The 60948-nt window shown below is 43.9% G+C and overlaps 1 protein-coding gene across 1 annotated transcript; it reads right to left on the bottom strand.

The window, feature by feature from the left end:
• Positions 1-264: 264 nt before the first annotated feature.
• LOC120913536 (HHIP-like protein 1) lies at positions 265-52989 on the bottom strand. Its single transcript, XM_040323523.1, has 9 exons — positions 52008-52989; positions 36894-37537; positions 24280-24423; positions 20659-20987; positions 12655-12781; positions 8531-8673; positions 6534-6615; positions 4343-4425; positions 265-1937 (listed from the first exon to the last, which is right to left on the bottom strand). Exons 1-9 carry the CDS (start codon positions 52269-52271, stop codon positions 1081-1083), a joined length of 2673 nt encoding a protein of 890 aa, XP_040179457.1. The 5' UTR covers positions 52272-52989; the 3' UTR covers positions 265-1080.
• Between the last annotated feature and the right edge of the window lie 7959 nt (positions 52990-60948).

Below are 60948 nucleotides of genomic sequence, written 5' to 3'. Positions count from 1 at the left end.
CCTTTAAGTGTGGAGTTGTCCTTTAAAATGTGAAATGGCTGCCACTTATGACATACATAAATTGACCGGCTGATCAGCACAACCTAATTATAATCGATCAAAGCCATGCGAAAAAAACGAGTCCCCTTTCGCAAAGTCATAACTACTAAGACAGCAATTTTTTGGGTAGCTTGTTCTCACTTTCAGTCTGCAGTTCTGCAACAAATTGTGCTGAGTGTTAATAAGGAACCAGCGTTTCTACTGACACGTGATGTACCGGTATTCATCAGCCTGACATGTGGGGGGAGGGGGGTGATAAATGAATCATCTGCACCTTTCAACCAGTGAAGAAAGGCTGACCATGCGATGCCTGGAACATCTGTTCATTAGAGGAGAGTTGCTCCAACCCACCGTCTCAACTTTACACTGAGTAAGAGAAGCTTCAGTTCTTGAGATGGTCTCTGGCGCCCCTGTGGTGAAACATTAAAACAGCACAGACCGGCTGTGTATGTATACTATATACTCTATCTGTAGAAGGTCCATGTTGTATCCAGGTGTCCTTTCCACAGATGTGAAGGGTACACAGATGTCCAGCATACGGATGTACAACCATCCCAAGTCCAGCTGGGGACACCCAACCACTTCCCTATTCGGAAGTGATCTTTACTGTGAAAGCTTCATATATTATACTACAGTCTTGTAGTAATGTAACTAACTTTTCCTTCTCAGTGGTTCAGTTCATTCAGTTGGCCAGAATTGTGTCATTCATTTTGATCCAAAAGCTTCTAAAATTAATATATTCTATTCATTCAAAAATCCCTCTCTGCAAACAAAGCACGTTGATAAATTAGACTTCTGTTCCCGGTGGTAGAACACACAACAGAAATGATGCTTGGATTGGTTGTCTTTATCATTTCCCTGCAGGGTAGGTACCTGCCAGTTCTCTGAAGCTTTCTACTGGAGAGTTGAAGAAGTCAATGGAATGTGCAAGACCGTTTTCACTGCTGGTTACTCTTGCAACTACTGCATAAATTTACCGTGATTCTTCATTGTTTCAGTCTGCGGTACAACATTTCGATCTTAATTAGGGACTAACTTACTTTAAGTTAACTTAAACTCATCTTCATGCTTCTCTTGCATCCCACATACTACGCCAATGTCCTCGTCATGAGCACAGTCGTGTTCACCAAGTTTTGACCTTTGGCATTCCAAGAGTGTTCTCTCGCGTCCCTGGCATTTCACCTCATCCAAAAGGATTCTCAGTCCCTTGCCTTCACCAAATTCTGCTCGTCGGGCGACCTTCAATACATAAGGGTACCCCAGCTGTCTACACACCACTGAAGCAGCCCTACTGTCAAACCTGTCATTGCAGACAGTCCCCCACTCTCCGTTTATGTGAATCTCCACCCTACCTCGATCAGGCAGCTTTTCCTCATTGACCAGACGCACGGTTCCATGTTTAATTTTCTTCACTCTTTGTTTTCTCACAACTTTTGTCTTGATCTTCTTTATTCCGGGGCTCTTCTTGGGTTCAGTTTTGCCACCTGACTGGGTTCTTCTCTGAGATGGCTGCCCAGTGGTCAACAGTATTGGGGTCTGTGCCGACTGTGATCTTGTCCTGGTGGTGAACAAATCTTTCAATTCACTCTGCCATCCTTTGGTCTGGATCCAGCGATTTGTCATAGGTCGTGAGGTGACAGTGACTTTTACTGTTTTTTTTGCTGCTGTTGCACCTTTCTCTGCCTTAGGGGCAAGTGTGACTGTTTTTCTTGGAGTTGCTAGTCTGGGCACTGGGGCAGCAGTGATATAAGCGGGCGTGCTTGACTTCCTGTAAGTGCTACTGGTAGTAGGAGTGACTGTGATGCGAGGTTCTGGGGTTGTGCTGAACTTGGTTGGATCCACGGATCTTGATTCGGGAGATGTTGGTGGCGATTCGGTGGTTGTTTTAAGAATAAGTTCTAAAAAGTGGACAATAAAAAACAATACAGATTTAAAATTTTCTAAAATAATGAATTGCCTGTATCTACAGAAAAAACATCAGTTCATAATCAGCCACTGTCCATTTCAGACACTATTTTTATAACCTTTATAACTTTTGCACAAACCAATCAATAAACACTTATTGCGATTTTTTTTTTTTACCAAAAATATGTAGAAGAATATGTATCGGCCTAAACTGAGCCAAACAAAGTTACTTTTTTATATATTTTTGGAGGATATTTATTATAGCAAAAGTAAAAAATATTGCATTATTTTCAAAATTGTCGCTCTATTTTTTGTTTATAGCGCAAAAAGTAAAAACCGCAGAGGTGATCAAATACCACCAAAAGAAAGCTCTATTTGTGCGAAATAAAGGATGCCAATTTTGTTTGGGAGCCACGTCGCACGACCTTGCAACTGTTAGTTAAAGCGACGCAGTGCTGAATCGCAAAAAGGGGCCTGGTCCTTTACCTGCATAATGGTCCGAGTCTTAAGTGGTTAAACATATTGGGCCAGATTCACATAGAGATACGACGGTGTATCTCCTGACACACCGTCGTATCTCAGAGTTGCGTCGGTCGTATCTATGCAACTGATTCATAGAATCAGTTACGCATAGATATGCCTAAGATCCGACAGGTGTAACTGTGTTACACCGTTGGATGTTAACTGCTGACCGCTGGGGGCGGTCTCGCTGATTTACGGCGAGAATATGTAAATCAGCGAGATACGCCAATTCACGAACGTACGCAGGCCTGACGCAGTCACTTTACGCCGTTTACGTAAGGGTTTTCCCGGCGTATAGTTACCCCTGCTTCAATGAGGCGCAGCCAATGTTAAGTATGGCCGTCGTTCCCGCGACAAAATTTTAATTTTTTACGTCGTTTTCCTTAGTCGTTCGCGAATAGGGATTTGCGGAAATGACGCTCACGTCGGCTTCATTGACGTTTTCCGACGTGAGTTGGAGCATGCGCACTGGGCTATTTTTTCAGCCAGCGCATGCGCAGTTCGATCGGCGCTGGGGCGCGCTTAATTTAAATACAAGCCGCCCCCTTTGAATTACGCGGCCTTACGCCGGGCCATTTACACTACGCCGCCGCAAATTACGGAAGAAAGTGCTTTGAGAATACGGCACTTGCTCCAGTAAGTTGCGGCGGCGTAGTGTAAATGGCTTACGCTACGCCGCCGCGGATTCTATGTGAATCTGGCCCATTATTAGATTTTTTAATCTAGGAGTATATTATGTTTGCATTAAAATGTAACTAATTTAACTAAACCCATTCGATTTTGGCTGACTAAAATGTACTGGAGATTTTAGTCTACTAAAATACGACTTAAACTAAAGCAACTCAGATGACTAAAATACGACTAAACCTAAAAAAAATATTTTATAGTCAACAAACTAAATTGAAATTTGATATCAAAATTAACACTGGTGTACAGGCATATGCAATTAAAAAAAATATATATAGAATAGGTTGTACTCTTTGCATACTCCTGTGTATGCTATCTTTTAGGTAGATTCAGAGAGATTGGCCCAACTTTGCGGCGGCGTAGATTAGCGTGTTTAGGCTACGCCGCCGTAAGTTAGCGAGGCAAGTACTTGATTCTCAAAGTACTTGCCTGCTAAGTTACGGCGGCGTAGCCTAAAGCGGGCGGGCGTAAGGGCGCCTAATTCAAATTTGTCTGAGGGGGCATGTTTTATGTTAATATGCTTTGACCCGACGTGATTGACGTTTTTTTAAACTGCGCATGCGCCGTGCGCCTACATTTCCCAGTGTGCATTGCGGCTACGTCCGCCGCACGGGCCTATTGATTTCGACGTGGACGTAAACAACGTAAATCCCTATTCAAGGACGACTTACGCAAACGACGTAAAAATTTCGAATTTCGACACGGGAACGACGGCCATACTTAACATTACTATTCCATCTATTTGATGGAATAACTTTAGGCCTGTAATGCGTTACGTAAACAGCGTAAATGTACTGCAGCGGCCGGGCGTACGTTCGTGAATAGGCGTATCTACTGATTTACATATTCTACGCCGACCGCAATGGAAGCGCCACCTAGCGGCCAGCCTCAATATTGCAATCTAAGATATGTTTAAGCGTATCTCTGTTTGAGAATACACCTAAACTTAGGTCGGCGCAGATTCTGAGTTAGGTCGGCGTATCTACTGATACGCCGACCTAACTCTACCTGAATCTACCTACTTGTTTTCAGGTGCCAGTGTTCAAAAAGGCCTATACGCTAAATAGGCAGATCCTACCTGCTGTTTCAACACCCACATCTTTCTTCCTCTCACAATCTTTTACAGAACAGAGATGGGTATGTATGTGTGTGTTTGTAGGATAATATACATGTATAGAGCATTACTTACTTTGCCTTGGATAGAAATCCACCAGTTTTCCTTTAATAGGGACAGACCGGGCATTAAGAGGACATTTGCCTGGAGCAGCTCTCCTGGTGACACACAAAACGTACAGCTCATAATACATTCCCAATGAATCGGCCACACCTATGGCATTACTATTTGGTGTTGTAACTATTTTTCAGCTGTACTTTCTATAGGCCTTACATCACTCCCCAGCCTGCATTTAGAGAGCTTTAAAGTGGTTGTAAAAAAAAAAACAATAAAAAAAAAACAACAGCTGCAAGACAAAGGCATAATGAGCTAGTATGAATAGCATACTAGCTCATTATGTAATACTCACTTGGGTTTAAAGCCCCCGCTGTGGTGCCCAACACCGCACCGGCCGGCGACATGTCGTCCCGGAGTTCCTCCTGGGTATCGTGGCTCTGGTGCTATGATTGGCCGGTGCCGCAATGACGTCACTCCCACACATGCGCGTGGGGGCCGCCAATCACGGCATGGCCTCCTTTAGAAACTGCACGATGGCCATTTCTAAAGTGCGCCTGCGCCGTTGTCTACAGCGCATGCGCCGTAGACATTGGCGCAAGTCTCTATTGTAAATGTCTCCTAAACAGTGTAGGTTTAGAAGATTTTTGTTGCACCTACAGGTAAGCCTTAATCTAGGCTTACCTGTAGGTAAAAGTGGTATGCAAGGGTGTACAACTTCTTTAACGTCACTTCTTCAACAGCAACGCTTATGTCACTCTTTCACTTGCATTGCAATACACATCGAATAACTACTCTCCAGGGCTTTTTTTCCCTCAAACAATAGGTGCTGGAACTTAACCACCAACCCCCCCAAAACCCCTCCACCCACACACACCCTCCAAATCACATCAAATAGTGGGTGTGGTCAGTCAAATTTCATAAACAGTAGGAGGGTCTTTAAGGTGCAGACACAGAACCTGGACTTCTGTGTTTACAAGTGATAGTCGTGAAATAGGTTCCTTTAAGCTAGTGCATTGTTGGTTCACTTACCTTTTCCTTCGATTTCCCTTCTAAATGTTTTTTTTTTCTTTGTCTGAATTTCTCACTTCCTGTTTCTCCTCAGTAAGCTTGCCCCCATCATCCGAGCCGTTCTGGCTGGGGGTTAGTCAGCCAGAACAGCTTATTGAGGAGGAACAGGAAGTGAGAAATTCAGACAAAACAACCCAGAAGGGAAATGGGAGAAAAAGGACTAGCTTAAAGGAACCAATTTAGAAAATAAAAAACTAACCTTTACAACCCTTTAATTTATTTCTGCACTCTCTAGGGCTCTAACAGTCAGTAAAGTAAAGAGTTTATTAGCCAAAAAATATGTTTCTTAACAAAAGCACATTGTAGATCCCTGGAAACCCACTTCCTTCTCTACCAACTAAGATATTTTATATATAACGTATTTATCGGCGTATAACGCGCGCCGGCGTATAACGTGCACCCCAATTTTAAGAGGGAATTTTCTGGAAAAACTACAGTTACAGTTATTTAAAATCACTATTTGACATTAGACACAAACTTTTTATGAATTCTTAAAATTACTTCTTATTCTCCCATCTAGACTTTCGTGATGTCACAAAAAATAAGCAGAATTTCTTTTACCTGACACCTGTAGCGCGGCTTGGGGCTTCTATACCCAAATGTTCAGCATTCTCATTCTGTGGTGAAGGGGAGGGTGAGGAAACCCTTAAATGCGGGCAGAGCGGCAGCGCTGGCCGAGACTGTAGCGCGTACCTATGGCATACCTCGGAGGGGAACTAGCGCCCACCGGAAATCACCGCCGGAAATCACCGCCGGAAATCACCGAGCCGTCATCTCCACTCGGCTGTCACGTCACACACGCACAGTCCCGCCTCCGCCATCGGCATTGGACCATCTCCTGTGACAGACAGGACACTGGTCAAATGCTGGTGGCGGAGGCGGGACTGTGCGTGTGTGACGTGACAGCAGAGTGAGAGCCGAGAGGAGATGATGGCTCTGTGATTTCCGGCGGGCGCTCATCCCCCTCCGAGGTATGCTATCTGCGTATAGCGCGCACCCGTGATTTTCTCCCTATTTTCAGGGGAAAAAAGTGCGCAGTATACGCCGATAAATACGGTATTTCTTTTTATTTCAATCAGAGCTACACTTTATACCCTCTGTATGGCAACACCAGTTAATAAATATGTAAACTGTTATTTACTTGGATGGATCCACTATTTTATACAAGACTCCTGCAGCCACTGCAGCGCTGGGTGTCCCCGTAGACAAGAAATAGAGTTCCCCTAAAAAAAGAGAAAAAAAAATCAGTATGAAACAGTGACCATTGTACTGAGAGAATATGTGCTTTGCGTTTTAGGTGTGATTGAATATGGAAGACTATCAGCCGCACACCACCAGGAACTTGAGTGAAGAAAGGTCCTTATTCACACATGCCAAAGATATGCCAGAGGTAAACAGGATACAGGTAGACGCGTTTCACATTTAATGTGCTTGTTCATAGTGAACAAGCACGTTGAGTGTGAAACGCGTCTACCTTTGGCATATGTGAATAAAGGACCTTTCTTCATTCAAACTCCTGGTGGTGTGCAGCTGATTTTCTTCCATATTCCTGTTCCACGATGGGGAGCCAGAGCTAGCACTCATTCACAGTGACAAAATCCAATATATCCAACATACCCACTTAATAGAACCAGTTCCCCTCTTCCCCTGGTCTGTCTATAGGCCTAGCACCAAGCACCACCATATGGACAGCAAGCAAGTACTGTATTTCTTCATTTATATTACCTTTGCAGTCGTTTCTGAAAATATATTTTAAGGGAAACCTCCAGGTAAAAATCATTAAGGTTTAAAGCACATGGATGTTTTTAACATACTGCAAATGGCCTGTACTGAAAACGTGCTCTGTGCTCTGGCCACCCAAAAATAGAAAGAAGACTTGGTTAAATAGTTATTCACATTTTTTCTAGAGCTCTCCTTTAAATATTTATTATCTATGTCTTGCGAACCAATTCCTCAGAGCCATTTACATCAGTCCCCCAAAGGCAGTGGCGGCTGTTTTTTTTTATTTATTTATGGGGGGGGGCAGCATCCCCACACTTACCCCATTAAGCAGGCAGCGCTTCCCTCCGGGCGACAACTTCTTGCGCATCTCCTCACGGTGGCTATGCGTTTATTTCTCTTAGGCGGCCAATAGGATCGCCTGTCTTTTCAGCCAATCGGGTCTCAGGACCCGCTTCCTGATTGGCCAGGAGCAGAATCAGTGTGACAATAGCGAATATCTTGGGTGGGCTTAATGCTCTGCGCCCAAAGCCCACCCTTTTTCAAAGTCTATGCTTAAAGGGGTTGTAAAGGAAAATATTTTTCATAATAAGCATCCTTTACCTGCAGACATTCCTCTTTTCACTTCCTCATTGTTCGTTTTTGCTCAGAAGTTGCTTTATTTCTTCTCCGTTCTGTTCACTTCCTGCTTGTCTGATTTTACTGACCACCATGATGGGAGGGTTTACTGCGGTGGTCAGTGACGTGCTCACCCCCTCCTGGGAACTACATCTGTGCGGCAGGACGCTCTCTACGTGTTAGAGACTTCAAGGAGGTGTGAATTACTGGGCGTGCCGCAATTCATACTGGGAAATGTAGTTCTTACATGAACGCGCGCCGCAAACCAGGAAGTGAATGAGAGAACAGAAACTAGAACGCCGGAGGTGATATAGATGAGGGAATTTAATAGGTATTTACTTGTTTTTTAACAGATTTATTACACTATTCTGTCTGTCTACCTTGCAGACATTCATTTTAGGCAAAACATTGTTTTCCTTTACAACTCCTTTATAAAAAAAAAAAAGAAACCCTATTGGAATCCATGTGCCCAGCGCCCTGCATGTAAATTAGGGGGTCGGGCGCATGGATGGGGGGGCTGCCACAGTCCAAACGACGGATAAAAATAACTGTAGCAACCAGAGGCAACCCATAGAAATGAGATCAAACCACATGCAAATAGTGTTCTGGTGGAGACTGACACCAGGACCCATTACCCATTACCCAGGACCCAACACAGTTAGCCACCACACATCTAGTACTGGCAACTCTTTTTATCATGCCACACAATTCATTTTATTGCTCTATTTTTAATCTATATACAGTCTTATACACTATACATATTCCATTTACTTTTCCTACTATGTTGTCTCCCAATGTTACCTGCCTCATCCTCTCCAAATGATATAATATAAGGGTAGTAGCCATTGATGAGTTTGGGGAAGTTGCAGTCCCGAGCTGGTCCCATACAGAGCTCTGTGTACTGCCACTGGCCATCCTTGTCCTCTTTCAGTGACATCAGGCGTCTGGAGCAAAGCAAATTATGAATATGGTTAATATGGATGTTATATTTTGCTTAAAGCGGAGTTCCGGCCACAATTTCACTTTTTAAATATAAATACCCCTGCAATACACAAGCTTAATGTATTCTAGTAAAGTTAGTCTGTAAACTAAGGTCCGTTTTGTTAGGTTGTTACAGCATTTAGACACTTTATAAAATAGAAATTGACTGGGGCCATCTTAAGTGTGGGCATCATGAAGCCAGACTGTATGACTTCCTGGATTTCAGCCTTGCAAATCTCACACATGCTCAGTGCTGCACAAGCAGTGTCAGATCAGGTTTCAGCACCTGTGCTGTCCAAGTCACATGATTCTTTGAGACTGGGGAATGCACAGACTCCTGGAAAGTTACACCCACTACATTCCCAGGAGTCTGTGCGGTGTAGGTTAGGAAGCATTAAGCACCTAGGTGCAGGAAGAGGGAAGATTAACTATTCTGCCTAGCAACAACACTTTGAAGGCATCTAAAAAAAAAAAAAAAAAATTCGTAAAGGACTAATGACATTTTTTTAAAACTACTGATGTAATGTTATATTTATGGATGGAACTCCACTTTAATGTCCTATGTGTGTCACCAGAAAGGGCAATTAACTGTCTTGTGAGAGGTAAGGACCCATGTATCACTATACATGTGCAGAACTTAAAAATTAGTTTCTTTTGGGATAGATTAGTTTGTTGCTAATTTCATTTTGTTGATTCATTTCGGAATTTGTTTAGTTCCGTTTGTTTTGTTAATACATTTTCCAACAAATTCCCAAATTTTCTGCACAAATCAAATTCGGATCGGTAGAAAAATGATCGACCAATTCGAATTCTGTGTGAAGAATAGCTGGTTGTTAAAGCGGAGGTTCACCCAAAAATCCACTTTTTGACATTAGCTCCAGCATACTGCTACCATCTGCAGTATGCTGTTTTTTTTTTTTTTGTACTTATCGTTATATGAGCCCTTGTTATCCGGCTCCGAGCGGGGAATGGGCTTTTCTAAGCGAAGAGGAGTTGATTGACGGCTGCTAAGGCACGTCACGCCTTCCGAAAATACACAAAGTCACACTCGGGCGTTTACGGCGCCTGCCGTGTAGAGCTGACTGTGCAGGCGCCGTAAACACCCGAGTGTGACTTCGGGTATTTTCGGAAGGTGTGACGCGCTTTAGCAGCCCGTCAATCAACTCCTCTCAGCTTAGGAATGCCTATACCCGGAAGTAATCCCCCGCTCGGAGCCGGATAACAAGGGCTCGTATAACGATAAGTACAAAAACGAAACAAAAAAAAAAAAGCATACTGCAGATGTTAGCAGTATGCTGGAGGGATGTAGCTAATGTCAAAAAGTTTATTTTTGGGTGAACCCCCGCTTTAAGGAGCGGGCTGTGGAGCAGACCACCACACTAAAGATAAGGAACACTAAGGAACACTAAAGATCTAAAGATAAAACATTTTTTTTTTTTAAATAACAAACATGTTATACTTACCTCCACTGTGCAGCTCGTTTTGCACAGAGTGGCCCCGAACCTAGTCTTCTGGGGTCCCTCGGTGGCTGTCTCGGCTCCTCCCCGCAAGAATTCACCACCTTTATGCGAGCAAGCTCGCATGGTGGTGAGTTCTTGCGAGCGCGCTCCAGTGATACAGCCGGCGGCTATAGCCTCTCACTGTATCACTCGCCCCCCGGTGCGCCACATCATTGGATGTGATTGACAGCAGCGCGAGCCAATGGCTGCGCTGCTTTCAATCAACCAATGAATGAGTCGAGAAGCCTGTGCGTTCACGGCACGGGACTTTCAAAGGGGTAAGGTAAGTAAACACGGGGGGCTCCGGGGGGGCGCTAATTCACAGGTGGTTTTTCACCTTAATGCATTAAAGTGAATTTTTTTTTACCTTTACAACCCCTTTAACAACCTGAGAGCAGAAACTTAAAACAAAAGAATGCCGGCAATAGAAAATCCATAGTAGACCCCAATTCGAGAATGCAGCCCGGGAGGCCAGGAAAAGGGGGGGGGGGTGAGCGATCGTTTTCCCCTCTCTCCTGAACCATACCAGGCCACATGCCCACACAGGGCGTGGTTGTGGGGGTGTGTGGGTGGGGGGCTTAGCGAATCTACGGCCTTCCCATTCAGCAAAAAAGTGTAAAAAGTGAATAAGGACACAACACAAGTTTTTGACAATTCCTGTATTAAAAATTCCCCCGGCGTAGATCTGTCCGCCCGCCGTATCCCAAATAAAAAAAAACTCTGGACTCGTCGAAGGGTCCCCGCCGACTGCATGCGCCTCCATCTTACATTTATTAAATAGCTAAGGCGTGGAGTAACCTGATGATGTCAGTGGGTGACCCCACCCCTTTGTGACATCATTGACCCAGCATGCCCCTGTTGGTGATGTCGGGGGCGTGGTCACCCAGTGACGTCATCAGGTGACTCCAACTCTTTGCTATTCAACCCCCTTATACTCATTTACATGGGGGGGGCCGGATCTGGGGGCTTCCAAATTCCGATAATCTCCCCCGCCCGTAGACTACCACAACCACTGCCCAGGGTTGTAGGGAAGAGGCCTTTTTCCCCACCAACATAGGGACAAGGTGCTTTGGGGCGGGGGGGCTCTGGGGGAGGACACCATTTCTTTTTAAATTTGGGCATGGGATTCCCCTTAAGATTGAATGGGGGGGGGGGGGACCCTACACTGTTTTTTTTTCAGAATTTTCTATTGCTGGCATTCTTTTTTTTACGTTTCAGGAAGGGGAAGCCCACTGACAGCTGATGAATCATTGGTTAAAGACACGGCTTCCTATCCCGATCTTTAACAACCAGCTATTGTTTACACAGAATTTTATTTGGCCGATCATTTTTCGACCGATCCAAATTAAAATTGTTCCAAAAATTTGGAATACGTTAGAAAACGAATAAACGTAACAAAATTAAATAAATTTCAATGAAATTCGTAACTTTTTTATTCTGAGATTCAGATATATATGAATCTCTGAATAACCAAATATTTGTCTGAATTTACCAAAACTAATTGCACATGTCTATGTATCACTAGGAGAGTGATTGGGGTTGATTTATTAAAGGCTCATTTTGCAAGTGAAGTTTCTCCAGAGCTTAATAAATGAGGGGAAGCTTTGCTGACCTCAACCCACCAAACGTGTGAAGCAAAAATTCATTTTTTTCCATTTTGCTTGAATGTGATTGGGTATTCTTTGTAAAGTGAAGCTTTAACTCATTTGCTAAGCTCTGGAGCAACTGTTCTTGTTGGAGGGTGCAGTGTGGCACAGCGGCAATAACTCATACACAGTCCAAGTGCAATTGGGAGGACATGTATTGTGGTAAAGGGAAAAACAGTCCACAACAAACCTGGTGGGAGAAGGCCCAACTGGGAACACTCACAAATGTCAGCAGCGGGTAGCAGAGCAGGTATCAGCCTAACTGACAGCATCTTTCTGGAGAGGCAGAATCTGGCCTGGCCATCTTATACCCAAACGGGAAGATGTCCAAGGAGATTGTGAGCCTTAAGCTTTCTCTTCTCGTCTGGAACCTTTACTGCCACCAATACTGTCCCTGACAGATGGGTAACCTGTCTCTATACTACCCAAATGCAAATGTGTGCCAAACCTGGGAGCCAGGGTCTTGAATAGGCTGTGTCTGACCCAAGATGGCTCACATGGCACGGCAGCATCCAATCGGATAACTTCCCCAGTGATCCTGGAAACCGTGACTTCCTCTCCCCCCTTTATGCCACTGTGGTTGAGCGCCACCTGCAGTGGAGAAAGTAGACTGCACTTGCCTACATACTTGCAAAGTCCACAGTCTATTTTCCTTTAACTAAATCTACTCCACGGTGTCTTTCTTGGTAATATTTGTTTAAAAATGTTTAAAATAAGTCTGATTACATATTATCTTATTAAAAGTCTGCATTATAAATTAATGTCAGCCTGTTATTGTTCTGCTGAGTTTTGCTCTCACCCGCTCATGAAGTCTCCAAAGATGTAGCGCCCCATGAGGTTAGGCATTTGGCATCCACGGTAAATGTAACCCCCAGTGACTGACTTCCCCATGGAGTGAGGATAGGCATATATTGGTAATATGTCATCTAAAATGAAAATGGAAAGAATAGAGGTGTCACACATTGCTGGAGTAACAAACAGGAACAGAGCAAAACTAATAGAAAATTATGAAAATTCACTGTTTAATGATGCTATGGGCGGCTTCACACTGCCCCAATGCGGTGTTGCGGCACTTTGCTAGGATTTCAGTACACCAAAGATGTAGCATGCAGGCATTTTGGTGCACTTTCTGAAACTGCACCAAAACCGCAGGACCTCACACAAGTCTATGGGAAAGCACAGCTAACCCACACGAAAACCACAGGTTAACTGCGCTTTACCAAAAGCGCAGCGGGGCAGTCTGAAGGCGCTCTTAGATTACTTAGTGTAACGTATCAAAATGTTCCCATGCATCAAATACTATACATAAGGCACAGGCGTGGGGTAGTCATGGTAGGGTGTTTACCTGTCTCTGAAGAGACTATTAGGGTTTTAAAGGCCGAGATATCGCCAACGAGCCTCTGGTCAAAGTCTGAACGCATATGCAGCGTGCTTGCTTTTCAAACCAAAGAAATCTACATCTAGTTATACATAGTAACAACTCTTCATACACATGCTTGGAGGGATGGGTTTCGCTACATTGTATACAGTTGAGTTTCATTTTCTAGAACTTTCTTGGACTAGGAAAGTCTGTCACATAGAGACAACCCTGAGAAAGCAGTTTATATCTCACTCAAGCCAACAATGTTGGACAGTGTTGGCCAACACAGTCCAAATGCAAGAACAAGGCAATTTGCCTTAAAGTAAAAGTTCTAATGCCGCGTACACACGACCGTTTTTAATGTCATGGAAAAAAACAACGTTTTTCTAGACGCGATTTCTCTCAAGCCTGCCTTGCATACACACAATCATGAAAAAAATGCTTGAGCAAAGCGCGGTGACGTACAACACGTACGACGAAACTATAAAGGGGAAGTTCCATTTGAATGGCGCCACCCTTTGGGCTGATTATGCAAATTTCCCTGCTCATAACTTGCTTCTGAGCATGCACGTTTTTTTCCCCGTCGTTAAAGCCTACACACGACCATTTTTCACGACGAGAAAAACGACGACGTAAAAAACAGAGCAGGTTCTACATTTTTAAAGCCCATTTTTCTCGTCGATCGTTTTTAATATCTAATTTAAAAAAATTTAATTTCTCGGACGACTTGCGCAAACGACGTTAAATTTTCAAATTTCGCCGCGGGAACGCCGGCCATACTTAACATTGAGTACGCCACCTAGGGGGCATGTCTATCTTTACGCCGCGTATCGCTTACGGAAACGACGTAAAATCACTACGACGGGCAAGCGTACGTTAGAGAATCGGCGTGACTAGTCATTTGCATATTCTACGCTGACCGCAAAGGAAACACCACCTAGCGGTCAGCGTAGATATTGCAGCCTAAGATACAACGGCGCAGGCCGTCGTATCTTAGGCATGTTTAAGTGTATCTCAGTTTGAGAATACACTTAAACATAGGACGGCCTTAGAATCGGACTTACGTCGGCGTATCTGCTGATACGCTGGCGTAAATTCTTTGAGAATATGGTACTAGGTTCTCTATTTTTCCGCCGGAGAGTTTTTCCCGTTGGAAAGTCCGGCCATGTGTACTCAGCATTAGAATGTGGCACAGAGTAGAATTAGTTTGTTTTTTCCTAAACTTCCACTTTAAGCCTACACGATCAGAAAATCATACAAATCATACCGCTTTCGAAGCGATCATATGATCAGCTTTCGTCTGAAATGATCCATTGGGACAAAAACTTTCAGACGATTTTCATATACAAATGCAATACAATGAAAATCAGACGATTTTCATATACAAATGCAATACAATACAATACATCCCTTCCAAATGTTATTCTGTTGTACGAGAATTTTCATATTTTAGGACCTTTTTCATTTTCAATATGGAGACTAGCATGTAATTTTTATTTTATTTTAATTGGAAGATCATTTGTTCAATAATCTCATTGTGTGTACCAGGCTTAATGTGCTAGGTATTTATTTCACACCAAGGGTCTCCAAACTTTCTAAACAAAGGGCCAGTTTACTGTCCTTCAGATTTTAGAGGGGCCAGACTGTGGCCATTGGGAGTAAAAAAGTGTCCTTATGTCAGTGGGGGTAAACAGTGCCTCATTGTTGGTATCAGTGGGAGGAATGGTGCCCCATTATTCCTGTCAGTTGGAGGAATAGTGCCCCATCATTAAACCAGAGCGACTGCAGAACAGGCAACTACAGCGATTTGTGCTTTACAGGGCTAGATAGATTAGTCTTAGAATGTGACATAGAGTAGAATAATGCCGCGTACACACGATCAGTCCATCCGATGACAACGGTCTGATGGACCGTTTTCATTGGTTAACCGATGAAGCTGACTGATGGTCAGTCGAGTCTACATACCATCGGTTAAAAAAACGATCGTGTCAGAACGCGGTGGCGTAAAACCCAACAACGTGCTGAGAAAAACGAAGTTCAGTGCTTCCAAGCATGCGTCGACTTGATTCTGAGCATGCGTGGATTTTTAACCGATGGACGTGCCTACAAACGATCGTTTTTTGTTTTCTAGCGGTTAGGTATCCATCGGTTACATTTAAAACAAGATTGCTTTTTTTTAACCTATGGATAAATAACCGATGGGGCCCACACACGATCGGTTTGGTCCGATGAAAACGGTCCATCAGACCGTTCTTGTCGGTTTGACCGTGTGTACGCGGCATTAGAGTTAGTTCGTTTTTCCTGAACTTACACTTTAAGGTTAATATACACGATCAGAAAATCATACTAATCATGCTAAAAATATGTTAAAACCTAACTCCAAACAACACATTTTTGTTCTGATTGAGCAGGGAATGGTTAGAGCCTCTGTCATACTTTTGGAATGGTTAGTACCTCTGTCAAACTTTTTTTGCTATCTGTATCCCTGTTGAGTAGATCACCCTTCACCTCTGGTCTGGACTGGAAGCAATGGGTAATCTCTCCAGCTGGTAGCCAGTCTAATGTCCGGTTCACACTACTGCAATGACATTTTGTTGATTTGCAGTGCGATTATGTAGTGCAACTTTGAAGCTGTATTTTTGCATATTCTATGGGGCCAGGTCCTACTGTAAACTGCACCAAAGTAGCACAGGAACCTTTTTCAATATAGCACCATGCTATGTCGCATTGTTGAGAACAGTTACCCTTGAATATAATGTGATTTTCCTTGTCATGCAATTCTCTGTGGTATCAGAAATCACACTGATGTGAACCAGCACTAAGCCTAGGTTTACATTGGAGCGACTTGTCATGCGATTTGAGAGATCAAATCGCATGACAAGTCGCAGCCTATTGGCGGCAATAGCACTGTTCCAATCGGTGCGACACAGATATTGCGGCGCCGCACCGATTTGCAAAAGTAGTTCCTGCACTACTTTTGCCGATTTCAGGTGCGATTTCTATAGACATCGGTGTATGAAGCCACACAGATGTCTATCAAGTAGCACCTGAAATCGCGCTGACCTTGCTACTCTGAAATCGCGCTACTTCAAGTAAAGTAGCACGATTTCAAAGTAGCATCAGTGTGAACCAGCGCTAAAGCACATTTTCATTAGAGTGATGAAGGTTTAGAATGTTTGAAAATGTATTGCTATCTGTACCTACCTGTTTCTAGTACTATTCTCCGCCCACTCATTTCTTGTTCTGGTGTCACAGAGACACCAGAACAAGAAATTTTAACTCTTCTGCATCTATCCAAAAAAAAAAGAAAAAGAAAGAAAAAGCAGGAGAAGACAAAAAAGAGTGTGCATACATGTTGTGACATCCGTCCTTATCAATACTAATGAAGATACACACATGCAGTAGAGGCTGGTGCATGATCTCACAGAGCACAGCAGGGGGCGCAAGTATCCAACACTCCTGTAATGTGATGGGTGTTGAAGATTCTTCAACAAGCCTATAGCCCCGTACACACATACATACACAGGAATTGTGTGATGACAGGCTGTTGATGAAAAATCTGACCGTTTGTAAGCTTGTTGTCGGATTTTCCGCCGACAAATGTGGGATAGCATGCTTTAAAATTGTCTTCCAAAAAAGTGTAGTTTAAAGTTTGCCACAAGCAACCTGGGAGACACACCAAACATGTGGAAGAAGGTGCTCTGGTCAGATGAAACCAAAATCGAACACACCATCCCCACTGTCAAACATGGTGTGGCAGCATCATGGTTTGGGCCGGCTTTTCTTCAGCAGGGACAGGGGAGATGGTTAAAATTGATGGGAAGATGGATGGAGCCAAATACAGGACCATTCTGAAAGAAAACCTGATGGAGTCTGCAAAAGACCTGAGACTGGGACGGAGATTTCTCTTCCAACAAGACAATGATCCAAAACATAAAGCAAAATCTACAATGGAATGGTTCACAAATAAACATGTCCAGGTGTTAGAATGGCCAAGTCAAAGTCCAGACCTGAATCCAATCGAGAATCTGTGGAAAGAACTGAAAACTGCTGTTCACAAACGCTCTCCATCCAACCTCACTGAGCTTGAGCTGTTTTGCAAGGAGGAATGGGCAAAAATTTCAGTCTCTCGATGTGCAAAACTAATGGAGACATACCCCAAGCGACTTACAGCTGTAATCGCAGCAAAAGGTGGCGCTACAAAGTATTAACTTAAGGGGGCTCAATAATTTTGCACGCCCAAATTTTTCAGTTTTTTATTTTTTTTAAAAGTTTGAAATATCCAATAAATTTCGTTCCACTTCATGATTGTGGGCCAGATCCACATACACTACGCCGCCGTACCTTACCTGGCGTATATTCGAATCCTCAGCGAGTTCGCGCCGTAAGTTACGGCGGCGTAGTGTATTTCTGGCAGCGGATTTGAAATTGGGCGGGTTGGGGGCGGGTTTCATTTAAATGAAGCACGTCCCCGCACGAATGAAATGCGCATGTGTCGTCCAGAAATTTCCCAACATGCTTTGCGCAAAATGACATCGCAACGACGTCATTTTTTGAACTTAGACGTGAGTTACGTCCATCCCTATTCACGGACGACGTACGCAAAAAAAAAATTCAAATTTCGACGCGGGAACGACGGCCATACTTAACATGGAAATTCTATCTATACGCCGCAAAATACCAGCTTTAACTATACGCCGGAAAAAGCCGACTACAGATGACGTTAGAAAATGCGACGGCCGCGCGTACGTTCGTGGATCGTTGTAAATCGCTAATTTGCATACCCGACGTGGAAAACACCACCCAGCGGACGACGAAGTATTGCATCTTAGACCTGAAGGCGTACGAAGACGTACACCTGTCGGATCTAACCCAGAAGCCGTCGTATATTGTTTTGAGGATTCAAAACAACGATACGACGCAGGAAATGTATACGCCGGCGTACTTCGTCTGTGGATCTGGCCCTGTGTCCCACTTGTTGTTGATTCTTCAAAAAAAATTACAGTTTTATATCTTTATGTTTGAAGCCTGAAATGTGGCAAAAGGTCGCAAAGTTCAAAGGGGCCGAATACTTTCGCAAGGCACTGTAAATGTGGATTGGCTTCCTTTAATTACTGGAAATATTATCTGTTGTGGGTAGGCTTCATCAGTGGGGCTGATACAAAGAATCAACCTGATTTTCACTGACATAATTAAGAGGGAAATTGTTGTCCATGCGTTGTTGGCAACTCAGGGGCGTCGGGAGGGGTTGGAATGTGACCCCGAAAAGCCCTGAGTCTCATGCTGGAAGGTCTGCATGGTCAGCCCCGAGTGAGCGGCGAGCGCCAGGATCGATCTGAGCCCGAGCGCCGCCGAATGTGGCCCAGTGCCATAGCAGGTTCTGCCTTCTGGAGCCTATGCAACGCCTATGATGGACGTCCCACTGGTCCAATGCCGGGACCACGGGACGTGCGACGTCCATCATAGGCGCTGCAGGCTCCAGAAGGCGGGAATTACAATGTGGCCGCCACGCCACATACCTCTCGGTGCTCTCCTCTCCTCTCCTCTCCTCCCCTCCTCGGTTCTCCTCCCCTCCTCGGCTCTCCTCCCCTCCTCGGCTCTCCTCCCCTCCAGGCTCCTCAGCTCTCCTCTCCTCCTCAGATGACTGACGCAATGACTGACTGCCTGCAGTGACACCGCACACAACGGCTGAGCTGAGGTAGGTCAGAGGCAGTGTAATTGTCAGTGTATGTAGGTCAGTGTATGTAGGTCAGGTAGGTTAGTGTAGGTAGGTCAGTCAGGTAGGTCAGTGTATGTAGGTCATGTTATGTAGGGTCAGTGTATGTAGGTCACTACCGTCAGTGTAGGTAGGTCAGTGTATGTAGGTCACTACTGTCAGTAGGTCACTACTGTTAGTGTAGGTAGGTCAGTGTATGTAGGTCAGGTGAGTCACTAGCGTCAGTGTAGGTAGGTCAGTGTATGTAGGTCACTACTGTCAGTGTAGGTAGGTCAGTGTATGTAGGTCACTACTGTCAGTGTAAGTAGGTCAGTGTATGTAGGTCAGGTAGGTCACGGTCCAGCCAAAAAAGGCCTGCATCACATACAACACCCCCCCCCCCCCCAGTTTATGGCCTTGGACTTCGGGCCGAAGCCCCTGATCTTTATGCCACCTAGCAACACCCCTGTGGCAACCGTTTGTTTTTCTTCTGAATCAATACTATGAGAAAAGTGTTCAGATTAGAATATGATAAACAGGAAATATTGGCACATACAAAGCTTATTTCAAAATCCTCATTAAATTCATCGTGACTCATGGTTATAACAGGAATGGGACCCTAAATAAAAACACATGTGGCGCGTTTTTTTAAGGTGATTAAGACAGATGTGCTGATACCCTGTGACGTGGCCTTATACGAGTTTACTATACATCCAGACACTGGAAGATAACGTTCCTTCCTATCATTGTGTAATATGCTGCAGACTTTGCATCTTGTCTCTGTATGACGGATGATATTGTGGAATCTAAGTGTGTGCGTATGACGAGTACTGTGTGTATATCTGGAATATGTCATCTTTTTGTTTTAACTCACTTTTTATTAAAAAAGCAAATACAGGTAAAGTCAATCAGTGACATAGTTATATGCTGTCTGGTAAATGTTACTACTGTTCTAAAGACCGAAAGTTCACTCAGCTTATCTTGATGTGAGTTTGGTATTCAGCAATACCACATTCACAGAGGATCGGTGGGATGTACTGGAGGACTGGGCTGAGGGCAAGTGAACTATGGCACAAAAAACTTTAATGAATAAATAGGAATAGAGTCACCCAAAAAAAAGCAGGCGCAGACCCTAACTGAATCACATTTTGGCAGGGTATAAAAAACGTTTTTTTCTTTTTGTTCGACCAGCAGGTTGAAAGTAAAAGAAAACTCACAGATCCCAACATCCACACAAGTGATGTGAATGCAGGGATTTCTCTGGTGTAGCTGTGCATAGTCACCAATCAGCTTCCAGGTTTTAGCCCTCGTTTACACTAAACGCACTGAAAAACAGTTTTGAAATCGCGTGAGTTCAGCTGAAATCGCACGATTTCAAAACTGTATTTCAGTGCGAGTTTGGGGCAGGAACTACTTTTGGAAATCGGTGCGGCGACTGGGACAGTGATTTGGCATGCGATTTAACATGTCGATGTGAACGGGGGCTTAGGCCTCATTCACACTACGATCCGTTCGGGTCCGCCTGTCACGGACCTGAACGGCCGCTCCATGCATCCCTATGGAGCATCGGAGTCCGCCAAGTGTGAATGAGGCCATATTCTCACAGTTTAATTGAATAAGCTGAAGTTAGAAACTGATTGGTGACTATGCACAGCTGAACCAGATTCTGTATGCACCAGTTTTAGTAAATGGGCTCAGTATTTCATCATTCAGGTTTCCATTAACAGTCATGCTCTTTGGTGACTCACTCAGAGATGCGTTGTTGCAAAGCTTCTTGTCATAACAGGAGAATCCCTCCTTGGCTCGCCAACCATAATTGCCACCCTTCTGGATGATATCCACCTCCTCAAACTTGTTCTGTCCAACATCACCACAGATAATCCGCCCCCGTCCTTTCCCAGTGACTGGGTCACCTCTGTCCACTGAGCAGCGCCACATGTTTCTGGCCCCGTAGGCATATACCTCTGGACGTGCTGTGCGTTCTCGCAGGAAGGGGTTGTCGGGTGGTATACGGTAGGGAGGTCCCTTGTCATTGCCAGTGACATTGATCCTTAGGACTTTGCCTAAAAGAGAGGATCTGTTGGGGAAAAAAAAAAAGAAAAATGTCAGTTTGCCTCAGAAGACCAATTTATTAAATTGGTGGAATGAGCTTTTTGTGTTGAGATGAACATAAGCTACATATGTGTGCACAGCCCATTGCATTGGGGCAAGGGTGTCAAACTCAATTTGATAGTGGGCCGCATCAGCATTATGATTGCCCTTAAAAGGGCCGGTTGTATCTGTAAGATTAGATGTCCAGCGCATCACCTCCCCTTACATTAGATGTCAATAGCCCCCCCCCCCCACCATCAGAAGTTGAGTCCCCCACTCTCCCTTACATCACAGTGCACCCCCCTTTCCTTATGCTACTGCTGGGAAGAAGCTGGATGCATTGCTTGAAAGCAGAAAGTTTGTCTGGAAGAGGACCAGAGGAGGGCTGGAGCTCTCCGGCAGCTGCAGAAGTGGTGCAAGGGCCACATGAAATGGCCTGGAGGGCCGGATTCAGCCCGCGGGCCTTGTATTCGACACCTGTGCATTAGGGTGTGCAGCACAAAGCTCAAACACATGTTCATGTGTATGTGTATATTTACTGACGGTGTCATTAGAGCATTGGACGGTGTCAGTAGGGTAGTGGATGGTGTCAGTAGTTTTTATTTTTATTATTTTATTGTGTATTATTTTTTAACATTTTATGTGTTTATTTTTTTTATTTTTTTACAATTTTTGAAAATAGGGGGAATGTGTGGCACATGGGGTGATTAGGGTGTGCCCTGGCACACCCTGTGTGCACTCATATGATAAGCTAGATATATTATCACTTGATGTGTACTGGTCCCGTACTTATATAATATTATATATATATATATATATATATATATATATATATATATATATATATATATATATATATATATATATAAATAATAAATATATGTAGATATATATATTTATGCATATATATATTACACATAGATATAGCAACAGGTATAGTAGGCATTCAAAGGACTTGCACAGATGAACAAGGAATATGATAATGACTTTACTGCACCAACGTTTCGGTGAGTCACAGCCCACCTTTCCCGAAGGGACTGTGACTCCCCAAAATGTCAGCGCAGAGGCACATTTAGTGTCTCCTATACCTGCTGCTACATTATTTGTTTTGTGTGGAGCAAAAGTGCACTATGGATGGAGGAGGTGGACCTTTATTCATCCACTGTCCTCCATTCATAGATTGCTTTTCATTCATGGAAGCTACTGGATATTGTGGCTTCTATCAATAGAGGAGGGGGGCAGAAAGGGCGGGCATAGTCAGCACTCTTGATGAGTGCCTGTGATAGGTCCCTCAGCTGTAATAATCCCAGGGCACCGGAAGATTATGTTTGTGGGGCATGGGGGAGGCAGAGGACAGAGAACTCCTCCTCTCCCCTTAGGCGACCCCCTCCCTCTAGGCGATCTCCTGGGACACGAGATAGGTCCCAGATCATCGCCTGTACACTCCTAGAGTGCAGCCGTGAAGCCAAAGCGGCCGGGTGCCCACAGTGTGAATGGAGGCGCTGGCGGAGGGGGGGGGGGAGAGGAGCGACGCTCCGGGCGGCCGCATCGCTGGACAGTGGAGCAGGTAAGTGTCTGTTTATTAAAAGTCAGCAGCTACACTTTTTGTAGCTGCTGACTTTTAATAAACATAAAAAGACTGGAATTCCGCTTTAAAGTCCCAGCCCAACGTGACTTCAGCATGACTTGCATGCAACTTCTTTAAAAGAAGTCAATGGAAGTCGTACCAAAGTCAGACCAGAAGTAGTGCAGGAACTTTTTTTAAGTCGGATCGACTCAAGGCACATCGATTAGAACGGTCCCATTGCATTGAATGGGGTCTGACTTCTGATGTGACAAGTGCTCCAAAGTCGGAGCGATTGTTGCATCAGTGTGAACTGGGCCTAAGAGATGCACTGATGATTGGTACATCTGTTATTATTTATATTTAGGGAAAAATGCCTGATAAAGGGAATGACGTATCCTTGAAAATGTAACATGGACTTGTATTTAGTCAGCCCATTAAAATGATAAGCTACATATTCACTTTCCTGCTTGTATCTATTGCTACAAGGGTTGTCCCGATACCACTTTTTTTAAGACCGAGTACAAGTACCGATACTTTTTTTTCAAGTACTCACCGATACCGAATACTGATACTTTTTTTTAATCTCATGTGACAGCGGCACATGTGTCAGTATGTTTTTTTTTTTTTTTTTTTTTTTATCTTTAACAATTCTTTTTTAATTTTTTACATTTTTTTTAATTTCTTTTTTTTTATTTATAATGCTTTCTTTTTTTAAGGGGGGGGGGGGGGGTGGACCGTGTCAGTGTGTTTTTTCTTTAATTTTTTTATTTTCTACAATCATTTTTTTTATTCTTTATTTTTTTTTATTTTTTTCAGCCCTGTTGGGGGGGGGGCTTTGGTGAGATATCAGGGGTCTTAACAGACCTCTGACATCTTCCCTTTGAGACAGGGAAAGGGACTAGGGACACATGTTCCCCAGTCCCTTTCTCAGCAGCATCAGCTGCACTGAAAATGAAAGGAGAGAAGACAGCGTCTTCTCTTCATTCATAAACTGAAACATTTGTAAACACAGGTTACAATGTTTCAGTTATGTGAATGGACAGAGTCAGTGGTCACTGATTCTGTCCATTCGGAGCAGTAAGGAGACGGATTTACTGGCTCCTCCCCCGCTCTCCATCCTGACATTTCCAGGGGGTGGAGGAGGAGCACGGAAGGGGAGAGAAACACAGCGGGATACACGGCAGCATACACGGGATACACAATGGGATGCATGCATTTGTCAAATCACATGTAAAAAAACGGCGGCAATTGCTGATAATGGCACCTTCCGAAACAGTGTGATGCCGCATTTGAGGCGCCGATTCCCAAAAGTAATTTCTGTACTACTTTTGGCGACTTCGGGGTGCGATTTGTATAGACATCTGTGCAGCAACCTGCACAGATGTCTCTGAAATCGCCCCCGAAGTTGAACTGACAGGCTGGTATGAAATTGTGCGAGTTCAGCTGAACTCGCAATATTTCAATCCCTCTGTCAGTGTGAACCTAAGCTCATAGATTTATCTAGATTACAAAAGCAGCTGCACAGAATTATTATTTGGCAGGTAAAACCATTCCTGATATGAATGTACAATACAGTTTATAGTTACGGTATATCGATACGTAAATTGAACCACTATATAAGTACCAATAATAAATACATTTTTACTCTTCATGTTATTCTAGTGTGTACTTACAGCTCGCCTGGAATTTGGTATTAATGTTCTCTACTTACTTGTTTTGGGCATTGCCAAAATCTCCAAATGGATCACCAGCTCTTCCTCCATCCCCAGTAAAGATGTATAGGTATCCATCGATTCCAAATAGTATTTGTCCTCCATTGTGGTTGGATGCGGGTTCTGTCACTTCTAGGATTATTCTGAAAGTACAGACAAATGATAGGATGTGGTCATTATGTAATGTACAGAATGTACACTAGTATGTATGAATACTGAACTATTTGCTGTCCCTCTACTACCTCTGAAAGCACGAAAGAAGAAATGGAATGGTGGAGTGCATGGCTAATGCCCCGTACACACGATCGGATTTTCTGTCGGAAAAACCTTGGATGGTTTTTCCGACAGAATTCCACTCAAGCTTGGCTTGCATGCACACGGTCACACAAAAGTTCTCTGAACTTTGGACCCTCAAGAACGTGGTGATGTACAACACTGCGACGAGCCGAGAAAATTAAGTTCAATGCTTCCGAGTATGCGTCAAATTATTTCCGAGCATGCGTCGGAATTTTGCTGGCAGAAATTCCGACAGCAAAAATCCGATTGAGCATACACACGGTCAGAAATTTCCGTTCAAAAGCTCACATCGAACTTTTGCTGTCGGAATTTCCAATTGTGTGTACGGGGCATAAGGCCCATGTACATGGAGTTCAAGCAAGAAAAGCTTATATTTACAAATCAAAATGTCCCTTTATTGAATGTTGCGATTGAACAAGGTTAAGAAAATCCTGGACAGGCCACTCTACAAAAGTGCACATTATTCACCGCACATTATGGCTTGGAGGAAAGTGGCTAAGGAAACAACACAGTCATAATGAACAACAGAATAAGGTCTCTTGGACTGAAGGGTCATTCACTTTTTATAAATGTAATTTTCAACAATGGGTTCAGGAGAGAAACGATCAACTACCTTCACCACCATGAATCTGTCCAATCTGCTGCCTGCAATACTGGGTACATGGCATTTGAAGCTTCAGTGCTGAGTACATTTAATGCCTTCTATCTTGTCTGCAGTAAAGAGTACTTGGCATTTTATGCCATCTATGCCTCCTACAGTATTTGGTACATTGTATTCTATGTCTTTTATGCTGCCAGCAGTACTGAGTACATGATACTCTGCGTTTTCTATGCTGCCTGCAGTATTTAGTACATGCAATTCTGACCATTCTATACTGCCGATATAATGGTGTAGCACCCTCCTAGGTAGGTACTTGGGATTAGGTAAATTTAGTTTTGGTTCACTGTATCCAGGGAAGCTGCATTTAATTGATGGGCATGCAATCAATGTTGCTGTGTTTGATTGTTCTGGTCTGTTCTGTATTTCAGTGGCTGCAGGATTGACTGCTTCCCCTTGGTTGTCCTGAATTGTTCTGGAAGTTAGTGGGCAGGAGTCTAATCAGCAACTAAATATTTATGCAGCCCTGGCCAATCCCCAGTGAGAGGGGCCCAGATGGTGACTGGGAGTCTGTATAAATACTCAGACTTAGAGCAGCCAGGTGTTTTTCCCTGAGGAGGAGATCACAGCCTAGGGGGACTGTTAGCCCCCTAGGCCATTCTGCCATGTGCCTGCTGAGAGTTGCTGAAGCTGAGGGAGGGACTGTCATCTAAAGGATCCAGTCTGGTACCACGGGGTAAAAGTGTGTAGAGCATGGGTCTTCAAACTACGGCCCTTCAGTTGTTCAGGAACTACAATTCCCATCATGCCTAGTCATGTCTGTGAATGTCAGTGTGTTACAATGCCTCATGGGATGTGAGGCAACCAATTTTCCAAGGACAATAGTGAGTACAGACCGGTGAGAGAGATCCTAGGTACTGTGTACTGTGGCCAACATTCTTATGCTAAAATCATCATTAAAATGGGACATTGTGTCTGGTGTCCTCAAGAGCTCAGTCTATTTAATCCTCATGCCTCATACACACGTACGGGATTCCTGGCGGTAAAAAGTCAGCTTTGGCTGGGAATCCCGGCTGTGTGTATGCTCCATCACAGTTTTTCCCATAGAAAAACTTCTGGAAAAAAGACCGCCGGGAATCCCGGTGGGAAAATGAGAATATTAAAATGTTCTCTTTTTTTCCCCAGTTTTCCTGTCTGGAAAACTGCGATGGAGCATACACACGGCCGGGATTCACGGCCAAAAGCTCTCACCGCAGTTTTCCTGCTGGAAAAAAACGGTCGTGTGTACGAGGCTTTAGTGAAAGGACTTTGCTCAGACTGTCCAGAGAGGAAGAGTAATCTCCTCAGGTTGCCAATACAAAGCTCAGTCCATAAAATAAGGACTTGGCTCACAGTTCTACAAGAGAAAGTTCAGTGTCCTCAAATCATTGCTATGGTTTACTGGAGTATCCTACCCATTACCTTTTCAAGTTCTTATTAAAGCACCAGAAAAAAATGGGGCCCCTGGGCTTACAGATGGCCACCACACTAAGGAGGCAGTGCAGAGGCGGGGCAGCTAAAATCTTGGGATTTTCAAATCAAAAGCATGTCGGTTTCGGACATATCAGGGACAGATCTAAAAAAAACATCGATTTTTACATACTGTCCCTGGTTTTACTGAGCCTGGCGACCCTGATGGGGCCCCCTAGTGGCATGGGGCCCTCGGGCAGTGCCCGAGTGACTCAATGGTCAGTCCGCCCCTGCCTAGAGCTAAAGAGTGATTTGAGTTGTGTGTATGGCTGCAAAAAAACTACTGGGAAAAAGGATCCTGGAAATTTACTTGGCAGCTTCTACATGGGTAGCATTACAATGGGATACCGGGCGGCATATTGAAATGTGCAAAGCATCCCAAGGAGGGTACATGCATTTCTATATTCACCCAGCACTCTGTTTACAGTCAGCTGAGGCCATATTTATCCTTCAAACTATAATTTCTATTCCTTCAAACTATCACTTGCCTACTGCAAGCAGACTGTTAGCCACAAACTACATAGAATATCCAACTGGACCATTACATTGAAAACCGTGTAGCCACATTCCTCTTCTCAGGAATGCCTGCCGCAGTATAATCAGAAACTTTATAAAAAGTGAACCCCCTATATTTAAAGCTCTTTACAGCGCTATCCCACTGGTTTATAAAGGTTATTATTAATACACTGAACATTTTGAATTGTCTGCAGAAAATGATCTACTATAGCTAGAATATTCATAGTAATACAGTATACATAGCGTTGGGAATCAGTTTCCTCCCTTCACCCTCAGGTTTCTGTGTTGGCGGATGGAAGAAAGTCAAAACTTGCCACAGTCTGGCACATCTATGTTACATCTCATATTCCATAGTCATCTGTTACCTTAATCACGTCACATTCTCTGCCTCTCTGGCCTGCATTCCAGCCAGTTTTCCATGATCTCCACTCTACACATTTATTGGGGACAGCAATTAAAATGGTCCTGTACCTGTAGTTTTAAAATATTCCTCTTAAATAAAATGTTAAATTCTTAATATTTAAAGCATGTAAGGCAGACGTAATCATTACCTTATTAATGTAAACTGTTCCTGAGAGAAATTTGGGTGCTGCTATTGCTGAACTCCAGAAAATTCCATTTGCCTGGCTGTATTACTGAAAATCTGGTTTCAATACTTTTCAAGTTACTGACCCAATACAAATATGTAGGTAAGGAAAGTCAGAGTGAAGTCACTTATCTGTGTAATTGTTCTGAGTACTTACTTAAAGACCTGAAGCAAAAAGGGTGACCATTAAAACCAGGCAAATAGAATTTGCAGAGTGGGAAGTCATCAATCGCAGCCTCTAAGTCTAAGGCCCCATACACACGATAGAATCCATCCGCAGATAAATCCCAGCAAATGGGTTTCTGCGGATAGATCCTATGGTGTGTACACGCCAGCGGATCTGTTTCCGCGGAGAAATCTCCTCTGGGATGGATTCCAGCAGATCGGATATTTGCTGACATGCACAACAAATCCATCTGCTGGAATCCATTCCAACGGATGGATCCGCTCGTCTGTACAGACTTACCGGATCCATCCGTCCAAAGGGATTCCCCGCACGCGTCGTAATGATTTGACGCCGCGTCATAATCGCGGCGACACGTCATCGCCAGAGGATTTCCGCGCGGATTTCAATGCGATGGTGTGTACACTCCATCGCATAGAAATCTGCGGAAATCTTTGAGAGGATTTATCCGTGGAAACGGTCCGCTGGACCGCATCCGCGGATAAATTCTCTCGTGTGTATGGGGCCTAAGGCTCCATTCACATCTAGGCGGACGAAATAGCGGCGTTTTGTACCGCGATTAGCGGCGACAAAACGCCGGTATTGTCCGCCTAGATGTGCCCCAGATTGACCCCCTCTATGGAGATGCTTCCCATCTCCTAGCCGAACGCCGAAAGACGCCTGAAAAAAAGGTCCGGGACCTTTTTTCAGGCGGCAGGCGTCAGGCGTCCGGCGTGGAGATGTGAACCATCTCCATAGAGGGAAATGTGTTTCCAGCCCTCTGGCGGCAGCGGCATAGCGCTACAGGCGTAAAAACGCCTAGATGTGAATGGGGGCTAAAGCCTGGTAGATCATAAGCTCAATAATGGCATGCAATGCCAAGCTGCGGTTTCCAAAGCGAGCAAAGTCCTTTCTTGTGTGAAGAGAGGTATGGACTCCAGAGAGAGAGATATATGATTTTATAATCATTCGTAAAACCTCATCTGGAATATGCAGTTCAGTTTTGGGCACCAGTTCTCAAAAAGGATATTAGGGAACTGGAGAAAGTGCAGAGAAGGGCAACTAAACTGATAAGAGGCATGGAGGAGCTCAGCTATGAGGAAAGATTAGAGAAACTGAATTTATTCACTCTTGAGAAGAGGAGAATAAGGGGGGATAGGATCAACATGTATAAATATATAAGGGGTCCATATAGTGAACTTGGTGTTGAATTATTCACTTTACAGTCATCACAAAAGACAAGGGGCACTCTTTACATCTAGAGGAAAAAAGATTTCATCTCCAAATACGGTTTCTTCACAGTAAGAGCTGTGAAAATGTGGAACAGACTCCCTCCAAAGGTGGTTTTGGCCAGCTCAGTAGATTGCTTTAAGAAAGACCTGGATACTTTCCTAAATGTACACAATATAACTGAGTACTGACATTTATAGGTAAAGTTGATCCAGGGAAAATCCGATAGGCTCTCGGGGGATCAGGAAGGAATTTTTTCCCCTGCTGTAACAAATTGGATCATGCTCTGCTGGGGTTTTTTTGCCTTCCTCTGGATCAACTGTGGGTATAGAATTGGGTATATGGGATTGTACAATATTTTATTTTTATTTATTTTTATGGTTGAACTGGATGGACTTGTGTCTTTTTTCAACCTGATTAACTATGTAATTATGGTACACCTGTGTTGCATGAAAAACAATATGACAGCTCTGGTTGGAGACGCTATACTAACCATGCAAGTTTAGTTCAGCAATCTCCCCCACTGAGCTGTTGTGTTCTCACAACACTGTCCAAACACTCCAATCAGCACTCTCAGCCATTGGCAGAGAGCGCTGATTGGGATCGGGAGACGGTCAGCTGCTGGTTTTCCAGCATTTGCGCCCGACAGAAGCCCACTGTCTCTTGATATTTGGCCCGTGTGTACTCCACTTTCTGAATGGTCCCGCTGTCTTCTGGGACCTGTGTGTGTCTCCCAGAAGGCAGCGGGGGGGGGGGGGTGCCGTAAATTACGTAGGTCGCCACAGCGCCCTTACATGGAAGTGGGAGCGAGTACCGGTTTTTGACAGGTATCCACTCTCCCCTGAAAGGTGCCAAATGTGGCACCGGGGAGGGGGGGGGGGGGGGCTGTTAAGCAAAGTTTTCACTTTTGGGTAGAACTCAGTTTTAAGGCGCCTTTTACATGGATGGCTGTTTTGCCGCAGCTAAAAGCATGTAAATGTTCTGTGAAATTGAAGGCTCCAGGCACTGCGATTAGCTGCATTTGTACATTGCGATTACATGCGGCCACATTTAGCTGCGGTAGTCATTCCCATAGCAAACCTTTTTATTTATTTTTTATTATGATGTGCTTCCTGTTCTTTTTTTTTTTATCACGATTCTATCCGCAGTTGACACAAAAGACTGCGATTACCTGAGGTTATGTGCATATAGCTGCGCTAAATCACACCTGGACGCAGCAATCAATTCTATTTTTCCTATTCGCACCAAACCGCATGTAACAAAATCGCAGCTAAACGCTGTGTGTGAATGGGGCCATAGAAAAGCATTGTGTGCTTTTAGCTGCGGTAGAAAACTAGAAAATCCGCAGCTAAAAGCACCATTCTATCCGTCCGTGTGAAAGGGGCCGACCATAAACGGAGCAAATTTCTTCCCTGCAACCACGGGTTACAGGAAATAAATTTGCTTGACTCCACCGTTCAACACAGACAGTATTGATGCGGGAATCCCTCCTGCCAGGTCATTGTCTTCTCCCGGCGTGCGCTCTGGGGGGGGTGAGGTGACACACGGGGGAGGCTGTCCTCACTAGGAGAAGACAGTGATTATTGTTAGCAGCCGCTTGAGATAATTGTAAGTGAATCCGGCAGTCTGGTTATACCCAAGTTGGAACATTTAGCCTTTCCATTAATGGTTCCAATCTTGGCTGGTTCAGCAGGAACCGTGTATGGCCGTCCTAAGGAATGGTCGACTGTAAGGCTTTTTCTTTTTAAAAAATTAAGCACATTAACGCCCCTTCAAAATGTTAAGTGCATCAAATCCCACTATTGTTTTTTGATAAAGCAACTCTAGCTGGGGGTAGAGCCATGCAACCAGGTGGGACAACCTCCCTATAAATCAGCGGTAGAGCCATGCAATCAGAGGAAACACCCCTATGTGAATCAGAGCTAGAGCTGTGCACTCAGGAGGGACACCCTCTCTGAGAATCGGAGCTGGAGCCATACAACTGGGAAGGACATCTCCTCTGTGAATCAGAGCTAGAGCCAGAGCTTTTTTGTCAGAAAATAGGTGCAGGAACTCAACCACGACCCTGTTCAGATTTCAAAAACAGTAGGAGGGTCTTAAAGGGGCATTAAATACCAGGATTGCATTACATACAGAGTGCAGAGTTCAGGGGGGTCACACACAGAATGAAGAGCTGTCAGACTTCTGTGTTTACAAGTGATTGTGGTGAGCAGACACCAAAGGGTCTGAGCCAGAGGTGGTGGAACTGAGTTCCCCCAAGTTCCCCCTGAAAAAAAGCCCTGGCTAGAGCTGTGCACCCAGCAGGGGTACTTCCTCTGTGAATGTAGCTGTCAATCAGCAAATAGCGCATTCGTCTGCTGCACATAGACTGCTAGACATTATAGTGTTTACATTTTTTATTTTTTTAAAGAAGCTTCAGTTGGGCTTTAAATAAACAGCCGATTCGAGTTTGTGGTGGAGGAACTTGACTGACCTCAACCCAACATAAGTGCCTGACTTCACAAATGCGCTTCTGAAAGAATGGTCAAACATCCCCATAGACAAACTCCTAAACCTTGTGGACGGCCTTTTCCAGAAGAGTTGAAGCTGTTAGGCCCCGTACACACGTCCGAGAAACTCGACGGGCAAAACACATCGTTTTGCTCGTCGAGTTCCTTGTGAAGCCGCCGAGGATCTCGGCGAGCCAACTTTTCCTATTGACTAACGAGGAAATAGAGAACATATTCTCTTTTTGGCCCGACGAGATCCTCGTCGGTTTCCTTGGCGAAAAAGTGTACACACGACCGGTTTTCTCGGCAAAATACGTCTCCCATCGAGTTTCTGGCTGAATTCTGCCGAGAAAACCAGTCGTGTGTACGGGGCCTCATAGCTGCAAAGGGTGGGCCAACTCAAGATATTGAACCCTACGGACTAAGACTGGGATACCATTAATGTGCGTGTAAAGGCAGGTATCACAATACTTTTGACAATAGTGTATATATAACTGGAAGCGGTATTTGGTCATGGGCCATTTATATCTGCTAATGACGAGAGTCTAGTCTATCACTTTACCTGTTATTTTTCAAACTGGGTCATGGATTCTACCTTTCTTGAAAGATTAGCAGAATGATACTACTTTGTATACAACGTCATTGTGGATTATATATAAATGGCTGGTCCTTTGTCTCATGGAAACCATGCAGTATAATCAGGGCTTTTTTTCAGGGGGAACTTGGGGGAACTCAGTTCCACCACCTCTGGCTCAGACACTTTGGTGCCTGCTCACCACAATCACTTGTAAACACAGAAGTCTGGTTTCTGTGTTTACAAGTGACAGCTTTGTAACCCCCTGAACTCTGCACTCTGTATGTAATGCAATTCTGGTATTTAATGCCCCTTTAAGACCCTTCTACTGTTTGTGAAATCTGAACGGGTCGTGGTTGAGTTCCTGCACCTATTTTCTGAGAAAAAAAGCTCCGAGTATAATTGTTATAATGCTTACATATTAGGTCCTGTGTGGAGTATTTTGTGTACTGTACACAGTTTACAAGGCACAGAGATTTCTGAGCACAGAATTCAGAAGAACACTGTGTGTACGTGCTGAACTCCTAGTCCAGACCCCTTCCTGCATGCTATAGTCAGACTCCCGTCCTCACCACAAAGTATATATTCTATCTTGCCAGACAATTAATATGGAAACCGTTTCGTCACATCGCTGCTCTCAGATTACCTTTTCAAATAAATCAGACTGCACTGCGCATTTACCAAATACCGGATGAGATAAAGGCAAACTTTTTCTGACAATCTGTTAATCCTCAGCTGCCAGGGTTGCATGCTATGCTCCAGTATGTATAATACTACAAAACAAAAAAAAGGACTCAAGCTTGTTCCTGAAAAGCTAAAAGCTGATGGCAATATCGTGTTTCCCCTACTAAAAAGACCCTAGGGCTTGTTTTTTTCGGGGGATGTCTTGTTAGTATCAGTATTTTTACATAATTTGAATCCCCCAAAAAACACTTTTACGATTATGTAGTCCGTTTTGTGGGAGGACTGTGCTGCTGTAGGGTTGTAGGGTGCTGTGTTCCTCCTTTTGTGGCTGTTTTATGAGCAGTACCTTTTTACTGCTGCCCTCTGCGATCATGTAACCTGCCTGAGCTCTTCTTTTCGGCTCCGAGATTCCTGCAGAGGAGAGGAGACCTTGGGCGGGTCAGCGGCGGCTGTGGAAGGGGTATTTTGGATGATCATTGCAGGGAGGGACATACTGCACCTAATGCAGTTTGAAAAAGCAGATATATATATATTTTTTATTAACTTTACTAGGGCTTATTTTCGGGTAGAGCATATATTGCAGCCTTCCTCAATAATCACGCTAGGTCTTATTTTCGGGGAACCACGGGATTTAGGCAGAGTTTTTTTTTTCCAGCAGAAGCTCGGTGGCACACAGCTTCGGCACCTCTAGCACTGAATGTACAACTTGTGTTGGCAAGGGGTCTTAGGGTATGTATTGTTGCTGGTGGGGATCTTCTGTTTTGTGGTGGCTTATATTACTGTGGGGTACTACTGTTCGGGGGGGGGGGGGGTTAATTTTTTCTGCCTGCTGGGGTGGTCTATTGTTGCTGGTGGGTGATCGGTTATTGCTGGGGTATCTATTGTTATTGTTGGGGGGGGTCTATTGTTGGTGGCAAGAATCTGTTGTTGCTGGGGGAGAAAATGTTTTGTTGCTGGGGGGGGGGGGATCTATTGTTGCTGACTGCATGGGATCTATTTTACTCCCTTTCTTGTAATTATTAACATATTCCATTCAAATTACTTAGCATTATAAATGATACTGTACTTGTTTCTGTAGTCTCTAAAGGGGGTTATACTGGGGAGTGGGTAGGGTTTGGAGACAACACACAGTGTTTAGAAGTTGGCAGCGGAGACAAGGGGTGCCTTATAGGGGGAGAACCTGCACTTATTCTCCGTTCATAGAATGAAGCCCTGTACACACAGGCGAGAATCCCGTCGGGAAAAAAATATAGTTTTTCTCGACGGGATTCTTGTCAAGCTTGACGGGATTCTTGTCTAGCTTTCCTTGCATACACACTGTCAAGCCAAAATCTTGTCGTTCTAAAAACGCAGTGACGTACAACGGCAGTATAAAGGGGAAGTTCCATTCAAATGGCGCCACCCTTTGGACTGCTTTTGCTGATCCTCGTGTTAGTAAAAGTTTGATGAGAGACGATTTGCGCTTTTCAGTCTTCGTGCTTTTCAGTCCGTTACAGCGTGATGAATCTGCTATCTCCATTACGAATGCTAGTTTTACCAGAAGGAGCGCTCCTGTCTCATACTTGATTCTGAGCATGCACGTTTTTTTTAAGCATACACACGACCGGTTTTCTCGTCGTAAAACAGTCCGTCAAAAATCACAACGAGAAAATTGAGAATCCTTCATTATACAATTTTCTTGTTCAATTTCCTTTAGATTTACCTTCGACTATGTAGTGCAAGGGAATTCCTAATTGCATACAAATTGAAAATATTTAGGTTTGACCTCATATTATAATGTATGGCCAGCCTTGCAGTACCTATTCTCAGGGCACTCGGGCAGGCAACACTCCTCAGTGGCCAGCTTCAGGGGAGAGGAGAGAGAGCCAACAACCACAGGCTTGCTATGGGACATCCATTGTTGGATGTCCCTCCTCTCCCCTGAAGCCAGCCACTGGGAGCGGATAATGTGACTGGACCAGACCACCCTAAGAATAGGCAAGTATATGCATCTTCTTCTACAGGGTAGTTAGTATAGGTATTAGAAGGGGAGCGGGAGCCGTTTTAAAGGGTCACTAAAGGGAAAACATTTTTTTAGCTGAAATGACTGTTTACAGGGTATAGAGACATAATAGTTAACGGATTCCTTTTAAAAATGATTAAAAATAGATAAAAAACAATCATATAATGTACCTACAGTTTAGTTTAGTTTTTGCTGTTGTTTCCTGGTGTACAGAGAGCCAAAAGAGGGCAGTGAAGGTTTTGCAAAACGAAACTGGATTGGTGCTGAGGGGTTTTAGACACACCTCCTTGATTAGTCACCACAGTGAGACATCTCCCAGTACTGTGGTGATCAGGAAACAGACAACCAGGAAGTGTCCAGAACAGAGAGGAATTACAGCAACATCAAAGCAAAAAACGAACAATGAGGACATAAAACCAGGACTGCAGTAAGGTAAAGGAAGCTATTTAGCTAAAAAAAAAAAAATCCTTTAGTGACCCTTTAAGCTTCAGTTAGTTCTAGCCTGGAATTCCACTTTAAGCTTACCATAAACGTTACAATCTGACTGAACAATCTTTGTACAACCAACTTTAGATTTACCAAAACGATGTAATATGAGGACCTACCTATTCTATTCAATCTATTTCGGTTCATTTAGACAGTGCAAAGAAATTTAAGCGTCCAACGGGTTTTTCTTACTTTCGCATCACGTTAAAAACACTTGCCAGACGCACCCTTTGTGTTGGCTTTCTATTGTATGAATTTTTCTGTTATCATATTGGCAAGTAAAACTTTCTAAATGCATTTTAAATATACTTTATATGCCACAGAGGTTTTTGATGTGCATTTGCAGAGCGTTTACATTGACATCAATAGTAGCATTTGGGGAGTTGTAAAGCTTGGAAAAATGACACGTCGGTTCGATTCTGATGTAATGCCATACATGGCTTGAATGTCAGCCAATTCCTGCTGAACTGGCCAAAATTCAAGCCATGTGTGGCCCTGGCAGCAAGCTTTGATCTAAAAAAAAATGAAGGACCTAGCAAAAAAATTCTGGGCCAAAAGGTGATTGCAACCAATCAGATGCTTTGCTATCTCAAGTAGTCAAGTTAAACAGTGACTACAGCCAATCAGATGCTTGGCTATCTCAGATATTCTGTCAGCCACGAGTGTCAGTGGATGTCAAAATACAATTGATGGCTGGTGATTCTCCATCCATGTTAGCCTAACATTTGCACTTTAAGGGCCAGATTCACGTAGAATCGTGGCGGCGTAACGTATCCTAGATACGTTACACCGCCGCAATTTTTCATCGCAAGTGCCTGATTCACCAAGCACTTGCGATGAAATCTACGCCGGCGGCCTCCGGCGCAAGGCGGGCCAATTTAAATGGGCGTGTGCCATTTAAATTAGGCGCGCTCCCGCGCCGGACCTACTGCGCATGCTCCGTTTCTTAACTCCCGCCGTGCTTTGCGCGCCGTGACATCATTTTTTTGAACGGCGACGCGCGTAGCGTACTTCCGTATTCCCGGACGGCTTACGCAAACGACGTTAAATTTTTAATTTCGACGCGGGAACGACGGCCATACTTTAGACAGCAATACGCTTGCTGACTAAAGTTAGCGACGGGAAACTAGACTAGCGGCGACGTAGCGAACGCGAAAATCCGTCGTGGATCCGCCGTAACTCCTAATTTGCATACCCGACGCTGGTCTACGACGCAAACTCCCCCCAGCGGCGGCCGCGGTACTGCATCCTAAGATCCGACAGTGTAAAACAATTACACCTGTCGGATCTTAGGGATATCTATGCGTAACTGATTCTATGAATCAGTCGCATAGATAGAAACAGAGATACGACGGCGTATCTCATTTGTGAATCTGGCCCTAAGATTCTAGCATAGAATTTTTTTTGTCAGCGTAGGTGCACTGTAAGAGCCATCCTAATGGAATGTGCCCATCTACCACACATTGGTAATATTAATACCGTTCAGATTTGTGATCAGCCATGTTCATGTTGTCTGTAGAAAGGTGGAATTCAGATATTCGTATCTTCTCTTCCCTTTTGGCATAGATAGAATAGTAGACATAGAACTTTCCATTGTGCCGGAAATCAGGGTGCATGGCAATTCCCAGGAAACCCCTCTCATCTCCTGCCCATGGAGAGGTAAGTACAGCCTTGGAGACATTAAGAAATGGCTTGTCCACTCGTGAACCATTGGGGAGATAGACCCACACATATCCTATCTGCTCAGCTATGAAAAAGCGGTGGGTTCCATCATTGGCATGGACCATAGCTACTGGATTACGCAGTTCATTGGCAATCTCTTGTAAACACAGCTGGAGACATCCCTCATCGTCTGCTTTTACTTCACCAAGACCACTATTGAGTTCTGCATTGGTAAGGACATTGGGGTAGCAATAGTTTACATCATCCAGTGTGAGATAACGGCAAAACTTGACCACATCACTTTCTTTTTCTGAAAGGTCTCTGTCTACGATCAGACTGAGAGTGGACCGACACCGGAACCAGAACTCTGTACAGAAGTTACCACAGAGGCCTGGGAGTTCACGAAGAGGTGTGTTGGCATCTTCTGCATCGTATAAATGAGCTGCGTATGGTGAGCACTCCTAATAAAAGAAAAATTATGTTAATAGCAAGATAAAAAAAAAGCACAATTTGCTGCAGTAGTAGTGAGTTGTTGTTTTTTTGGGATGCTTAATAAGGGGACACAGAACCTGTTAAGAAACTACAAGTCCCAACATGACAAGGGATTATTTCCCAAATGTCCCATGCTCACTATATGGAGCTTAGTGTAACTAAAGGCAAAACTTTTTTCCCCTTGTTTACCTTTATCATTGAAAGTAAAAAAAAAAAAAAATATCACATTTTGGGTTGACATCCGAACACCAATGCCCTGTACACACGCTCGGGATTTCCGACGGGAAAAAGTTTGTCAGGAATCCCGACGAGAAAAAAAAAAAAAAAAAAAAGAAGAAGAGGTTCTCTTTTTTTTGCCGGCAGGTTTGGCAGTTATCCCATTGGAAAAACCGCAAGGGAGCACACACACGCCCGGGATTCCCGGCCAAAAGCTCTCTTCGCAGTTTTGCCATCGGAAAACCTGGTCATGTGTACGAGGCTTTAGAGGAGAATTCCTCCAATGGGGGCACTAGTTGTCGTGACCCTGGTGACACACCAGGATTTCCTCGCTTTGGGGGATTTTCCTCTCACTTCCTATTTTAGCAATGGGACAGGAAGTGAAGGTAAATTTTCCCAACAGGACACAGATGGAGGGAAAAAAAAAACGGTCAGGGGCTATAACTGTACTTTACGCTATCCAAAATGTAAAACAAAAAGATGTTGCTTTTTTACACATTCTCTTTTATTTTTTGGATCCCCTTAATGATTCAGCTTATTTGGTTGAATTATAGAATATTTTAACAAATAAAGCAGGGAGCGCACAGACAGCGCACAATCTCTATCACCTGCCATTGTACTCATTGTTCTAAACTAATTAAAAGGTGACATCCTAGAAAGTATTATAGATTGCTGCCCTACAGTAAACCTTTCATAACCCTGGCAAGGGTTATGAAAGGTGAGGTTATATATCATGTGGAGAGGTTATCTTGAGTGAAAAAATCTCAAGTAATGAGTAGATCCAGAGCAGGAGCGGACTGACAACTCATGGGGCCCCCAGGCTTACAGATGGCCACCACGCATGTCAGTTTCGGACATATCAGGGACAGATGTAAAAAAAAAAAAAAACTGATTTTTACATACTGTCCCTGGTTTTACTGAGCCTGGCAACCCTGATGGGGCCTCCTAGTGGCATGGGGCCCTCGGGCAATGCCCGAGTGACTCAATGGTCAGTCCGCCCCTGATCCAGAGCTATAGTTAGCTGAAGTTATATGCAGATCTGAACTTTTCCTATAAAATGTTGATCTTGGTCCATCCACTTCCACCCCCAAGCCTCGCCATTTCTTACCCTTGTGAGGGACAGGCTGGCTGAGAGGAGAGTAGGAAAGGCATAAGGTAGCCATGGTTCCCAGACTTTCAGGAAGCTAGCATGCGTATCATTGCGAATGCTAGACATCTGTTCATTGAGCATCAACCCAGTCATTCTATCTCTTACCCCCTGGAAGGGAGCAGATGGTTTCCTCCAAGCTTGGGCAATCTTTCTTTTGTCTGACAAATATAGATAGGAAGTGAGTTTCCGCTGGTAAGCGAACAGGCCCGGAATTGGGTAATGTAGTAGGGCAAACTTGGCTTCTCTTTGTATAGGGAGGTGCAATAAAGTGAATAGTAGGCCAAAAACTCGAGACCAAAAACAAATTAGTCTAGGGCACATCCACCATATGTGAAGGACATTACCCCTAAAGCCATAGCCCCGAATGCAATGGTCACTGTAGGGTCGATTGGCATGGGCAATACGGGCAGGGACCCAATACCAATGGAGAAGCACCATATAAGCCGCCTCTAAGGTGGCTGTGTTAAATGAGCATTTGGCCACAGAAGACCAAGCACCGCTCCACTCTGCCAAGTCTATCTCAGTTGCCAGGTCTCGTTCCCACTGAGCTACATAGGTGAGAGGGGTAGAAAAATGGTTTATTTTCTGTTTAAACCTACTCTGATTGTAGGATACTTTAAGCGTATCACCCCACCACCAGACTCATGTTCTCCCTGCTCTAACCATTCTGCCCGATACAGTTTCTTTGCATTGTTTGCTGTTTTTTCATTCACTCTGATTTGTACAAGAAAGAAGCAAACAAATGCCCCTGCACACACACCCAAAGGGCTAATTTACACTGGCACTGGAAACTGAAGAGTGATCTGCACATGCTCAATTTTTCCACAACGTTTTTAAGGTTGTAAAAAATGGTCGTGTGTGGGCTTAAACTACGTGAAAAAAACGCGCATGCTCAGAAGCAATCTATGAGACGGGAGCGCTCGTTCTGGTAAAACTAGTGTTCGTAATGGAGTAAGCACATTCAGTAACAGACTGAAAAGCGCAAATCGTCTTTTACTAACACAAAATCAGCTAAAGCAGCCCAAAGGGTGGCACCATCCGCATGGAACTTCCCCTTTATAGTGCCGTCGTATGTGTTGTACGTCACCACGCTTTGCTAGAGCATTTTTTTTTCACGATCGTGTGTAGGCAAGGCCGTTTTAATGATCGGGTGGAAAAAAAAACGTTGTTTTTTCTAGACCCTTAAAAATGTCTTTTTTTTTACAACATGAAAAACGGTCGTGTGTACGCGCCCTTAGTAGAAAACCTGTTAAAGTCTGCAAAAGACTTAAGATTGGGGCAGAGGTTCACTTTCCAGAAGGACAACAACATACAGCCAGAGCTACAATGGAATGGTTTAGATCAAAGCATATTCATGTGTTAGAATTGCCCAGTCAAAGTCCAGAGCTAAATCCAATTGAGAATCTGTGGCAGGACTTGACAATTGCTTCACTTCAACTTCAAGTTCTTTAGCCCCTTGAGCTCCCAGTCTCTCACTGGACCCTATAATTCACTGACTGGATACCTTGAGCTCCTCAAAGCTTTGCAGTGGTATCTCCTTCAAGCATCACCCACGCTTCCCTGCTGGGTCCCTAGCTTGGTACTCCAGATACTTCTCAAGCTTCACCCCTGCTAACCAGCTCAGTCCCTGACTTGACTCACAAGGCTGCTCTGCAAGTGTCACCTCCACCGATTGGGTCCCTGACTTGATCACAACCTGAAGTTTCCTGATTCTCCACCGTGGCTGTTCAGTGAGAATGCTGCTCCAGTACTTTCTTCAGTTACTCACTGTTGTCCCTGGTAAAGGTTCTCTGGCTGGCAGAACCATCACTTCTGGTTGAACTGCAACAGTCCCAACCCTGTGCTGCCCTCTTACTTCTGGATAGGCCCTCACACAGCCTGGCAGCCAGATGTCCCCAGGATAGACCCAATCTCTGGCCTAGCAGCCCGGAGCATACGACACACGTCCACCCAGCCAGCCGTCCTGGCGGCACAGAACATCAATCATCTGACTCTACCCGAATATATAGTCTCTCCCAGCAGGCCAAGGGATTCAAGAAAACCCTTGCTCATTGGCTGAGATACCCCACATACACATAACCTGACCTTGAGTTGTCCTTCTCATATCTAGTACCACTAAGTGCCCGGCCACCTAGTGGTAAAAGAGAAAAGCACAACAAGGCCAAACTTAGGGAGAAATCAATGGATCTCTAACAATTGACCAGGGTAACTGCTCCTGGCAAATAAATTTGTAGGAGCATCCCCCAGGGTGCTACATAAGTAATTGTTTCTCCTTTACTGATGTGCACTGATGAGGCTGCACTGATGGGCACTGATATGTGGCACCGTCAGACAACACTGATGGGCACTGTCAGGGCTGCACTGATAATTAGGACACTGATGATCAGTGCCCAAATTATCAGTGTAGATGTCCCCTGAGTGGATTTTTCAGTTATCGTCTCTCCTGTCACACTGTCAGAGTGAGGAGAGTATTGCAGATAACTGGTAAATCCTGTTTGCCATGTGAGAAGCTGTGTCCAATCACAGTGTAAAGTGCTGCTGTGATTGGCTCTGTATCCCAATCTGTGATCGGCTCTGTATCCCAATCTGTGATCAGCTGTGTCCAGCAATGTGTGACCGGTGATTCATCTATAGTGCGGTCATGAAGGGGTTAGGAACATTTGGGGGATACTGTGATGAGTGATGGCCACTAAAGGGGGTCAAACTGCCTTCTTGTGAAGTAAAATTTCCTTTTAAAATATGCAATCTATAAGTCTAGGTTCACACTAGAGCTTCTTCAAGCCTTGTTAGGGCCTTATACACACCGGGATGCTTCTTAAACACTTTTCTCCTGGCAGGAGAAAACAGCTGCAAAAAAGCTCATAAGCAGCATTTTTTCAAGTGCTTGGGCATTTATTAACATTCATTTATTCTGTCCACTAAAATATAAAAACACTTGAGCGCTAAAAGCGCACGTGTTTAGGCATGCCAGGCGTATTTTCTCTGCCAAAAAGTTCCTCTCATAAAGTAATGCTTTCTGTGTTCCGACTCTAAACTCCTGTAAACACCAATAGCATGCATAGACACATGGGTTAACATAGGAGGGAAGTTTAGGGGCAGAGGAAAAAAAGCTAAGACACCTGGAAAAGCAGCGTTTTTTAGCTCAAGTGTGCATGAGACCTAAAGCTCTTTTTTTTTAGGCGTGTTTGGGAATTTACAGGTTTGAGTGTTATTGTTTTGGCTAATGTAATGCCGCGTACACACGATCGGTTCGTCTGATGAACCGATCGTGTGTGGGCCCCATTGAAGTCTAAAGGGACCAGCAACACACGACTCAGGCGTCACAACACTCAGATGTGAAGAGGCACAATAGGATGCAGTAGTAATCCTTTTTATGAAGTGTTAAGGCACTTCTACAAAAGCGCATTAAATCTCTCAGGTGTGAAATGACCTGTAGTCCTTTTTATTATAGCAGAAAAATTCTACAAGACACTGCTGGGATTATCAATAGCAGATTCAACTGTGATGTCTAACACTGCTCTGACAGAATGTCATCTACAGCTCCATTGTTTGCAGTTGCTGGAGGTACAGGCAAACATGGAGGAGATGATGGAGACCATGTGTTCTGTTTGTTTCTCTGTCAGTGGTATATAAACACTTGTCACTGGTGGCTTTCCCTGCAGGGGTCTCACGTTTTCCCCCTTCTTCACCCAGATCTATGGTCTCCAGGCCCTGCGTGTATATATTTGGCTTCCAGACATAGCTCTCTTCTCATCCTCTCACAAGGGGTTTCCGTAAAGACCACAATGGGGCCTTGTGCTGCTTCCTCTCATACATGCAGAAAGTTCCCTGTCCGGATGCCAGCTGTAATATTAACCTTACAATCCACTCGGCCCGTCTCTGAAGCACAGGAGACACAAGTGGAAAACTGGGGCATCTCATTAATTATCAGGCAACCTATGACGGAGGTCAGCAACAAGTTACCACATTATACGGAGCATCCATTTTAAACAGCTGAAACACCATCCAAACCAAAGAGAGACAGGAAGGAGATGGGGAGCCTAGGGAGCGCAGGAGGGGACGGAGGTGACACAGGAGGGATGAAAGCCAGAGGCTGGCAGAGGAAGAAGGAACAGGAGCAGGCCACCTCATCTTTAAAACGGAACATATTAATTACACAGGTTCTGTGGCCGATTAAGGTGGTAATTAACCCTTTCATGACTAAGCCTATTTCTGACATTTGGTGCTTACAAGTTAAAATCCATATTTTTTTTGCTATAAAATTACTTAGGACCCCCAAATATATATATATATATATATATATATATATATATATATATATATATATATATATATACAGAGCTTTTTTTCTCAGAAAATAGGTGCAGGAACTCAACCACGACCCTCGTCAGATTTCACAAACAGTAGAAGGGTCTTAAAGGGGCATTAAATACCAGGGTTGCATTACATACAGACTGCAGAGTTCAGGGGGATTACACGCAGAGTGCAGAGCTGTCACTTGTAAACAAAGAAACCAGACTTCTGTGTTTACAAGTGATTGCAGTGAGCAGGCACCAAAGGGTCTGAGCCAAAGGTGGTGGAACTGAGTTCCCCCAAGTTCCCCCTGAAAAAAAGCCCTATATATATATATTTTTTAGCAGAGAATCTAGAGAAAAAAATGGCGATTGTTGCAATATTTTATGTCACACAGTATTTCTGCAGCAGTGTTTTAAATGCAACTTTTTGGGGGAAAAAAGACACTTTCATGAATAAAATAAAACAAAAAAGTAAAGTTAGCCCAATTTTTTTGTATATTGTGAAAGATGATGTTACGCCTAGTAAATAGATACCAAACATGTCACGCTTTATAATAGCATTAATGGAATGGTGACAAACTACGGTACCTAAAAAATCTCCATAGGCGATGCTTTCATTTTTTTTTTTACGGTTACCAGGTTAGAGTTGCAGAGGAGATCTAGTGCTAGAATTATTGCTCTTGCTCTGGCGGTCGCGGCAATACCTCACATGTGTGATTTGAACACCATTTACATATGCGGGCGCGACTTCCGTATGCGTTTTCTTTGCTGCGCGAGCTCGTGGGGACAGGGGCTTTAAAAATGTATTAATTTTTTCTCATTTCTTATTATGTTATATTTAAAGAAATAATAATTTGATCACTTTTATTGCTGTCACAAGGATTGTAAACATCCCTTGTGACAGTAATAGGTGGTGACAGGTACTCTTTATGGAGAGATGGGGAGTCTAAAAGACACCAAATCCCTCCTTTACACTTCAAAGTATTCAGATCGCCGAAGACTGCGATTCTGAATACTGTATATATTTTTTAATCCGGCGCCATTGGCAGCGGAGTAAACCGGAAGTGACGTTGTGACGTCGCTTCCGTGTTCACATTCAGGAGACTGGAATGAAGCCGTTTACGGCTTTGTTCCTGTCTGTCAGTAGGCACATGAAGTGTCAGATCGCGGATCGGGTCTCCCGGTGGGACGGGAGGCCCGGTCAGAGCGGCGGGAGGGGGGGGGGATGTCCCCTCCCGCCCCCCTCGGCATAACAACCAAACAGCTTTTAGCCACATTGGTTGTTATGCCTGGAAAGCCAACCGCTGGCTCTAAACAACGGTACCTGCAGCTGCGGGCATCATCCCGGTATAACCCTCGAAAGCTGAGGATGCGTATATGCATACGCTCGGAGGGAAGGGGTTAAACTCAGTTGGTGTCTTATCTGCATTAAATTAGCCCCAGAACCTGTGTAATTTATATGTTTTAGGGTTTAAAGGGATGAGGTGTCAACCAGGAGGGAGAGGCATAGTGTTGTGAAAAAGAAAACTGACAGGCTCTTATCATGCCAAGCCAGTCAGTGATTGAGGAGTATCCACCCTCAATATCGGTTATTGAGGAACTACATGTCCAATCATGCCCTTGACCATAGCTGCTGAGATATTACGAGTTTCATTAGGGCATTTGTCAGAAGCTAACTGACAAGGCATGATGTGACTTATAGTTCACCAACAGCGGAAAAAAAAGGTCACCTTTGCAGAAATTAGAAATGAAGGGCTCATGCATATGAACATAAATACAGGTGTATGACCATACAACATAAAATACCACAGTGCCCAGGAGCTCTATCTGCGGCATTTATATGCCCATATTACAAAAAACATTTTATGTCCATATAAAAACAATGGTGGCGCTTGCAATTACATGCGCATGGAAGACGTACATACATGTGCATGCATAAGCATGAGCTCTGGAGTTTACATGATATATAGAACAGCTTTACTGGCTGCAAAACTATTCTAGGTGAGTAGCTCAGAAAGCACTGGAGCCAGAAGCAGCCATAAAAGTAGCATTTTCAGGAGGGAAGTCATAAATGGCTGCCCCTGGATTTTCTCCCATTACAGTGAAGTATATATATATATATATATATATATATATATATATATATATATATATATATATATATATATAACCATAGATGATATCCCTCTCATTGAAATATTACCTCTCCATTCCTGTTCTGGTGGCAACTCAAAACATTGGATTGACCTAGGCTTTAATTCCCAGTGACAGCGATCAGAATAATTAGAAACAGCGAATCTCCCTAATGGGGACACAGACAGCAATAGAGACCAGAAAACTATACTTTGAATATAAATACACAGAACCCCTCATCCTCAGCACACACACACCTTGCAAACACTGAAGACAACTTAAAGCGGAGGTTCACCCTAAAAAACAAGTTTCTACCATGAAATCCAGCATACTAGCGTGAGCTACAGTATGCCTTTATTTATTTTTTTGCGCCGTACTCACAGTTTATCCCGTAGTTAAGTTTCAGACTCCCCGCGGGGGAATGGGCGTTCCTATGCAGAGGGGAACATGATTGACGGCCGGCTATGGCGCGTCACGCTTCCCGAAAATAGCCGGAGTAGGACTCGGCTCTTCACGGCGCTATACGGCGCCTGCGCACAGACTAGGAGCTGACTGCGCAGGCGCCATGAAGAGCCAAGTCCTATTTCGGCTATTTTCGGGAAGCGTGACGCGCCATAGCCGGCAGTCAATCATGTTCCCCTCTGCATAGAAACGCCTACTCCTCGCGGGGAGTCTGAAACTTAACTACGGGATTAAACTGTGAGTATGGCGCAAAAAAATAAAATAAAGGCATACTGTACTTTGATAATTAAAAGTAATTGTACATAGGTATAAACATAGGTTTATACTTACCTGCTCCCGGCCCCAACCACCTCTTTTCAGGTCCCCTACTGGCAGGCCTGGTTCATCCCTACTGCTGAGTTCCCCCATAGAAGGCTGCTTTCTAGGGGGGCACTTGTGCAGGTCGCTTCTGAGCCTTGTTGTCTGTGTCCATTGACACAGACCTGCCCCCCACTCCCTTGTCACTTGCTTTGATTGACAGCACTGGGAGCCAATGGCTCCTCCTGCCTCAGCAAAGCCAGAGAGACCAGGAAGGGAAAGAAGAGCTGCAGACAGGTACAGCGCTGGATCGAATGAGGACTCAGGTAAGTATAAGGGGGGTGAAAGGGGATAGTGATACTAATGTCCAAACATTTGTTTATCTTAAAGTAGATGTAAACCCAATTCATGAAATTTGAGCTCGGCACATATCTGCAGTATTTTGTTATCTCTCTTCAAAGAGCCAGGTCCCTTAGCTCTCTGCTGACCCATTCCTCGGTTATCAGCCTGATAACTCCTGACAAATTCTCTGACACTTTAAATAAAAGCAGCCTGAAATTTCTGCCCGGGAGGTTGCTAAAATAGATTAACAGGGAGCTGGCCCTGTTACAAAACACCTCCGAGTCGCTGCCTATGATGAGAGGGGGTGTGTGCCTTTCCTCCAATTAGCAATGTTAGCTATCTTGGCTGTATGCCCAGACATTACTCTGTTTTTAACAGGAAGAGAAAATCTCCTAACACGATCTGAACTTTCTAAACAGTATATGAATGTGAAGACAACAGATATACATGTAAAACCTTTGTAGGGAGATTTGGTTCATCCCCGTTTATCAACTGAGGCTGTTCACTTCACTGGGTGTATGGAGGGTTTACATCCACTTTAATGCATTTTTCTTGCCTAGTAACTAACTTTCTATTGGCTATAAATAATAAGAAGTTAAAGTGGTTCTAAAGCCTCACGTTTTTTTAACTTAATGCATTCTATGCAGTAAGGCAAAAAACCTTCTGTGTCATAGACTCGCCCCCTCACCCCACTTAGATACCTGAACCCCATCACAATCCAGCACTGTGCATGAGAGCTGCGGCTTTCATGGCTTTGTCCGCCCAAATTTGTGCCCATGTGGAAATCCTATTGGTGGCACTAGCAAGAAAGGAGGAGCCAAGAGCACAGCAGGGGACCCAAGAAGCAAAGGATTTGGGCCAATCTGTGCAATGCTATACAGGCAAGTATAGACATGTTTGTTATTTAAAAATAAAAAATCCTTTACAACCACTTTAAGGCTCAACCTTTGAAATGTGCATAAAAATGGCAGGATAAATGCACAAAAAAAACAAGCCAGAAAAAAGACCAAAGATGCTCAGCTCATGTGAAAATAGAGCCCAGCACTAGGAGTTTTCTAGCAGTAGAGTGTAATTACAACCTTATTATTTCAGTGATGTTCCTATACTCACTACTAGTCAAAGGTTGGATCAAGTCATACTGCCTAACTGCTCTGCAGAAATGTGTAGTCAGGGACGCTGCCCCCCTAATCTATGTGCCCGGCCCCTAATCTACATGCAAGGCGCAAGATGCATGGATTCCAATGGTTTTTTTTTCCAGAAGCACATGATTAGAGCCTGAGCCGTGGCACAATAGAAAATTAATATTCGCTATTGTCTTCCTGATTCTCCTCCCAGCCAATTGGGAAGCAGGTCGTGAGACCTGTCACCCAATTGGCCGAGAGGAAAGGCGATCCTACTGGCCCCCTAGGAGATGGGAGGGAATGCACCGTGGAAGCCGCTGTGATGCAGAGGAGGATGAGACACCGCGGAATCCGCCGCCCGGAGGAAGTGCTGCCCGCGACCTAGATGGTATAAGTGCAGGGCTGGTGACCCGATCGCGGGGGGTTGGGGGTGGGGTAGCTCTGCATTGTTTGCCGCCCTGCCCAAAAAAGGTGACCTGGTTGTGCAGCCTGTCTAGATTGCCTGTATCAAGGAAAAGGGTGAACAGAGTTACACACCTTTTGGAAGGTAAGACAATTCATATATGAATATGAACGGTGTATTTAGCTATCTGCAAGTTAAACTTTAGTTATTATGGAATGTGACATTAACATGTATACAGACATGAAATCAAGAGAAAAAACTCACTAGGAAGCCAGCCTACTAAAACAAAGATGTAGCGTACCACAAGCGTCAGGTTTCCCCTCATACAGTTCTACATCTCTCATAAGTGTCTTCTATTACAGGATTACAGGATGATGTAAGGACAGCATGGCGACTAAGGGGCCAACACTCTTGCCATGCCAGACATCTCATGCCTCGTACACACGATCGGTTTTCCCCGGCGGTCAAAAGTCTGCCGGGAAAACCGAGAACCTGCTCGGTTGCTTTTTCCCCGTGTACACACGGCCGGCTTTCCAGACAAGAAAACTGCCATGACAGCTTTGGTCGGGAAAACCGGCCGTGTGTATGCTCCACCGCAGTGTTTCCCATAGGAAAACTGCAGAGAAGTTCTAATTTTTTTGCTCGCAGTTTTCCTGCCTGGAAAACTGCTATGGAGCATACACACGGCTGGTTTTCCCGACCAAAAGCAAACATGGCAGTTTTTCCGTCGGGAAAACCGATCGTGTGTACGAGGCATTAGGGTTGAGTTACAAAAGATGCTGAACAGAGTTAATGGTGTGCTTTGATTTCCCACTAGAGCCTGTTTAAAGGTAAATTCGAATAATTCTAAACTGGCCTGTGGGTGGTTGTGGTAGGGACACGGACTAATCTTCTTTGGAGACAAATTTAATGTGACTTGTTTAATTTCTCTGGAATCAGTTTTGGATCCAAATAAATGAGCAAAATGCTCAAAACACAGGTTTATGTTTGTGAAAATATGAAGTTTTCACCAACTCTTTTGGCATACCAATGCAAAGAAACAGCTGAATATCCTGGAACATAGATCTTTGTCACCATATTTCAGGTAAGGTTTAGTACCATTTGCTTTTTAGGACCTACCTTAAAGCTGGATTTTACCGCGAAAAAAAAATGTTAACATTAGATTCATGCTCATTTTGTCAAGGGGAATCGGGTAGTTTTTTTTAAAAACTAAGCAGTACTTACCGTTTTAGAGAGCGATCTTCTCCGCCGCTTCCGGGTATGGTCTTCGGGACTGGGCGTTCCCATTTGATTGACAGTCTTCCGACGGTCGCATACATCGCGTCACGAGTAGCCGAAAGAAGCCGAACGTCGGTGCGGCTCTATACGGCGCCTGCGCACCGACGTTCGGCTACTTTCGGAAAATCGTGACGCGATAGATGCGACCGTCGGAAGCCTGTCGGAAGCCTGTCAATCAAGTAGGAACGCCCAGTCCCGCAGCCCATACCCGGAAGCGGCGGAGAAGATCGCTCTCTAAAACGGTAAGTACTGCTTCGTTTTTAAAAAAACTACCCGATTCCCCTTGACAAAATGAGCATCAATCTAATGTTAAAAATTAACATTTCCGGGTGAACCTTCACTTTAAGAACTTCATGAAGATTTTGTTGGATAATATAAAAATTAAACTAGACTTTTTATTAATGTGTGACTATGTTTCATACCATTCCATTCATATATCTGTGTAGCCTTTTTCCTGTTCTTTTTTCTTTTGTTCCTGTATTCTCCTTGATTGTATTTTAAATATTAAAATCTAGACCATTTCCTTCAGGACATTGCCAGATCATGCAACTTTGGCATTACAAGTCAATATCACACCCTGGACATCTACATCTCTGTAGAAAGTGTTGGGTGGTGTAGGTGTGAAGTTTATGTCTTGAACTATTTTTGAAAGAACTTCTTGTGTCCTGTAAAGTAGTTATAGAACCTCACATATCATTTAACATCAACCCTTCTCAACCATCTCAACCATGGTCCCATGGAACCCTACAGTTCCTTCCAAGGTTGGTAGGGGTTCCTCGCGCAAAGGAGAATTTATGTTCAACTTAATCAGACCACCAGTGCCAGAGGGCCATTTCCCAATGTGCAACAAATTAAGAGGTTTCGGCCCAGATTCACGTAAAATGGCGCATCTTTGTACGGGCGTAACGTATCCTAATTACGTTACGCCTCCGCAACTTTTACAGGCAAGTGCCGTATTCTCAAACGAAAGATGCGGCGGCGTAGCGTAAATAGGCCGACGTAAGCCCGCCTAATTCAAATGTGGTAGATGTGGGCGTGTGTTATGTAAATTTTATGTGACCCCACGTAAATGACGCTTTTTAAATTTACGCTGTCCGTGAAAGTATCCCAGTGCGCATGCTCCAAATTAACCCGCAAGAAGCCAATGCTTTCGACGTGAACGTAAATGACGCCCAGCCCTATTCGAGAACGACTTATGCAAACAACGTAAAATTTTAAAAATTCGACGCGGGAACGATGTCCATACTTAACATTGGTACGCCTCATGTACGCCTCATATAGCAGGGGTAACTTTACGCCAGGAAAAGCCTAATGTAAACGGCGTATCTGTACTGCGTCGGCCGGGCGTACGTTCGTGAATTCGCGTATCTAGCTGATTTACATATTTCTAGGCGTAAATCAGCGTACACGCCCTTAGCGTTTCTCCTTTGAGAATCTGGGCCTTCATCTATACCATGGGTCTCAAACTGGCGGCCCTCCAGCTGTTGTTAAACTACAAGTCCCATCATGCCTCTGCTTGTGGGAGTCATGCTTGTAACTGTCAGCCTTGCAATGCCTCATGGGACTTGTAGTTTCGCAACAGCTGGAGGGCCGGGAGTTTGAGACCCCTGATCTATACTAACCATAAAATGTTATTGCAATCCACAATTTTCACTATCTTTGTTTTTTGTTTTTATATAAAATGTATTGCTGAAAATTATTTTGTCATATACAGCAGGTAGGTGCTAAAAAATGTTCTGCTCCATGTGTGAAATACTCTAGGCATGTCAAATTCTTTATTATTTAAAAATAAAACTTTTGTATAATCTTCTGAGCATGCTAAAGTGCCATAAGCTCTAGGTCAGGGGTGCCCAATCTTTTGAAGAGTGAGGGCCACCTATTCGACTTGGTAACCAATCACGGGTCACGATGAGCGGAGAAGGTGGATGGCATGTCCGTGTCTGCTCTGCATATGCAGAGTGGACATGGACACAGCCCACTATACTCTTTATGTCGGTTTATGTCTGCCACTACTTAGAGGTGAATGGAGGGTCCAATTGGTCAGACTGTCGGACTGACCATGTGAAAGTGGCCCAAGGCTGCTTTCACACTGATGCGCCGCGGGTGCAGCACAGTGTACCTTTGGCTTTCCTACACTTTGCAATAGACTTCTATTATATTCTGCAGGTTTGGTGCACTTTCAGAAAGCTCACCAAACTCACAGGTAATAACAGAAGTCTATGGCTCAGTGCAGGGAACCCGAAGGAAAACTGCTCTGCACCTGCGGATCAGTTTAAAAGCAGCCAAGTAACCACTGCAGAACAGATTATGCCCATATATACACTGTGATTTTAGAAATAAACTGACCTTTAATAACAGTAGTCTATTCTTTTCCATCCCAGAGCAGGAGGTCGCGGGCCACATCAGAGGGCTCTGCGGGCCACAACAGAGGGCTCCGCGGGTCACATCAGAGGGCTCCGCGGGCCACATCAGAGGGCTCCGCGGGCCACATCAGAGGGCTCCACGGGCCACTGGTTGGGCACCCCTGCTCTAGGTCTATATATTTTTTGTAGAGTTTCTCAGAAACCTTACAATTATTTCAAGGGTTCCTCATCAGTAGAAAGGTTTGAGAAAATCTGTGTTACATAATACTACAGATAGTTGCATAGGTGATGGATGCAAACATTTATGCCTTGCTAAATATGGAAAATAACAGAGGTTATACAGTATAAACTATATGAAATGACAGGACGGGTTCAATACCTGGCACAGGATGTTCCGTATGTACTCTCCACAGACGGTGACACCGGTGCTGTCCAAGAATTCTGTGATGTATCGGAACTTGTCAGCGATGGCTCTGTCCTGGGCTGTGTCGCAGCATCCAAATGTTGAATAAGTCGTACAAAAGGTCAGGGGTTTCAAGGGTTGAAAGGGTGGTTTATAATCCAAGCACTGTGGGTGTCCTATCACAACACAGGTGTGAAGGACTAAGAGAAGCCACAGGCCAAGCATGGGATGGATTGTCATGGAGGCAAAGTGGAGGATTCTGGGAAGGATGCAGAACTTTTCTGTGCTGGAGTCTATACGCTTGTCCTTTTTTTTCTTATCTTTGTTGCATTGTTCTTTGTTACTCCAACGTGTTACTAATTTTCTTCTCCATTCCTTATTGTCTAAATTTGGCTTTCTCTGGTATTGTTCGAGACTCTTGCTTCCCCTTCTTCTTTGATTGGATCTTATTACGAGTCAGTGCTTTTGTACCCAGGCTCTAATCAGTGACTCACCTCTCCTCATATCCTGTCATCTTCATTCATTCTCTCCTCCTCTTCTTTAAAGGGTGTAATCTCTCCCCATATTTCTTCTTCCAGTGATAGTGACGTTTCCAGCTTTCTCACATTTGCCCGTCAGCTGTTTAGCAATATCTTTGATATATTTTTTTTTTTAGTTTTGTAATCCTCAGTGACTGTGTGTGCTTGTCTTCCTCCAGACACAGCTGCTGAATCTGATCCACATACAGCGTAGTCTCCCCCCTCCTTCTTTTCCTCCTCTCTAATCCAGCCCAAATTGTCGCTCATCACCCTCCAAACTTACATCCCATCCCTGTCCGGGCACCTCAAAGAACCACGCTGTTCTGCATGTAGACATAATACTTGTTCTTTCTTAGCAAGTTACTAGAATTGCATTTCTTATGTTACAAATTTTGAATTAAAGATATCCACTACAAGAACATCTATTAGCTTGGAAAATGAAGCTTGTGTAAACGAGCCCTAAAACTGTCCATTACTACCATTTAAACAATGGTGGTAAAAGATAAAACATTTAGGGGGGAAATAAAGCAGTTACAACACTTTTCTGGATGTATGGCCCCCTTAAAATGATATGCATCTAACTAAAACCACAAAAAAAGGGTTTCAAACCCAAAAAAAAAAAAAGGGGTTTCAAACCAAAAAAAAAAAAAAGGGTTTCAAAAATAAAATTACTGTCAGTTCATGGATAAAGAAACCGGTGGTAATTAAAACCAACTCTAATGCCCCGTACACACAATCGGAAATTCCGACAGCAAAAGTCCGATGTAAACTTTTGAACAGAAATTCCGAACGTGTGTATGCTCCATCAGACTTTTGCTGTCGGAATTTCTGCCAACAAAAGACTGAGAGCTGGTTCTCAAATTTTCCGACGGAAAAAATTACGTCTGTATCACTTCCGATGCACATACCGTATTTATCGCGGTATAACGCGCTCCCGCGTATACCACGCACCCCCAAAGTGGCCCGAATTCCTGTGGAAAAAAAGTTTTTTTGTACTTACAGTTTTGGTGTCTTGCGCTGCGTTCATCGGCGGCCTCGTCGGGTCCGGCGTCCTTCTGCGGCTTCGGGTGTCGTCTTCGGCGGGTCCGGCGTCCGTCTTCGGCGGGTCCGGCGTCCGTCTTCGGCGGGTCCGGCGTCCTCGCCGCTCGTTTCCCGCCACGAGTTTTGAATACTGCGCCGGCATATACCGAGCGCAGTACACTCGTGTAACGTCGGGCAGGCTCGGCAACTGTCGCGCTGACGTCCTGTACGCTCAGGACGTCAGTGCGAGAGGCGCCGAGACTGCCCGAAGTTACACGAGTGTACTGCGCTCTGTATATGCCGGCGCAGTATTCAAAACTCGTGGTGGGAAAGCGGGTATCGGCGTATATCGCGCACCCACGATTTTGCCCTGATTTTCAGGGCAAAATAGTGCGCGGTATACGCCGATAAATATGGTAAGTCCGACACATGCTCAGAAACAATTCGACGTATGCTCGGAACCATTGAACTTCATTTTCTCGTGTTGTACCTCACCGCGTTCTTGACGGACAAAAGTTCAGAGAACTATTGTGTGACCGTGTGTATGCAAGCCAAGCTTGAGCGGAATTTCGTTAGAAAAACCATCCAAGGTTTTTACGACGGAAAATCCAATCGTGTGTACGCAGCATAAGTTGGTGTACAAAGGAACGCCAGAAACGTCAGTGCTCAGACAGATATTTTGTGTTGCGATGTAGTCATGAATGCGACAGCTTCCCGCACAGGGTTTGTAGTTGCTAGGACTCCGGCAGCTACTTGCTTCCTAGCAACTACAAGCCCTGTGCAGGAATCTGTCATATTTATAACTACATCGCAGCACAAAATATCTCAGTCTGAGCACTGGCATTTCTCTGTACACCAACTAAGAGTTTGTTTTAATTACCACCAGTTTCTTTATCCATGAACTGACAGTAATTATTTTTGAAACCCCCCCCCCCTTTTTTTTAAACTAGACACATACCATTTTAAGGGGCCATACCTCCAGAAAAATTTTGTAACTGCATCTTGGGAGACACCTTGCTTACTTTCAATCACACACACACACACACAGCTCAGCCCCACCCCCACTCTCTCCCAACAGGCTGTGATTGACAGCAGTGGAAGCCAATGGGTCCCGCTGTTGCCTCCATGATCAAAGAGCATATAGAGAGCCGCTCCTCTAAAGCCTTTTGCTGGATCGAGATTGGGCTTAGCCAAATATAAGGGGGTCTGGAGGGGGAGCTTAGCACAGAAGGCTTTTCACCCTAATACAGAAAATGCATAAAGCTTTAAAAAAGAAAAAAAAAAAACAAACAACACATTCTGCCTTTAGAATCACTTTAACCGCTTGCTGACCAGCCCCCGCCGTCATTATACTGCGGAAGGTCGGCAGGATCCCGCGAACCGTTGGAGCTGTACGTCTGTCCCTTTAAGCAGGATAGCAGGCGCGTGCAAGCACCCGCTGCACTGCGGGAGTGCCAATGTGCGTGGCCGGCTGTTGTGATGACCGCCGGTATCGCGCAATCGTGGGCACAAGAGGCAGAACAGAGACGTGTGTGTGTGTGTGTGTGTGTGTAAACACACACATCCAACTTCTGTGAGGAGAGAATAGGCAGATTGTGATTTCCTACAAGCTAGGAACCACGATCTGTCAATTCCTCCAGTCACTTCCATCCCCCTACAGTTAGAACACACACACACTAGGGAACACAGTTAACCCCTTGACCGCCCCCTAGTGTTAACCTTTTCCATGCCGGTGTCATTTACACAGTAATCAGTGCATTTTTAGCACTAATCGCTGTAAAATTGTCAATGGTCTCAAAAATGTGTCAAAAGTGTCCGATGTGTTCACCATGTCACGGTCCCGATAAAAATCGCTGATCACCGCCATTACTAGTAAAATAATAATAATAATAATAAAAATGCCATAAATCTATCCCCTATTTTGTACACGCTATAACTTTTGCGCAAACCAATCAAAATAAGTTTATTGCGATTTTTATTACAAAAAATATGTATAAGAATACATATTGGCCTAAACTGAAGAAAAAATTACCGTAGATTATTATTTATTTTTTTAAATTGGGGATAATTTTTATAGCAAAAAGTACAAAATATTGTGTTTTTTTTTTTTTAACAGTCACCCTTTTTTTGTTTAAAGCACAAAATAAAATCCGCAGAGATGATCAAATACCACCAAAAGAAAGCTCTACTTGTGGGAAAAAAAGTATGTAAATTTTGTTAGGGTACAACGTTGCACAACCGCACAATTGTCAGTTAAAATGATGCAGTGCCGTATCGCAAAAAATGGCCTGGTCATCGAGCAGCCAAATTTTCCGGAGCTGAAGTGGTTAAGGGCCTTGTAAACTGCGGCTGGTTTAAAAAAACAAAACAAAAGACAACTGTAAGACAATAACATAATGTGCTAGTATTCATCGGCATACTAACACATTATGAAATACTTACGTTACAACAAAGCCCTCCAGCGCTGCACTGTCATTGTTGAGAGGGCTGACACATTCCTCTGGTCTTTCTTCTGGATTTGTGCGCTCTGGCTGTGCAATTGCCCGGAGCCGCAGTGACGTAACTCCTGTACATGCACGCGGGAACCCTCAGTTTCCGGCAAGGTATGCCGGACCTTCCGAGCGCATATGATGTCACTGGCTGCACCCAGGGAGAATATCTCCTAAATGGCTTAGATGTAGGTAAAAATCGCAAACCGGGCTGCTTTAATTTAGGGAGCACAAGAATAACCAGACAATGTTTTTCAGTTCACTTGCAATTTCACCACATCTTAATCGACAGTGTCTGCAAGTGACCACAGACATAATTTATTCTCATAGCTATGGTGCCCTGGGCTGGATTTACCATTAATCACAGTAGGCACCTATAGGCATCGGAGACAAAGAGCCCGTTGCTTCTTGTATAATTACTGGACCACACATTATTTCCATCATCACTAGGAAAAGTCATGTCATTATCTTACATACTATTAAAGCTATGCTGTCTTTGGTCCAGCAAGTTGTGTGTTCTTAAATGATCTTTGATTATTCTTACTAGGAGAGATTCCATTCATTTTACTACTAGAGATGTTAAACTTACTGGTCTATAGTCGCCAGATTCTTCCTTACTACATTTATTGTCAACAGGTACAATATTAGTTATTTGCCAGTCATGGGGAATGTCTCCTGTTAGAAGAGATTAGTTAAAAAGGATATGGTTAAAAAGGATATGGTAATGGTCCAATAACTCTACCTTAAAGTTCTCTTAGAACTTTGTGATCAATACAATCAGGACCCAATGCATTACTCAGGAGGAAAAATCAAATCCCTTGCAGTGGAGCTACCCTGGGAAGATCCTGGATCAAACTCTGAAAATCCCTTCTGGGATCTCATTTACATGCAGAGACAAATCATTGGTTCCGAGATGCACAAGAACATCGACACTGCACTCTTGACAATATTTAAATTGAGCCTCTTATCTCTGACAGTAACACCAGGTAAACACCCAAACTTCTTTTGACATTTCCACATCTTTTCCTAATAAAATTACAACTTAAATTCCAATCACAATCAAAAAATTACTTTTTGGAACCTCATCCTATTAGGACGCCGGCCCAGCTTGTAACAATGGATACAAAATTTACTTCTGGCATAGAAATGTATTTCTTTGAGACCCCACCTCCTATGTAAAAGGGTTACCATTCTCAAAAAAAAAAAAAGCTATGCTTATAACCTGTATCACCATCTACAACCCCAATTCCAATAAAGTTAGGACACTGTAAAATCTGCATATAAAAACAGAATAAAATTATTTGTAAATCTCATAAACCCACATTTTATCCACAATACAAAATATGTAAAATGTTTAAACCAAGAAAATAAAATTTTAAGAAAAATATAAAAAGGTAATTTTGAAATTAATGTCAACAACAAATCTAAAAAAAGATGGAATAAGGCAACAAAAAGCTGTCAAAGTAAGTGGTACTAACAAGGAAGAGCTGGAAGAACATTTTGCAACTAATTAGGTTCATTTGCAACAGATCAGTAACATGATTTAGAATAAAAAGGCATCTTGGGGAGACTGAATTTCTCAGAAGTAAAGATGGACAGAGGTTCACCAATGTGTGAAAAGCTGCATCTAAAATTTGTCAAACTATTTCAGAATAATGTTCCTCAATATAAAACTGCAAAGACTTTATATATATCATCATTTACAATACATAATCTGGAGAAATCTCTGTGCACAAAGTACAAGGCCAAATGCAATATTGGGTGCCTGTGATCTACGGGCCCTCAGACAGCAGTGCATTAAAGACAAGCATGATTCTGTGATAGACATCACTGCATGGGCTCAGGAATACTTCCAAAAACCACCGTCTGTGAAAACAGTTCGCCATGCCAAGGTAAAGCTCTATTATGCAAAAAAGAAGCCATATCTGAAAATGATCTAGAAACGCCGGCATCTTCTTTGGGCCAAAGTTCATTTAAAATGGTCTGTTACAAAGTGGAAAACTATGTGGTGTGACCCGTTGTGCAATTTGGAACAATCAAATTGCATGACAAATCGCACCGGTGTGAACGACGGCTAAACGAGTTATACAGCAACACATTTATGGTCCACAGTCTACACTCTTCCAAACCCATTCGATAACACTGACTTATTCCTGCACAGTCTTGAGGAAGAGGTGGTTTTCTGAAAGGTAGCCCAACAAAAAAAATTGGATTAGAAAGCTTCCTGATCTCAGACTGAAGGACGCAATCCAAGGAATCCAGACAAGAAACGTCACTAGCCTATAAATCTGACTACAAACAGGACAGCATCCAAAAAGTACCAGGGAAAACAACTGCCAAAGAAGTGTTAGGCCCCGTACACACGTCCGAGAAACTCGACGGGCAAAACACATCGTTTTGCTCGTCGAGTTCCTTGTGAAGCCGCCCAGGATCTTGGCGAGCCAAGTTTCCTCATTGACTAACGAGGAAATAGAGAACATGTTCTCTATTTGGCCCGACGAGATCCTCGTCGGTTTCCTCGGCCAAAAGTGTACACACGACCGGGTTTCTCGGCAAAATACGGCTCCGATCGAGTTTCTGGCTGAATTCTGCCGAGAAACTCGGTCATGTGTACGGGGCCTTACACTGAACTAAACCAGACAATGTCTAAAATCAAATACTGGTACTTACCAATGACAATCTACTGTCTCCAAACTACTGGTGTTCAAACTATGCACATTTGTCAGCAGCATTTCGTTTCTAGTACGGTTATAATAAGAAAACCTCACTATTCAACTTCAATACCAAACAATTAATCTAGCTATACACGGCTAGATTTCTATTGTTCAGCCAGTGGGATATACAAGAATAAATTAATTCCCCCATCCATGCTAAAAAGCATGGATGAAAGAATCTGCATTGCTGGCTATTTCACAGAGATCCAGCACCCTATTCTGACTTCATGAGCTCTCTGTGAGGACTGGACAATGAGGATTGCCAGAAGGGATTACCCCTCCCGCACCTACTGATGCTCCCATAGGAAAAGTAAGCTTAGAAGCCCAAGTTATTTTGTGTGATTGCTGAAAGACAAGAATATAAAAAATAGCAAAGCGTAATCCAGCTAATACATTTTGTAACTCTGATATCCAGTTTGGTCCAATCAATGACTTAGGTTTCCATTGAGATGTTGAGTGACAAGACTTATAAAGACCGTTCAAGCCCCAGGTCTCACTAGAGTCTTAGTTATGTCTCCAGACAAAATACACAAGAACTACAATGGTTTTACAGCCCTGATAGAGTTAAAGGAGTGGGTGGGCTGTACTTTTCCCAGGTGGCCAAAACTCAATTTGTTGTCTGGAATTTAAAGCCCCCCTCCCTCACTTTGTCTGAGCTGGGAATGTTCTAAGTTACTTGTTTGAAAGCACTGTGGGATGAGTCAGTGACCTGAAGGAGATCACGTCCTCATACATCTAAGGCAATGTCATGAACTTCGCTGCTGGCTCCTCTCTGTAAGCGTATTCCCCCCACCCCCCCCAGACATTAAATTGAGAAGATGTCTATAGGTACCCAGTGAAGAGATGACCTGATCCTATTACGTAAATATCTTACATGAGGCCTCACAGCCTTTAGATGTACAGTCTAAACGGGCTGAGGTACTTTGGGCACAAGGAAAGCTTCACTTTCCTTTGGTTATCTTTTAATTCCATGTGTTTCTAATTTATAATTCACCCTTTTCAGGTCATTCTAACTTAGCCTGAGGCTAACCCCCTTGAGTAGTAACTGATTATTGTCTCGATTTACTTTACATAGCAGTTTCTTCTGCCAATATAAAGCAGAGAGAAATAAAATTTCCGGCACAGTTACCTATCATATGTAAACAAGAAGAAACAGAAGGCACCACCATCTAAGTGTATCAGTTTAATAAAACATGAGAAAAAATGAAGGGTTAATATGCATTTCATTCCTGTTCCACTAGGCTTAACACCTTCCTACATTTCTATACAGCAGCTCAAATGTGTCAGCCCTACAGCCTTTTGGAGGCCCTCCTTTAACGAGCCTTGCGAAGACCAAGGAACTACTGATGTGCCTGTTATTCACCTCCATTTGTGAGTGCATTTTAACCCTTCATTTTACTTTTATGTTTTATTAAATTAATACACTTTGATGGTGGCGCTTTCTGTTTCTTCTGTCCATGGTTTAACAACAGAGAATTCTGTAGTTCCGAAAACATGTTACTGCCTACCTCCTATTGACGTCACGGCATCCAGCATTAATTCCGGTTTCCGACTTAAGTTCCAGCATGGTTACTGCGTCCGCTCTGTGGATTTCATTCCTGTTCCACCAAGATTTACACCTTTCTCAGCCATACTCTGCATTTCTAGACAACCGCTCATAGCCACCAGCCCTCCAGCCTCCTAGCGGCCTGCCTCAACCGAGCCTTGCAAGCGACCAAAGAACTATTGATGTGCCTGTTATTCACCTCCTTTTGTGAGTGCATTTTAACCTTTAATTTTAGCTTAGATTTCATCAAATCGATACACTTGATGGCAGCGCCTTCTGTTTCTTCTTGTTTACTCAGTGCACAGAGACCATCCAATACTATGCTGGAAGTGCTACAGCCTCTGAACAAGTGATCTCCCTACATCCTGGTTTTCCTTTCTTGAGACCTATTGCTATTTTTCCCTGTTTGCGACATGGAGTCTTTTTTTAGCTTTCATATGTGGATATCTTGTTTTTTTTTTGGTGGCGTGGCATTACTCGGTCTCCCATTTGCTGCCCTGTATTGTCACCTGGTCAGATTGCTACTAGTGGAGACTGCTCTTCACTGTTTCACCATTGTCACTATCAAGAAACTGTTCATAGTAATTACATTCAGGTTCCACTGAAGTGCTTGTATGTAGAAAGAAACTG

The sequence above is a fragment of the Rana temporaria genome, chromosome 9 (genome assembly GCF_905171775.1).
Source record: "Rana temporaria chromosome 9, aRanTem1.1, whole genome shotgun sequence".
Lineage (NCBI taxonomy): Eukaryota > Metazoa > Chordata > Amphibia > Anura > Ranidae > Rana > Rana temporaria.
The sequence above is the reverse complement of the archived record's forward strand: the minus strand, read 5'-3'. Positions and strand labels throughout refer to the sequence as shown.

Bases quoted from the DNA above. Each gene is read 5' to 3' on its own strand.
- LOC120913536 (XM_040323523.1), bottom strand. From the start codon at position 52,271: ATGACAATCCATCCCATGCTTGGCCTGTGGCTTCTCTTAGTCCTTCAC. The intron at 6,616-8,530 runs GTAACATTGGGA...CTCTTTTTTTAG, and splicing joins ATTTGGAGAGGATGAGGCAG to GGGAACTCTATTTCTTGTCT. The intron at 4,426-6,533 runs GTAAATAACAGT...GTGTGTCACCAG, and splicing joins AAAATAGTGGATCCATCCAA to GAGAGCTGCTCCAGGCAAAT.